General features: G+C 40.0%; 3 protein-coding genes and 1 long non-coding RNA gene across 7 annotated transcripts; 3 read left to right on the top strand and 1 right to left on the bottom strand.

Annotated features, from left to right (window-relative positions):
- Positions 1 to 746: 746 nt before the first annotated feature.
- LOC131345337 (glutamine-rich protein 2-like) lies at positions 747 to 8,028 on the bottom strand. The gene is made up of 14 exons (XM_058378179.1): positions 7,975 to 8,028; positions 6,219 to 6,956; positions 5,848 to 5,955; positions 5,618 to 5,677; positions 5,151 to 5,373; positions 4,774 to 4,879; positions 4,096 to 4,297; positions 3,904 to 3,978; positions 3,658 to 3,816; positions 3,214 to 3,320; positions 2,564 to 2,629; positions 2,397 to 2,453; positions 1,867 to 2,135; positions 747 to 823 (listed from the first exon to the last, which is right to left on the bottom strand). The coding sequence occupies exons 2-14, from the start codon at positions 6,681 to 6,683 to the stop codon at positions 747 to 749; spliced, it is 1,974 nt and encodes a 657-aa protein (XP_058234162.1). The 5' UTR covers positions 6,684 to 6,956; positions 7,975 to 8,028.
- A 12,561-nt stretch (positions 8,029 to 20,589) lies between these two features.
- On the top strand, positions 20,590 to 26,852 carry LOC131345336 (glutamine-rich protein 2-like). Its single transcript, XM_058378178.1, has 13 exons — positions 20,590 to 20,776; positions 20,947 to 21,006; positions 21,251 to 21,473; positions 21,745 to 21,850; positions 22,326 to 22,527; positions 22,635 to 22,709; positions 22,797 to 22,955; positions 23,293 to 23,399; positions 23,984 to 24,049; positions 24,160 to 24,216; positions 24,478 to 24,746; positions 25,613 to 25,732; positions 26,776 to 26,852. The coding sequence occupies exons 1-13, from the start codon at positions 20,672 to 20,674 to the stop codon at positions 26,850 to 26,852; spliced, it is 1,626 nt and encodes a 541-aa protein (XP_058234161.1). The 5' UTR covers positions 20,590 to 20,671.
- Positions 26,853 to 34,424: 7,572 nt separating this feature from the next.
- LOC131345293 (uncharacterized) lies at positions 34,425 to 36,704 on the top strand. The gene is made up of 4 exons (XR_009203467.1): positions 34,425 to 34,482; positions 35,294 to 35,439; positions 36,145 to 36,300; positions 36,454 to 36,704. It is a non-coding gene; the product is annotated as an uncharacterized LOC131345293 (long non-coding RNA).
- Positions 36,705 to 57,334: 20,630 nt separating this feature from the next.
- LOC131344846 (kinesin heavy chain-like) lies at positions 57,335 to 65,492 on the top strand. Of its 4 annotated transcripts, XM_058377345.1 has the most exons (13): positions 57,335 to 57,388; positions 58,437 to 59,174; positions 59,438 to 59,545; positions 59,716 to 59,775; positions 60,020 to 60,242; positions 60,514 to 60,619; positions 61,089 to 61,290; positions 61,398 to 61,472; positions 61,560 to 61,718; positions 63,849 to 63,914; positions 64,025 to 64,081; positions 64,344 to 64,457; positions 65,286 to 65,487. In XM_058377345.1, the coding sequence occupies exons 2-10, from the start codon at positions 58,710 to 58,712 to the stop codon at positions 63,882 to 63,884; spliced, it is 1,434 nt and encodes a 477-aa protein (XP_058233328.1). In that variant the 5' UTR covers positions 57,335 to 57,388; positions 58,437 to 58,709; the 3' UTR covers positions 63,885 to 63,914; positions 64,025 to 64,081; positions 64,344 to 64,457; positions 65,286 to 65,487. The 4 variants fall into 4 exon arrangements, with proteins under 4 accessions (XP_058233328.1, XP_058233329.1, XP_058233327.1 ...); XM_058377346.1 differs by having other exon boundaries at positions 59,438 to 59,536; positions 64,344 to 65,492; XM_058377344.1 differs by having other exon boundaries at positions 64,344 to 65,492.
- Positions 65,493 to 72,089: the final 6,597 nt, after the last annotated feature.

Here is a 72,089-nt window from a genome sequence, read left to right as displayed (position 1 = left end):
ATGCCATGCTGCCACAGGACTTACAAAGATTATTCATTAAATCACCCCAGACATATGCAAGTGAAACTCATCTAAGGACAGGCCACTGGGACAAAGTGCACTAGTCCACCATGCACTGTGCACCTTTGTACCTTTATTGCTGATGCTGATCAAAGTTAACAGAATTCATAAGCTAGACGTTGGAGTCCTACTATTGGCCCCAGGATAGCAAGGTCATGGCTTGCACTGTAACTTAGGATAGTCCCTGTCATTCACCTGTGTCTTTGTGTTTGGCTCTGGACTGACTGGACCTGGTGCTGTGCCTGATTCCCATTCTCTCAGAGAGGATGAAAAACTCGAATGGATATCTCTAAAGCCTGCCTTTTTGCTTTAAATAACCTTCGCAAAAAGTGGGATGACACCGTGTGCAGTTTTCTTGCATTGCTGGTCATATTGGCTGACCTTGTGGCTAAACTCAGGTCAAGGTCTTTTGTTTACTTATCAATCGATAATGCAACATTCTGACCAGTACACACCCTATGGTACTATTTATACTGAATAGTGACCCAGAGACCAGCTGTCAGTCTGTCATGGAGGAAAGGGACACTGGATTTCCTTGTATAAATAGAGACTAAGATGTTTTGTTTCCTCATGACATTGTGGCATTTGTTGTTTAAGTGTCTCTCATCACCCCTGACAATTTAGAGGGTAAAACAGAACAGAAGCTGACATTACAATTATTTCAAAGTGTTTATTCTTTCATTGAATTATTTCTGTCGGGAACGTAGATTCTCTGGCAAGGATTCCTTAGGGTACCATTGCTTTTCCTTCTTTATGCCTGTACCTGGAATTGAGAGATACAATGTCAGAGGGTCAGTGATCATTACAGCAATGTGTTTTTGAGCACACAATGACATTTTAACAACACTTTACCAATTAGGTTCTGTAAACCTCAATGTAGACACCCATTTTTTATTCTAATTCCTTACTTTTTATTTGATGTCCTCCTTAATCAGTTCTATTCTATGTATCTGATCACTTTTATTATACTTATTTTATTATTATTTATATTAGGGATGTGTGGATATTGGGATGATATATAATATAATCAACAATTAGCGCCTTCTTGTAGCAGATACCGGATATTAATAACCAATATATGTACTTTTCTTTTTATTTTAAAGATTATACTCCATATCTAAAAAGTTTAGAAGTCAGTGATTAATTTTACATAGCCATGACACAGGTAAATCAGACATGACAATTATTGTAAACATAGTTGGTATTTAAAACAAGAGAAGTTTCTTTCCATTTCATTTTTTAACCTTAGATTTCTAAACTAGATTTTTCCCAATGTGCACACACACACACAGAGTTGCTTTGCTAGCTCAGTACACTTAAAGCTAGTTCACAACTAGCTGTAAATTATGTGCTACACAGCTAGCAACATCACACTCCTCCACAGTCTTAGCCATAGTGTGAGCTTTGATCAGGTATGAGAGTCATCACAATATTGCACAGAGCCAACAAAGCAACATTAGAAAAGTAGCAGTGACATGGGAGACCATAACAGAACTCTAAATGCTCAAAGAGCTGGATGGAGTCTCTGAGCCTCCACAAGTGAAAATCGTTGGTCATCGGGAGCAATAAAAACTCTTCATCTTGTCTGTGATGGCTTTAGCATTTGTACTGCCATTTTAAGTCCCTTCTGGACAAATCCCTCTGCTGCTGCTTATGTTTTCTTTCTAATGCTAGCTAAACAATTTTTCAATAGATCACTACAATGAGGAGTTTTCAGATAACTGATTAATAATATTAAAAACGTTTTTTGCATTTTACCCTTGTTCCAAACTGAAATTTGCAAGTTGGTGAGTGTCTGGGACGTACCAGTGCAACGCAGCTCCATCTTGGGAAGCTGCTCTCGTAATGGCAGCAGCCGTTTAGTCGTTTTTCTTTTAGATGTCAGCAGCTGACTGTGGTTGACCTTGTCCTCCTGTTTACTGTTCTTGCCTTCTTTGGGGGGGGTGACGGTCAGTCTCACTTCCTTGTGGACTCGCTCATCAGAACCACAGCTCTCTTCCTCCCTGGTTTGCTCCACGCTCCCCTCTGTAGACGATCTCTCATCGGACTTGTCCAAGTTAGTCCACTGCCTCACCCTGGAGAAGTAAAAAGGCTGATGTTTAACTACGGAAGCATAAAGTGTAGGTGAACTGAAGGTGGATTATGGTCTTAGGAATATAAGGAAATTACGATTTATGATTTCCTTAAAAGAAGTAAAACTAAGCAGAATAAGGGTAAAACAAGACACTTGTGTTACTCATTGTTTCCTATAGTTACTGTTCTTGTTACAATACTTTCCACCTATACATGTTATTATTATAGCCATGATACAAACTACTGACAAAAATGAGCTTTACCTCCTGTTGCACTTTGGAGCGGGGACACTTGGAGGCTTAGGCAATACCGGAATGGATCTGAGAGCATCCAGAAAAAAAGAAAAAGAAGCACAGGACAGAGTTAATTTATAGTACTCAGTCATGTAGAATACATTAAAATGGATTTAAAGCTCAAGATGCAAACATACGGTCCAGGAGTACTCATGCTGACAGGACGATCACAGGAGAGGCAGTTGAACTTTGTCAAACACTCTCTGTTAGGAAGAGGGAGAAAAAAATACATTAATGTGAAGACATGGTAGAAGTCAAAACACTGTCAAAACACTTGACAAGTCAAAACACTGGCTGCTGTATTTTTATGTACTACATTCTGCAAATAGATTTTATCTACAAAGAAACAACAACAAAGTAACAGGGCAGAACCAATCAGTCTCAAAATCTACTGTGGAATTCATCATATGCCATAGACAAATAAAATGAAAATGTCCCTGCAACAGCAGCACATGGCTGTTAATCACCAAAGCTGTATCTCTGAAAATGTAGGATCCAAAAGTACAGTTGAAAAAGGGTTGGACAGTTTATTGGTCGTTATTAGGTACTAAATTTGGCCTGCAATCACATAGTTTAACCAGAAAACGGTGAACACAATGGCATAGGTGAAACTATGCTGGCTTTAAATGGGGCAAGCACATAATGTACATGTGAGCAGGAAGCATGGAGCTTTAATTAAAAAGAAAAGCATCATAATATAGAAGCATCTTTTAGAGTGTGGCTAAAGAGGGAGAAGCTATAAAGGAGTTTTACACTGAAACACACTGACACTGTTTGCATCACTCACTTCTTGAAGACAGCAGCATCATCTGAGGGTTGGCCGTGTAGCATGAGGATTCTCAACCTGAAAACCTCTAGCTGCTTCCTCAGATGATCCATGTCAGTGCGGTCCACCTGAAACCAGAGACACAAAACATTACAATCAGATGTATATTCAGAGTTCATCGGAGCCTTGTCTTAACTTTAAAAGATTAACTCATCTTTCTGATTTTTCAGAATACCGTATTATGTGTCGCTTCTCCTTAAGAACATTTAGTGTTCTTTTCGCTCTAGCATATGATTTACCTTACAGCGGACTTATTGACTGAAATCAAATGTGCTAGACCAAGCAATCACTAAACAATTTTGACAGGAACGGTAAACCTGTACAATTATATCTTAGCAACCTGTTCTTCCTCAGGCCCAACAAAAAAAGGTTTTTCATGTTAAGTCACAGATCTGCTCTGTTTACCTTGCAGTCTAGATCCTGGAAAATCTTCTCATTGGCATTTTGACAGGTCTCCTTATAGTCACAGAAGTTGCAGTAAAGATCCCGTAACTTCTTCTTCAGCTTGGCTGCTGCTGTATCATGCAGGAGGACCTTGTTCTCCAGTGTCTGCATGTCCGCTCTCTGAATGAGGGAGAAAAATTTCACCCACTGAAAGTGACATTGGATGGACTTTGTATTTGATAATGTGTTACAATTTAGGACACTCACAATGTCTTCAACAATTTTTGTGAGCTCCTTGTCTGCCATCTTCTCATCCCGCTCCTTCATAATCTTGTACAGCTCCTGAGAGACAAGCTTACATGTTACATGTATTACATGTATTTTTCTGTGTGTATAATAGTGGTACTCTAATGCCAGTGCCGTATTTTCCGTGACTAATACAAACTCAGTATTCCTTACCTGGGTTTGACTTTGTCCCTGCTTCTGATGCTTCAGCAGCTTGTTGGTGGTTCTGTGGAGCTTCTCACATTCAGCCTGTAGTTTCAGAACAGCCTCCTGTGCATCCTGCATTTCCTTCTCTGAGCTTTCCTTCTGTTCGCTGAGTGCCAGCATTTCCTGCTTCACATTTTGGAGCTCCTCATGCAGGCTCTGCACTTCATTCCTGTCAAAGTGTATATTACAGTGTAAGAAAGATTGTGAGGATGTATTTAGTAGACAATTGTGGAACGGAGGATTCTACAATTGTTTTTTTTTTACTATCAGCTCAGGTTTTTACATACATACATATTTCTCATAACATTAATGTAACTTTGCTAACCATTCTACAACTTTTTTTACTACCTGTTCAGATTTTCAAGTATTTTTTAAATACTTCTCTTGGAAGGTTCATTATGGTTAGAAAGACTGGTGTATAATCCCACCCACAGACAGTTGTGGCATTGATTACACAGATTACACAGAGTTAAAGGTTACAAGTACACATGTATTGTACAACTAGCTAATATTTTAATTTGCATCTATATAAAAATACTTCCTCAGATTCTTAGATAGAAAATGTAAATGTTAACATTTCCGAGTAAGAGAAGGATCTACAACTGTTCCCACTGTTGCTTCCTGTAGCCTGAGAATGGAATTTACCTGAGGTCAGCTGTTTGCAGATGAGGCTGCTGCTCCGATCCACTGATATTGTCTCTGCCCTGGCTGACTGTCACCTGAAACTCCTCCAGCATATTTTCTATTTCTCCTAAGCAAAAAAATTCAAATACAGAACAATTAATACATGCTTCCAATACCCAGATTTGGACCAGCTACATATGCACAGCAGGAAAAGGGGCTTAAATATCAGACAAATCACAGTATATGAATTGTGTTCTTTTAATGTTTTAATCTATAAGACTCTCTGTAATTAGTCTTTTAAACATAGTTGTCAAACTGTAGTTTATGAAATTCATATTATACAGTTATATGCCAATATGCTGCCATTTTTGGCCTCAGTAGTTGCATAAGCATGTCACCTTCCAGGCGCACCACACGAGCCTCCAGGCTCTTCTGCGTCTCCTTTAGTTGAACTACGTCCAGCAGAGCTTTGGGTGACTCTGGGTCCTGCTCAACCCCACTGTAGACCTGGGACAGGGCTCCATCAGATACGTTTGTCAAAGAGTCTCTTAGGGTAGGAGAGACATTAATCCCTCTACTTGTATCTGAGAACCCGGTGTCAGTGATGCTGTCTTTCAGTTCCTGTATGGAAATGGATCATATATCCACCATTATGTCATCTTGAGAGGACACGATTCTCTAAATTAAGACTACATGCAATGCAATCAAATCTAGCATTTGTTTGCTAAACATCTCGGCTGGTATGTTATGTTCATTTCGGTAAATTATCACATTCTATTCAATCTGTTTTAATTAAGCAGGGTTTTATAAAGTACGAGTTATTCAAACTGCACAAATTGCACACAGTGCTAATCCATCATCTTACCTTCAACATGTTTTGTCTCTCGATGACGAGAGCCGCTCGCATGTCTTCCATAGTCACACACTGCATAAACAAGATAATGAACAGGTTCAGCTTTTGTTGCATTTTACTGTTTTCTGTCACCTGTGTTACACTCTGTGTAAATGAACAGACTTCAGTATGAACTGATGTTCTCACTTTGACTATGTGGAATGTATTCGATAAAAAGAAGTGAAGTATATGTATGTGCTCACCTGACTAAGCTGATTTTGGAGTGTCTCCATTTCTTTCTTCAGCATGTTTATCTCCTCCCTGAGCTCCTGATTCTCTTTATTCTTTGATTTTTGCATCAGACTTGTAGACTGAGAATGGAAAATATGGGCCTTCAGATACTTATTAAGGTTTCAGTTTAAGTTTCTACACTAAGATTTCTCAGACAGAATGTTATACATTTCAACATCACAGTGACTAACAGTAAAATAGTAAAGTTTAATGTGGAGGCTAATTTAAACAACATGTAAAACGGGGTAGAAAACATTACAGGTATTTGTGTAGTATTAGATTTCTGCTGAACAATAAGAGGAGATCCAGATGTTAGAAGAATGGCTAAAGAATGAGGTCTTACCTTGGACACTGCTTGCTCCAATTGTTTGCTCGTGTCCGAGATGGAGAGGCTCAGCGGCTGCGACTCATCTTCATCCCAGCCGACGTCCGCTGTCTCTCTCCTGTCCGCTCTCTCTCCCTCCTGTCCGCTCTCTCCATCCTGTCCCCTCTCTCCATCCTGTCCGCTCTCTCCATCCTGTCCGCTCTCTCTCCCTCCTGTCCGCTCTCTCCATCCTGTCCCCTCTCTCTCCCTCCTGTCCGCTCTCTCCATCCTGTCCTCTTTCTCCATCCTGTCCGCTCTCTCCATCCTGGCCGCTGTCACCCCACTGCCCGCTCTCTCCATCTCGGCACCACGCCGGTTTATTAACCCGAGCAGTAGACCTCGTAGAGCTTTGAGGTCCAGGACGCTCTTTTTACTGCCCGGGATAGACGTGTCCAACAAGTCTAGCAAAGTTTTTTTTGACATTTTCTCATGAAGTCCACTCATCGTAGCTTCTCTTTGAAAATGAACAGCTAATACTAACACGTTGATACTCTGATGTAAGGTTCTGTTCTAACCCAGATAGCAAAATAGGTCTGGCCCACACAATGCACTTACACTTGGCCCAGATGCCGCAAAGAATGACAGTCCTTTGCTGGCCCATATCTGGTTTGCCAGAGATGGGCGATGCATGGGCCAGCACTGGGCCACACTGCTGGTTCCTTTCCATATCACTTACACCCCTGTTCCACTTGAAAAGTGAAAAGTTGAAATACAGCCCTGCAGGAGAAAAGAAAATTTAAGATGAATTGTAATAAGTAATAAATGATAAATATTGATTATTTACATATTTTTAAAGATACAATAGATGAGTGGTTCTCAAACATTTCCAAGTCAACAACCCACATTGATATGCATGTAGCGGAGGACCCTCATATGACAGGGTATGGTGCCAGGGACCCCCCCAGATGATTTGTGGTATTAAAATTTGGAACATTTTTGAAAACTGTTAAGATTTCAAAACAAAGCAATGTGAGACACTTATTAATGTTCAAATACAGCCCTGCAATGCAAATAAAATATAAAAACTGAGGCAACTTAATAATAAACTACATAAAATGCAGCATATACACACACACACACACACACACACATATATATATATATACACACATACATATACATAATATATATATATAGTGGTCCTCGAACAAACCTAGTCAATAGTGAGGATCCGTGTCCCCGTGCTCTCGGAAGCCAACGAGAATATGGAGTCAAGCCGTGCAGGTCGTGTACGAGTCTATCGCGACATTTGTTTTGTTATCGCTTTACGGACAGTGCGCGTGCAGTTTTTATTCCCGCTTCACAGACGAAGCGGGAATAATTGGCGGGAAAAATACGCTAGCTACTTTGACTGTGTGTTATAACTCGACAATCCCGTCCAACTATCGTGGGAATGTGGGAATATTATATAATGAAATTATTATATAATATTAATATAATGTTCCTCCTTTCTATAGCCGGGCAACTATTGTTTAAACATCTAAACAGAATTCCAGCATAGAAGCTAACGATCTGTCCCACAGACTCCGGCCACCCAAAATACAAAAACCGTTTGCTCACTTCAGGGCTTCATTACCAGATATTGCACGGAGTGAGTGACGTTTCTCACAAAGCTTCTCTTCAACATTATATGAAACTCGGACAGTCCAGCTTCCCCGTTCAAATGAAATACAGTTTAAGCTACAACTTGTTTCTTTAAAATATTCTGTAAAGATTAATAATACCGTGTACTCACCTCTCTGTTCTCTCTGCTCAAAACAGCGTATCCGATTCAGATCGCACTTCGAAGTAGCAGGAGCCAATGAGAGCGTAGGAATCGGGATCACATGTTGAGCGGCGGCCAATGAGAGCGAAGAACAAGATCGGTTGGTTGTCGTCAGTGGTTTGAAGCGCTCGACACGGCGTATCGTCTCCGCCCATCACTACTTTTCAGAATAATGAGAGTTTTAATATCTCAGCACACCGTCCTGCAATTCAATAGGTATAAGACCAGGGCCATTTTATTCACTTTTTCAAGCCATTTTTATTCACTTAATAAAAATAAAACAGAAATAAACGTTTTCTGTCAGTGTTGGAGCATGTGATGTGGTGTGAGTTTGAATGCACAAAATTGCAATAAACTCTGAAAGAGCTGAATTAGTGTGAGACACCACATAGAAAACATATGGGCAACATCAGCTCAATCACAATCGGGCCACATCTGGCATGGACAGACCTGGACCACATAAACCAAACCATAACGGGGCCACATCTGGCAGGGACAGACCTGGACCACATCTGGCATGGACAGACCTGGACCACATAAACCAAACCATAACGGGGCCACATTTGGCAGGGACAGATCTGGGCCAAATAAATCAAACCATAACCGGGCCACATCTGGCATGGACAGACCTGGACCACATAAACCAAACCATAACGGGGCCACATCTGGCAGGGACAGATCTGGGCCACATAAATCAGACCATAACCGGGCCACATCTGGCATGGACAGATCTGGGCCACATAAATCAAACCATAACCGGGCCACATCTGGCATGGACAGACCTGGGTCACATGAACCAAACCATAACCGGGCCACATCTGGCAGGGACAGATCTGGGCCACATAAACCAAACCATACCCGGGCCACATCTGTCAGGGACAGATCTGGACCACATAAACCAAACCATAACCGGGCCACATCTGGCAGGGACAGATCTGGACCACATAAACCAAACCATAACTGGGCCACATCTGGCATGGACAGACCTGGGTCACATGAACCAAACCATAACCAGGCCACATCTGGCAGGGACAGATCTGGGCCACATGAACCAAACCATAACCGGGCCACATCTGGCATGGACAGATCTGGGCCACATAAACCAAACCATAACCGGGCAACATCTGGCATGCCATCATATAAACAGTGCCATCACTGCCAGACCTGGTCCGCATCTGGTTGACATACCACTTGCCATGCCAGCAATCAGCCAGCAGTGCTGGCTTAATGCCAGATCTGGCCCCGACCCGTCTGCTATGTGGGAAGGTTCTGTTCTAAGGTTCTGTTCTGTTGCGTAATAAATTCGAATGTGTTACTATAGAGACCTGACCTGACAAGAACATTAAAACACTTCAACACCAAACCCTTAAATCACTCATGTCTGCCATGTCGAGACAAAAAGCGGCTAAGCTGCTAACTAGCTAGGTCAGTTTTTCTAACGAAGTTTATAACAGCTTGTTGCAGCAATAAACAAACATAAAAATGAAGGAATGAACACACATTACACTTTATAGTTACAATTTACTATGTTTACCAATGATTACTGCTTTGTTTTTCATCTGTCCCCTGTTTGTCATGAGCAGTAAAACTGACCACTGTTCTTACAAATCCTCCAGGTCCTGCACATTTTATTTATTTATTTTTTGCTACATATTTTGACCCCTTTTCAGCGGTGACTATAATTTTTAGGTCCATCTTTTCACACTTAGGTCAACTGAGAGACTCGTACACAACTATTTCAGAAGGTGCAAACGTTCATGAATGTTCAAGAAAGCAACACAAAACATTAAGATCCAGGGTAGACTGTTATTATTTCAGTCTATAACTTCATTCAGTCACACAAAAGGAAGAAAGTTGCTGGTCAGTCATCCTATAATGGGGTCAAACAAGAAATCACCTTAGTAGGGATCAAACCATGATGTTGTTGTGAACAGTGCAGAGGGTAAATGAGAGAGCAAAATAAATGAGAAATACAGAAATACATCTATGACATAATTTCCCCAAATTCATGTGTGACCATGCGGTTGATATGTCTGTCCAGGGTAAAAAGAAAAAAGCCAGATTGTAGTGCAGTATAAAGTGTAATGAGAGGGTGATCTGTGAGTGGATTATAAGGATAAGTAAACATCACGGTCAATATTATTTACACACAAACAAATACTGACATATATCCATGCAGTAATTTATTTGATTTTTCTTATTGTAGTGAAAAGGAAAGATGCACAATAAACTGTTCTATGGTAAAAGCAAAGCTCTGATTCCTCAGCCAGAGAAATCAGAAATAGAGGACAATGAAAGCAATAAATGTAGAGGATCTTTTTTTTTGGAACATCTCTTTATGTTCCAGGGCATGCAGGCTGCACTGATGATGATGATGATGATGATGATGAACCTGATGATGTACAAACAGTAATAGCTTAGTGACACAGACATTGCTTGTAGGAAGACAGGAGGTAAAACACAGCTCATGTGTATCCCAGATCAGACTCCAGATGCACTGACCAGCACCAAGGATCCAGATATCCAAATCTTGTGAGCGAGTCCCATCAAAACCTACTGAGTCTTCACTTCCAGGAGCACACTCACCTTCCAATCTCCTTGTCAGTTGATTTCTCCCTTAATGTTTGTTGTCTGCTGTGTGTGAGGATGCTAGGTCTACTGCTACACCTGCAAGATTTTTAAGTTGATATTGACCTAGCCATTCTTTTTTTGCGTAAACAAGCCATTCTCTAACCATTCTTCTAACATCTGGTACCAGGTCCAGTCAGTCCAGAGCCAAACACAAAGACACAGGTGAATGACAGGGACTATCCTAAGTTACAGTGCAAGCCATGACCTTGCTATCCTGGGGCCAATAGTAGGACTCCAACGTCTAGCTTATGAATTCTGTTAACTTTGATCAGCATCAGCAATAAAGGTACAAAGGTGCACAGTGCATGGTGGACTAGTGCACTTTGTCCCAGTGGCCTGTCCTTAGATGAGTTTCACTTGCATATGTCTGGGGTGATTTAATGAATAATCTTTGTAAGTCCTGTGGCAGCATGGCATTGATTTTATCTGATAACTTTAGCTCATGGAAAAGGAGGGCTTTTACAAACCAGCCCTGTAGAGCCATACAGGTACCAGCCTCCTTGTTCTAAACAGGTTTGTTGAGTAAAATCCTGTGTTTTAAGCTGTGGGACATACTTACATTTTGGACCCTTATAAGGCGGAAGACGAGCATGCCACCTCGTCTGCCAGGTCAATATCAACTTAAAAATCTTGCAGATGTAGCAGTAGACCTAGCATCCTCACACACAGCAGACAACAAACATAAAGGGAGAACTCAGCCCACAAGGAGATTGCAAGGTGAGTGTGCTCCTGGAAGTGAAGACTCAGTAGGTTTTGATGGGACTCGCTCACCAGATTTGGATATCTGGATCCTTCACTTTCTTGGAAAGAATCAGCATGCACACAGAAAAGCACCCAAGATGTTTGTACTACCTGTGACTTTTAGGGGGGGTTAGTTAGAACATTACATGCGGCATCATATCTTTAGAATACCAAGGTTTTCTTTTAAGTGTTTTCAATCCTTTGTCTGTGGGCCGTTTTTATTTTGTTTGTTTTTTTGGTAAAATGTAAAATCAAAAGCATAGTATTCATCAGTTTGTGCAGGATGATGATTTGGATGAATCAGAATAATGTTCTGTTCTGTAAATGATGCAGGTTAAAAAATAAATGTAAAAGAACATTTTAAATAGTTTCACACTGCGTAACAGCTTATGATAATGGGACATTTAAAAAATTACTTGAAATTTTTTAATAATACAGCCTCTTGTGTGCATACTTTCCATCAAAGTCAAGTTGGAAATCATCCAAAACTGGTGATCGACTCCTATCAAAATCTATCAAGTCTCCTCTTTCAGAAGCCATCAAGCAGAAGTCATGGCTGATTCTAATGGAAGCCAAGATCAACTGATTAAACTGCTGATATCAGGTGTGGCTCCGGCTTCATTGGTATGAAAACTTGATGATCAACAAGCTATAACCAACAGTTTAGAATACTTAACATAATTCAAAACAACTTCAAAACAAGCTGTCTGAGCAGTCTACTGGGCAGAAATGGTTCCTAAATGTCCTACATTTCCATGAGCCAAAGGTACTAGATATAATTAATGCCATTTAGGATTCTGAACATAACACATGCTATGTTCAATCACCCCAAAATGTAGACATATGCATCTGTCTGTAGTCCAGCATGTAATGTGCACCTATGCCCCTTTACTGCTGCCCTTTACTAGATTATGGAGTCCAACTCCAAGATGATAAGCTCATGGCTTCCACCGTAACTTATGATAGTACCAGTCAGTCATCTGTGTGTGTGCATTTGGCCATGGACTGACTGGATCCGGTGCCTGATATCCATTCTGTTAGAGAGCATGCACAATGGCAAACCCTACTGTTACTGTTATCAATCACCTTTGCAAATAGTGAGAGAACTGCCTGCTCAGTTTACATGCATTGGAGGCCAGATGGGCAGACCTTCTGACTAAACTCAGGTCAAGGTCACATTTTACTTATCAACTAACCTCAGAACAATCTGACCAGTATGTACACTATCGTACTATTTATATTGAACAGTGATCCTTAAACCAAGCGTTAATCTATCATTTCCATAGTCTTCACATGAATGATGTTCGTTTTGGACTTCCCCATCGGAACCACAGCTGTCTCCCTCTTTGGTTTATTTGTAAGAGATCTCTCAGACTGGCCCAAGTTAGTACACAGTCTCAGCCTGGCGGTGTAAAATGGCTGAAGATTAACTACTGAAGCATAAATTGAAAGTGGATTATGGGCTGAGAAAGTAGAATTTGTTTCCTTAGGATATAAAGTTACAATAAGACGTAAGGGATCTCTTGCTAACATCTTGATGCCAGCAAAATGGGGACGAAGCACAATATTAGGCAGGTCATAATGTTATGCCTGACCGGTGTAAATTACACGTGAAAACTTTAACCAGTAAGCGAGGTAAGCAATACCAAGTAGCCTATATAAATCATATAGTACTTATTACTCTTCTATCATATATTGTATGGTCTGTCTATAACCATTAAGATTTTAACGTTATTGTTACATCTTTTCAAATGCGCCCCCCATGATTCATGAATAGTGGAACGTTCCTATCTTACTGCACATGCGCGAGATTCCCATACCTGGAATCCCCCAATCCACTAAATCCGCCCCTGAGCATAATAAGGATGCTTGGTTAAAATTGGTGGCAAATATTGAAATTTTTGAAAACCACAGAAGTTTACTGGCAAATATGACATACGGCCTTACATACGGCGGTGAAAAATACTTAGATGTCCTCTCCTTATTAAAAATTCGACACTCATGGTCGACGTTTCTTTTCTTTGGCCCATTTATTGTTAAACCTGGGCTCAATGCAATAGCAAACGTGAAGAATGAATATCTGTGTAGCAAAAGTCAGTAGTGTTTGGAGTGCGCCATCTAGTGGAATCAACTGAAACGCAGGGTATTGCAGGAAAAAGGAGAAATGAATGCGGTTTTTTGGACAATATTGTAAATATTTGACGGGCAGGATTAAACAGCTGTATAGATTGGCCACCGTTGCTTTAACCAAAAATGGTAAACACAAGTGTCACGGAAGAAAAGAAAAGAACAAAACAAAACTCTAGATTATCTCATACATTATGATTCTAACCTGACTAACCAAAACAAATCATCATCATTAACATGCCCTGCCTAGCTACACTTACTACCCAAACCAAAACGTACAGGGGTGGCGATCACTCCTTGCCTAGTGTGTCTAAAGGTCAGCTCTGGGTGTCGTGCAATGTATGTCATGTGACATCTTACCTGTCCACTTATCCCCTATATACAGGGGACCAAGTCACCATCAGAATAACAGCGGAATAATGATGAAACATAAATGACAAAAGGTGACAGGATGAAATTGAACTCATAATGATTGACACATACTGATTGACACAACAAAAGGGTTGGGATGGGTAACAGAACAATAACAAGAGCTTCTCTTCTGCTCGATTTGAAGCACCAGCAGTTCTGGCTTCCCAAATTGCAGCTCCTCATCCAGCTTCTGCACTGCATTCCTCGAAGTGTATGTGACAGTGACAGTGTATATAATATGCATGATGTACATAATGAACTGTACAACTGAGAACCAACTGTATATATATATATATATATATATATATATATATATATATATATATATATATATATATATATGTATATATACACTATATTGGCAAAAGTATTCGCTCACCCATCCAAATAATCAGAATCAGGTGTTCCAATCACTTCCATGGCCACAGGTGTATAAAATCAAGCACCTAGGCATGCAGACTGTTTTTACAAACATTTGTGAAAGAATGGGTCGCTCTCAGGAGCTCAGTGAATTCCAGCGTGGAACTGTGATAGGATGCCACCTGTGCAACAAATCCAGTCGTGAAATTTCCTCACTCCTAAATATTCCACAGTCAACTGTCAGCTGTATTATAAGAACGTGGAAGTGTTTGGGAACGACAGCAACTCAGCCACGAAGTGGTAGGCCACGTAAACTGACGGAGCGGGGTCAGCGGATGCTGAGGCGCATAGTGCGAAGAGGTCGCCAACTTTCTGCAGAGTCAATCGCTACAGACCTCCAAACTTCATGTGGCCTTCAGATTAGCTCAAGAACAGTGCGCAGAGAGCTTCATGGAATGGGTTTCCATGGCAGAGCAGCTGCATCTAAGCCATACATCACCAAGTGGAATGCAAAGTGTCGGATGCAGTGGTGTAAAGCACGCCGCCACTGGACTCTAGAGCAGTGGAGACGCGTTCTCTGGAGTGACGAATCGCGCCTCTCCATCTGGCAATCTGATGGACGAGTCTGGGTTTGACGGTTGCCAGGAGAACGGTACTTGTCTGACTGCATTGTGCCAAGTGTAAAGTTTGGTGGAGGGGGGATTATGGTGTGGGGTTGTTTTTCAGGAGCTGGGCTTGGCCCCTTAGTTCCAGTGAAAGGAACTCTGAATGCTTCAGCATACCAAGACATTTTGGACAATTCCATGCTCCCAACTTTGTGGGAACAGTTTGGAGCTGGCCCCTTCCTCTTCCAACATGACTGTACACCAGTGCTCAAAGCAAGGTCCATAAAGACATGGATGACAGAGTCTGGTGTGGATGAACTTGACTGGCCTGCACAGAGTCCTGACCTCAACCCGATAGAACACCTTTGGGATGAATTAGAGCGGAGACTGAGAGCCAGGCCTTCTCGTCCAACATCAGTGTGTGACCTCACAAATGTGCTTCTGGAAGAATGGTCAAAAATTCCCATAAACACACTCCTAAACCTTGTGGACAGCCTTCCCAGAAGATTGGAAGCTGTTATAGCTGCAAAGGGTGGACCGACGTCATATTGAACCCTATGGATTAGGAATGGGATGTCACTTAAGTTCATATGTGAGTCAAGGCAGGTGAGTGAATACTTTTGGCTAGAATAGGATGCATGTCCATGGGATGAAATTAAATATCTGCAATTTCAATATTTGTTTCTCAAGATATCCACAAGACCTAGCTCATAAGATTGTATATTACACTCTTTTTTATTTGGGAGAAGGGGGAATTTAAAATAGGTTGTCTGTCCATAAATGGGGACATAAAACAATTGAAATCTTCCCCTTATTGATAATATTCCAGAGCTATGCTGTTATTGCATTAAAAACTTTATCCACCCGTAATATCTTAAGTTTCTCATGTTCTGCATGTTTGCTTCAACGGACAGAGAATGTCTAGAGGATGCCCTAAACATTATAATATACATACACATTATTAAGACTGCCTCCATATATCATTATATGTCAATGTCCATCCACTTTAAAATAAACTATATAACTGCTTATTTATTACTAGACTGCTTTGAGTATTTCAGAAACTGTTGATCTCCTGAGAAAACATCCTGTGTGTGGAGAGTCTGCAGGCTAACACACCTTGTTAATGAAAGAGATCAGAAGAGAATGACCAGACATGTCTGACAGGAAGTCTAGAGTTACTTGTCAGAAAAGCACATCAGGTTCCACTAATGTCAGCCAAGAACACAATACTGTATAAGGTTTAGAAGCAAAATAATTTGACTTTTTTAATTCACACTTATTAGTGAATTCCACACTTCAGTGTTCTTTGTGGCTATTTATCAACCTCCAAAGTATATAAGAAGTAATTGAACAAAATGCTGCCTTTTGCATGTCCTAGTTATCATAAAATTCATATCACACTTGATTATCTTTCAACAATATTTTAATTGATTTTTAAACAGAGACATGACATACAAGGTAAATGTGAGGTGTGCTTTTCAAGGTACACTTGTATTATCTTATTTATAAACCCCTAACACACACCCCTATACCCCCCACCACACCCAACTCCAAGCCAGCCTTACATGTCTAAAAATGGCTAAACACCAAGCATAATTGAAGAAAGAAAAGAGAAACAAAATTAAATACATTGAAAAAGAAAAAATGAACTGGAGCTGGAAGTCTAGGTTATGTGCAAAGAAAGAGAGAGAGAAAATAAAAAAAATAAAAAGCCATACACCTGAGAAAACAAACCAATTAAATAAATAAAAGCTTTGAGTAAACATGTGTATAAAATATAAAATATCTAAATAAATATAAGCTGTCTAAACTGTGAAAAGGTATTGCTTTAAAAAATGAAACAAAAGAAAAGGAAGAAGAAAGTAGAAGAAGGTGAAATACACTATATTGCCAAAAGTATTCGCTCACCTGCCTTGACTCGCATATGAACTTAAGTGACATCCCATTCCTAATCCATAGGGTTCAATATGACGTCGGTCCACCCTTTGCAGCTATAACAGCTTCAACTCTTCTGGGAAGGCTGTCCACAAGGTTTAGGAGTGTGTTTATGGGAATTTTTGACCATTCTTCCAGAAGCACATTTGTGAGGTCACACACTGATGTTGGACGAGAAGGCCTGGCTCTCAGTCACTTCACTCTAATTCATCCCAAAGTGTTCTATCGGGTTGAGGTCAGGACTCTGTGCAGGCCAGTCAAGTTCATCCACACCAGACTCTGTCATCCATGTCTTTATGGACATTGCTTTGTGCACTGGTGCACAGTCATGTTGGAAGAGGAAGGGGCCAGCTCCAAACTGTTCCCACAAAGTTGGGAGCATGGAATTGTCCAAAATGTCTTGGTATGCTGAAGCATTCAGAGTTCCTTTCACTAGAACTAAGGGGCCAAGCCCAGCTCCTGAAAAACAACCCCACACCATAATCCCCCCTCCACCAAACTTTACACTTGGCACAATGCAGTCAGACAAGTACCGTTCTCCTGGCAACCGTCAAACCCAGACTCGTCCATCAGATTGCCAGATGGAGAAGCTCGATTCGTCACTCCAGAGAACGCGTCTCCACTGCTCTAGAGTCCAGTGGCGGCGTGCTTTACATCACTGCATCCGACGCTTTGCATTCCACTTGGTGATGTATGGCTTGGATGCAGCTGCTCTGCCATGGAAACCCATTCCATGAAGCTCTCTGCGCACTGTTCTTGAGCTAATCTGAAGGCCACATGAAGTTTGGAGGTCTGTAGCGATTGACTCTGCGGAAAGTTGGCGACCTCTTCGCACTATGCGCCTCAGCATTCGCTGACCCCGCTCCGTCAGTTTACGTGGCCTACCCCTTCGTGGCTGAGTTGTTGTCGTTCCCAAACACTTCCACGTTCTTATAATACAGCTGACAGTTGACTGTGGAATATTTAGGAGCGAGGAAATTTCACGACTGGATTTGTTGCACAGGTGGCATCCTATCACAGTTCCACGCTGGAATTCACTGAGCTCCTGAGAGCGACCCATTCTTTCACAAATGTTTGTAAAAACAGTCTGCATGCCTAGGTGCTTGATTTTATACACCTGTGGCCATGGAAGTGATTGGAACACCTGATTCTGATTATTTGGATGGGTGAGCGAATACTTTTGGCAATATAGTGTAGATTGATGCATATATTAATAAATAAATGAAACTTAAAGCTTAAAGGGTAAGTACCTGGTGGCTGGGCGGTGATGGGTTAGGCGGGTTGTTTATTCGGGTTTGGTAAATAAGCAAGGCAGATGGGTCGTATTTAGGCATTTAGGTTGGGGCAGGTTTGTGTGAGGCAAGGCTGGGAAGGGATAGGCCATGCATGAGAGATCCAGGTGGTGATGTGAAAGTACATTTTGTAAAGTTAATTTTTCCACCATGAATTACAAGTTTTTAAGGCATTTTACTCCAAGATTTATGATATGTTAGCCTTAGCATGTCAGAAATAGGTAAACGGTGAAGAACTTCCCTGGCTATAGTTAGCTGTGACATGAATGAATCTGCGCAGGGGCCATGAATCTCCTTCTGTTCACAACATCTGCAATTAAGTCTCATTGGCTTTGTGAATTCTAATAATCAACTAATGATAAGAAATTTATATACATCCACGTCGAGCAGAATGACAGGAAACTCTTGCATCTCTTTTAGACTGGATATTCATTCACTTGAGCATAGTAAATATTGGCTTGCTCGCTTCTGTAATTTACCATTTTATCAGGGCAAAGCCTGTTAAAGTAAGTGAGAGGAGATCCAAGCTGACTGACTTCAGGGGGAACAATGTCAGAGATGGTAAATGGTGTAATATCCACCTTCAGCCATGGATTATGTTTACCCAAGGTGCTGGTCAGTGCATCTGGAGTCTGATCTGGGATACACATGAGCTGTGTTTTACCTCCTGTCTTCCTACAAGCAATGTCTGTGTCACTAAGCTATTAGTGTTTGTACATCATCAGGTTAATTATCATCATCATCATCAGTGCAGCCTGCATGCCCTGGAACATAATCAAGATCCTCTACATTTATTGCTTTCATTGTCCTCTATTTCTGATTTCTCTGGCTGAGGAATCAGAGCTTTGTTTTTACCATAGAACAGTTTATTGTGCATCTTTCCTTTTCACTACAATAAGAAAAATCAAATAAATAAATTACTGCATGGATATATGTCAGCATTTGTTTGTGTGTAAATAATATTGACCGTGATGTTTACTTATCCTTATAATCCACTCACAGATCACCCTCTCATTACACTTTATACTGCACTACAATCTGGCTTTTTTCTTTTTACCCTGGACAGACATATCAACCGCATGGTCACACATGAATTTGGGGAAATTATGTCATAGATGTATTTCTGTATTTCTCATTTATTTTGCTCTCTCATTTACCCTCTGCCCTGTTCACAACAACATCATGGTTTGATCCCTACTAAGGTGAATTCTTGTTTGACCCCATTACATGATGACTGACCAGCAACTTTCTTCCTTTTGTGTGACTGAATGAAGTTATAGACTGAAATAATAACAGTCTACCCTGGATCTTAATGTTTTGTGTTTCTTTCTTGAACATTCATGAACATTTGCACCTTCTGAAATAGTTGTGTACGAGTCTCTCAGTTGACCTAAGTGTGAAAAGATGGACCTAAAAATTATATAGTCACCGCTGAAAAGGGGTCAAAATATGTAGCAAAAATTAAATAACAAAATGTGCAGATTTGTAAGAACAGTGGTCAGTTTTACTGCTCATGACAAACAGGGGACAGATGAAAAACAAAGCAGTAATCATTGGTAAACATAGTAAATTGTAACTATAAAGTGTAATGTGTGTTCATTCCTTCATTTTTATGTTTGTTTATTGCTGCAACAAGCTGTTATAAACTTCGTTAGAAAAACTGACCTAGCTAGTTAGCAGCTTAGCCGCTTTTTGTCTCGACATGGCAGACATGAGTGATTTAAGGGTTTGGTGTTGAAGTGTTTTAATGCTCTTGTCAGGTCAGGTCTCTATAGTAACACATTCGAATTTATTACGCAACAGAACAGAACCTTAGAACAGAACCTTACGTCAGAGTATCAACGCGTCAGTATTAGCTGTTCATTTTCAAAGAGAAGCTACGATGAGTGGACTTCATGCGAAAATGTCGAAAAAAACTTTGCAAGAGTTTTTGGACACGTCTATCCCGGACGGTAAAAAGGGCGTCCTGGACCTCAAAGCTCTACGAGGTCTACTGCTTGAATTAATAAACCGGCGTGGTGCCGAGATGGAGAGAGGGGGCAGTGGGGTGACAGCGGCCAGGATGGAGAGCGAGGGCAGCGGGAAGAGAGGGGACAGGATGGAGACCGCGGACAGGATGGAGAGAGCGGACAGGATGGAGACCGCGGACAGGATGGAGACCGTGGACAGGATGGAGACCGTGGACAGGAGAGAGACAGCGGACGTCGGCCGGGATGAAGATGAGTCGCAGCCGCTGAGCCTCTCCATCTCGGACACGAGCAAGCAGTTGGAGAAGGCAGTGTCCAAGGTAAGACCCCATTCTCTAGCCATTCTTCTAACATCTGGACATCCTTTTATTGTTCAGCAGAAATCTAATACTACACAAATACCTGTAATGTTTTCTACCCCGTTTTACATGTTGTTTAAATTAGCCTCCACATTAAACTTTACTATTTTACTGTTAGTCACTGTGATGTTGAAATGTATAACATTCTGTCTGAGAAATCTTAGTGTAGAAACTTAAACTGAAACCTTAATAAGTATCTGAAGGCCCATATTTTCCATTCTCAGTCTACAAGTCTGATGCAAAAATCAGGAAGAGAAGAGAATAAAGAGAATCAGGAGCTCAAGGAGGACATAAACATGCTGAAGAAAGAAATGGAGACACTCCAAAATCAGCTTAATCAGGTGAGCACATACATATACTTCACTTCTTTTTATCGAATACATTCCACATAGTCAAAGTGAGAACATCAGTTCATACTGAAGTCTGTTCATTTACACAGAGTGTAACACAGGTGACAGAAAACAGTAAAATGCAACAAAAGCTGAACCTGTTCATTATCTTGTTTATGCAGTGTGTGACTATGGAAGACATGCGAGCGGCTCTCGTCATCGAGAGACAAAACATGTTGAAGGTAAGATGATGGATTAGCACTGTGTGCAATTTGTGCAGTTTGAATAACTCGTACTTTATAAAACCCTGCTTAATTAAAACAGATTGAATAGAATGTGATAATTTACCGAAATGAACACAACATACCAGCCGAGATGTTTAGCAAACAAATGCTAGATTTGATTGCATTGCATGTAGTCTTAATTTAGAGAATCGTGTCCTCTCAAGATGACATAATGGTGGATATATGATCCATTTCCATACAGGAACTGAAAGACAGCATCACTGACACCGGGTTCTCAGATACAAGTAGAGGGATTAATGTCTCTCCTACCCTAAGAGACTCTTTGACAAACGTATCTGATGGAGCCCTGTCCCAGGTCTACAGTGGGGTTGAGCAGGACCCAGAGTCACCCAAAGCTCTGCTGGACGTAGTTCAACTAAAGGAGACGCAGAAGAGCCTGGAGGCTCGTGTGGTGCGCCTGGAAGGTGACATGCTTATGCAACTACTGAGGCCAAAAATGGCAGCATATTGGCATATAACTGTATAATATGAATTTCATAAACTACAGTTTGACAACTATGTTTAAAAGACTAATTACAGAGAGTCTTATAGATTAAAACATTAAAACAACACAATTCATATACTGTGATTTGTCTGATATTTAAGCCCCTTTTCCTGCTGTGCATATGTAGCTGGTCCAAATCTGGGTATTGGAAGCATGTATTAATTGTTCTGTATTTGAATTTTTTTGCTTAGGAGAAATAGAAAATATGCTGGAGGAGTTTCAGGTGACAGTCAGCCAGGGCAGAGACAATATCAGTGGATCGGAGCAGCAGCCTCATCTGCAAACAGCTGACCTCAGGTAAATTCCATTCTCAGGCTACAGGAAGCAACAGTGGGAACAGTTGTAGATCCTTCTCTTACTCGGAAATGTTAACATTTACATTTTCTATCTAAGAATCTGAGGAAGTATTTTTATATAGATGCAAATTAAAATATTAGCTAGTTGTACAATACATGTGTACTTGTAACCTTTAACTCTGTGTAATCTGTGTAATCAATGCCACAACTGTCTGTGGGTGGGATTATACACCAGTCTTTCTAACCATAATGAACCTTCCAAGAGAAGTATTTAAAAAATACTTGAAAATCTGAACAGGTAGTAAAAAAAGTTGTACAATGGTTAGCAAAGTTACATTAATGTTATGAGAAATATGTATGTATGTAAAAACCTGAGCTGATAGTAAAAAAAAACAATTGTAGAATCCTCCGTTCCACAATTGTCTACTAAATACATCCTCACAATCTTTCTTACACTGTAATATACACTTTGACAGGAATGAAGTGCAGAGCCTGCATGAGGAGCTCCAAAATGTGAAGCAGGAAATGCTGGCACTCAGCGAACAGAAGGAAAGCTCAGAGAAGGAAATGCAGGATGCACAGGAGGCTGTTCTGAAACTACAGGCTGAATGTGAGAAGCTCCACAGAACCACCAACAAGCTGCTGAAGCATCAGAAGCAGGGACAAAGTCAAACCCAGGTAAGGAATACTGAGTTTGTATTAGTCACGGAAAATACGGCACTGGCATTAGAGTACCACTATTATACACACAGAAAAATACATGTAATAATATGCTTGTCTCTCAGGAGCTGTACAAGATTATGAAGGAGCGGGATGAGAAGATGGCAGACAAGGAGCTCACAAAAATTGTTGAAGACATTGTGAGTGTCCTAAATTGTAACACATTATCAAATACAAAGTCCATCCAATGTCACTTTCAGTGGGTGAAATTTTTCTCCCTCATTCAGAGAGCGGACATGCAGACACTGGAGAACAAGGTCCTCCTGCATGATACAGCAGCAGCCAAGCTGAAGAAGAAGTTACGGGATCTTTACTGCAACTTCTGTGACTATAAGGAGACCTGTCAAAATGCCAATGAGAAGATTTTCCAGGATCTAGACTGCAAGGTAAACAGAGCAGATCTGTGACTTAACATGAAAAACCTTTTTTTGTTGGGCCTGAGGAAGAACAGGTTGCTAAGATATAATTGTACAGGTTTACCGTTCCTGTCAAAATTGTTTAGTGATTGCTTGGTCTAGCACATTTGATTTCAGTCAATAAGTCCGCTGTAAGGTAAATCATATGCTAGAGCGAAAAGAACACTAAATGTTCTTAAGGAGAAGCGACACATAATACGGTATTCTGAAAAATCAGAAAGATGAGTTAATCTTTTAAAGTTAAGACAAGGCTCCGATGAACTCTGAATATACATCTGATTGTAATGTTTTGTGTCTCTGGTTTCAGGTGGACCGCACTGACATGGATCATCTGAGGAAGCAGCTAGAGGTTTTCAGGTTGAGAATCCTCATGCTACACGGCCAACCCTCAGATGATGCTGCTGTCTTCAAGAAGTGAGTGATGCAAACAGTGTCAGTGTGTTTCAGTGTAAAACTCCTTTATAGCTTCTCCCTCTTTAGCCACACTCTAAAAGATGCTTCTATATTATGATGCTTTTCTTTTTAATTAAAGCTCCATGCTTCCTGCTCACATGTACATTATGTGCTTGCCCCATTTAAAGCCAGCATAGTTTCACCTATGCCATTGTGTTCACCGTTTTCTGGTTAAACTATGTGATTGCAGGCCAAATTTAGTACCTAATAACGACCAATAAACTGTCCAACCCTTTTTCAACTGTACTTTTGGATCCTACATTTTCAGAGATACAGCTTTGGTGATTAACAGCCATGTGCTGCTGTTGCAGGGACATTTTCATTTTATTTGTCTATGGCATATGATGAATTCCACAGTAGATTTTGAGACTGATTGGTTCTGCCCTGTTACTTTGTTGTTGTTTCTTTGTAGATAAAATCTATTTGCAGAATGTAGTACATAAAAATACAGCAGCCAGTGTTTTGACTTGTCAAGTGTTTTGACAGTGTTTTGACTTCTACCATGTCTTCACATTAATGTATTTTTTTCTCCCTCTTCCTAACAGAGAGTGTTTGACAAAGTTCAACTGCCTCTCCTGTGATCGTCCTGTCAGCATGAGTACTCCTGGACCGTATGTTTGCATCTTGAGCTTTAAATCCATTTTAATGTATTCTACATGACTGAGTACTATAAATTAACTCTGTCCTGTGCTTCTTTTTCTTTTTTTCTGGATGCTCTCAGATCCATTCCGGTATTGCCTAAGCCTCCAAGTGTCCCCGCTCCAAAGTGCAACAGGAGGTAAAGCTCATTTTTGTCAGTAGTTTGTATCATGGCTATAATAATAACATGTATAGGTGGAAAGTATTGTAACAAGAACAGTAACTATAGGAAACAATGAGTAACACAAGTGTCTTGTTTTACCCTTATTCTGCTTAGTTTTACTTCTTTTAAGGAAATCATAAATCGTAATTTCCTTATATTCCTAAGACCATAATCCACCTTCAGTTCACCTACACTTTATGCTTCCGTAGTTAAACATCAGCCTTTTTACTTCTCCAGGGTGAGGCAGTGGACTAACTTGGACAAGTCCGATGAGAGATCGTCTACAGAGGGGAGCGTGGAGCAAACCAGGGAGGAAGAGAGCTGTGGTTCTGATGAGCGAGTCCACAAGGAAGTGAGACTGACCGTCACCCCCCCCAAAGAAGGCAAGAACAGTAAACAGGAGGACAAGGTCAACCACAGTCAGCTGCTGACATCTAAAAGAAAAACGACTAAACGGCTGCTGCCATTACGAGAGCAGCTTCCCAAGATGGAGCTGCGTTGCACTGGTACGTCCCAGACACTCACCAACTTGCAAATTTCAGTTTGGAACAAGGGTAAAATGCAAAAAACGTTTTTAATATTATTAATCAGTTATCTGAAAACTCCTCATTGTAGTGATCTATTGAAAAATTGTTTAGCTAGCATTAGAAAGAAAACATAAGCAGCAGCAGAGGGATTTGTCCAGAAGGGACTTAAAATGGCAGTACAAATGCTAAAGCCATCACAGACAAGATGAAGAGTTTTTATTGCTCCCGATGACCAACGATTTTCACTTGTGGAGGCTCAGAGACTCCATCCAGCTCTTTGAGCATTTAGAGTTCTGTTATGGTCTCCCATGTCACTGCTACTTTTCTAATGTTGCTTTGTTGGCTTTGTGCAATATTGTGATGACTCTCATACCTGATCAAAGCTCACACTATGGCTAAGACTGTGGAGGAGTGTGATGTTGCTAGCTGTGTAGCACATAATTTACAGCTAGTTGTGAACTAGCTGTAAGTGTACTGAGCTAGCAAAGCAACTCTGTGTGTGTGTGTGCGTGCACATTGGGAAAAATCTAGTTTGGTACCAATGCAAAATGATTCAGAGAACAACAGAAACTACTGCTACAAATTCGGAGCTCACAGTCCCTGTCTTTCGACCGATACAAGACATGCGATTTTTAGATTAAGTAGGATTCCTGTTACCTAATCAAAGTGATGTAAAAATACATTGAGCAAAATCTTCTTGCATGTGTGTTATATCCTGCATATTCATCAGTGACACAAAAAATGAATAATACATTGGACTCTCACACACGACAGATCTACTCTAGCAATCAAGTTAGATTTGGTTTTCTTTGACGTTTTGAACTTTTGTGTTTTTATCACTATAGACTACAGTAAACAGGAGGACAAGGTCAACCACAGTCAGCTGCTGACATCTAGCAGAAAAACGACTAAACGGCTGCTGCCATTACGAGAGCAGCTTCCCAAGATGGAGCTGCGTTGCACTGGTACGTCCCAGACACTCACCAACTTGCAAATTTCAGTTTGGAACAAGGGTAAAATGCAAAAAACGTTTTTAATATTATTAATCAGTTATCTGAAAACTCCTCATTGTAGTGATCTATTGAAAAATTGTTTAGCTAGCATTAGAAAGAAAACATAAGCAGCAGCAGAGGGATTTGTCCAGAAGGGACTTAAAATGGCAGTACAAATGCTAAAGCCATCACAGACAAGATGAAGAGTTTTTATTGCTCCCGATGACCAACGATTTTCACTTGTGGAGGCTCAGAGACTCCATCCAGCTCTTTGAGCATTTAGAGTTCTGTTATGGTCTCCCATGTCACTGCTACTTTTCTAATGTTGCTTTGTTGGCTCTGTGCAATATTGTGATGACTCTCATACCTGATCAAAGCTCACACTATGGCTAAGACTGTGGAGGAGTGTGATGTTGCTAGCTGTGTAGCACATAATTTACAGCTAGTTGTGAACTAGCTTTAAGTGTACTGAGCTAGCAAAGCAACTCTGTGTGTGTGTGTGCACATTGGGAAAAATCTAGTTTAGAAATCTAAGGTTAAAAAATGAAATGGAAAGAAACTTCTCTTGTTTTAAATACCAACTATGTTTACAATAATTGTCATGTCTGATTTACCTGTGTCATGGCTATGTAAAATTAATCACTGACTTCTAAACTTTTTAGATATGGAGTATAATCTTTAAAATAAAAAGAAAAGTACATATATTGGTTATTAATATCCGGTATCTGCTACAAGAAGGCGCTAATTGTTGATTATATTATATATCATCCCAATATCCACACATCCCTAATATAAATAATAATAAAATAAGTATAATAAAAGTGATCAGATACATAGAATAGAACTGATTAAGGAGGACATCAAATAAAAAGTAAGGAATTAGAATAAAAAATGGGTGTCTACATTGAGGTTTACAGAACCTAATTGGTAAAGTGTTGTTAAAATGTCATTGTGTGCTCAAAAACACATTGCTGTAATGATCACTGACCCTCTGACATTGTATCTCTCAATTCCAGGTACAGGCATAAAGAAGGAAAAGCAATGGTACCCTAAGGAATCCTTGCCAGAGAATCTACGTTCCCGACAGAAATAATTCAATGAAAGAATAAACACTTTGAAATAATTGTAATGTCAGCTTCTGTTCTGTTTTACCCTCTAAATTGTCAGGGGTGATGAGAGACACTTAAACAACAAATGCCACAATGTCATGAGGAAACAAAACATCTTAGTCTCTATTTATACAAGGAAATCCAGTGTCCCTTTCCTCCATGACAGACTGACAGCTGGTCTCTGGGTCACTATTCAGTATAAATAGTACCATAGGGTGTGTACTGGTCAGAATGTTGCACTATCGATTGATAAGTAAACAAAAGACCTTGACCTGAGTTTAGCCACAAGGTCAGCCAATATGACCAGCAATGTAAGCAACTGTAAAATGTAAAATCAAAAGCATAGTATTCATCAGTTTGTGCAGGATGATGATTTGGATGAATCAGAATAATGTTCTGTTCTGTAAATGATGCAGGTTAAAAAATAAATGTAAAAGAACATTTTAAATAGTTTCACACTGCGTAACAGCTTATGATAATGGGACATTTAAAAAATTACTTGAAATTTTTTAATAATACAGCCTCTTGTGTGCATGCTGAGACTTTCCATCAAAGTCAAGTTGGAAATCATCCAAAACTGGTGATCGACTCCTATCAAAATCTATCAAGTCTCCTCTTTCAGAAGCCATCAAGCAGAAGTCATGGCTGATTCTAATGGAAGCCAAGATCAACTGATTAAACTGCTGATATCAGGTGTGGCTCCGGCTTCATTGGTATGAAAACCTGATGATCAACAAGCTATAACCAACAGTTTAGAATACTTAACATAATTCAAAACAACTTCAAAACAAGCTGTCTGAGCAGTCTACTGGGCAGAAATGGTTCCTAAATGTCCTACATTTCCATGAGCCAAAGGTACTAGATATAATTAATGCCATTTAGGATTCTGAACATAACACATGCTATGTTCAATCACCCCAAAATGTAGACATATGCATCTGTCTGTAGTCCAGCATGTAATGTGCACCTATGCCCCTTTACTGCTGCCCTTTACTAGATTATGGAGTCCAACTCCAAGATGATAAGCTCATGGCTTCCACCGTAACTTATGATAGTACCAGTCAGTCATCTGTGTGTGTGCATTTGGCCATGGACTGACTGGATCCGGTGCCTGATATCCATTCTGTTAGAGAGCATGCACAATGGCAAACCCTACTGTTACTGTTATCAATCACCAAAGTGAGAGAACTGCCTGCTCAGTTTACATGCATTGGAGGCCAGATGGGCAGACCTTCTGACTAAACTCAGGTCAAGGTCACATTTTACTTTATCAACTAACCTCACCAAGTTAGTACACAGTCTGAGCCTGGTGGTGTAAAATGGCTAAAGATTAACTACTGAAGCATAAATTGAAAGTGGATTTTAAGGTTTTCTTAGAATAAAAATAACCAAACTCAATTGTATAAAGTTAAAATAAGACATAAGGGATCTCTTGCTAACATCTTGATGCCAGCAAAAGGGGGACCAGCACAATATTAGGCAGGTCATAATGTTATGCCTGACCGGTGTAAATTAAACGTGAAAACTTTCTTGCATTGACTGTTTGCTAGCATAATCAGGGGCGGACTTAACCAGTAAGCGAGGTAAGCAGCCGCTTAGGGCCCCGGGGAATTAGGGGGCCCCCGACCAATACCAAGTAGCCTATATAAATCGTATAGTACTTATTACTCTTCTATCATATATTGTATGGTCTGTCTATAACCATTAAGATTTTAACATTATTATTACATCTTTTCAAATGCGGGGGGCCCCCCCATGATTCATGAATAGTGGAATGTTCCTATCTTACTGCACATGCGCGAGATTCCCATACCTGGAATCACTTAGGGTCCCCAAATCAATAAGTCCGCCCCTGATTACCATAAAATCAAAGGTATTAATCTGTCTAAATTACATGTTTTGCTGATATTTCTATTTAAATTTATGATATAAAACTTTTCACCATTCAGCATTTCTACAGAAAAATCAGGATAAAATAAGTTTAAATATGGGTTGAATCTGATAATGTGCTACATGAAATTTTTATAGTGTGTAATTGCTTTGGTGTTTGGGGTTGTATTTACTTGTGTCTGATGTTTTAGCCGCTTTAGCCTGCATCTTGCTTGGTGCAGTGGTGGCTCAAGTGGTTAAGGCTCTGGGTTTGTGATTGGAGTATTGGGGTTCAAGCCCCAGCACCGCCAAGCTCCACTGTTGGGCAATTGAGCAAGGCCCTTTATCCTCTCAGCTCTAGGGGCACTGTAGCATAGCTGCCCCTGCACTCTGACCCCAACCTCCTCAGCTGGGATATGCAAAGAAAAGAAATCCACTGTAATGTATGTGTGCTCTTTATTTTGTCTGCTCATGCATGTGCACTTCATGAGTGCTCAACTTTTAATATTACCTCAGAGTACTTGTTGATTTAGTACAATGGAGGAGAAATAGACTGCCTTGCACCACAAAAAAATCATTTTGATGCCATTTTAACTTGTAGCTTGCCTATTTTTTTTTAGCTTTGCCTAAAAGTATTGCTTAAGAACACAAGATAACTTGCTAAATTAGTAGCAGGGAGAAGAGAGAAACTCTCATGCACCACTAACGGAAAGTGAACTTTCGATGCCATTTTAACTCGCAGTTAGTGCCATTTCTTTATTATTTATTACTTATTATCTTTTAAAGTGCTAGTTGAGGTTGTTCCTCACCCATTGGATAGAGAAGAAACTAGCACTTTTAAAGACTATTATTGGATGGTACTGGCCATTGGTGTGCTGTTAATTGTGCAGTTCATGCTGATTATAGATTTCATGATTGTGAACAAGGATTTTTTTTCAACAAAAGTTGAAAATATGAAAAACAAGAAGCAATTGTCAATGAACCCTCATCTCAGACCTCTCTGATTATGAATGGAGAAAGACATGTTAAAGATGGTCTTGTCCAGTTGAACCTTTACAACTAACCACTAACAATCTTTATTTATCAAAAAAAATTTTTGTTAGCTTTAGTGTTTTAATAAGCATTGTTACTAATGCCTAATTAGATTACTTGAAGCATAAGGACAAGGTAACTATCTGTACACTGAGGTTAATAAACCTGTTTCTGGAGAGCATTTGAGCCTTTGTTCAAGAGATTTTGTGACAATTCAGACTAGGTTAAAGGCTGGTGGCATTGATAGGATCTAGAAATGTCCTTAAGGTAAGTAAACTGACCACAAACACACACAAGTTTCCAACTCTGCAGAAAGGTGGGATGGCCAGCACTCTGAATTGTCGTCATTGTTATCAATAATCAGCTCCACTGAGTACATTTAATTGATAGGCTTTTGAACTGGTACTGCCCTGCATCAGTAATTGTGTCTTTTATGGATCTTCAAACTTATTATGTAGAGTTCCTCAAGAGTTGATTTTTGGACCTTGTCATATATGTTATGTTTTGGTCATGAAAAGTAATCTACTCTGCATGTCTATGGGATGAAATAGTAAAATATCTGCAATTTCAATATTTGTTTCTCAAGATATCCACAAGACCTAGCTCATAAGATTGTATATTACACTCTTTTTTATTTGGGAGAAGGGGGAATTTAAAATAGGTTGTCTGTCCATAAATGGGGACATAAAACAATTGAAATCTTCCCCTTATTGATAATATTCCAGAGCTATGCTGTTATTGCATTAAAAACTTTATCCACCCGTAATATCTTAAGTTTCTCATGTTCTGCATGTTTGCTTCAACGGACAGAGAATGTCTAGAGGATGCCCTGAACATTATAATATACATACACATTATTAAGACTGCCTCCATATATCATTATATGTCAATGTCCATCCACTTTAAAATAAACTATATAACTGCTTATTTATTACTAGACTGCTTTGAGTATTTCAGAAACTGTTGATCTCCTGAGAAAACATCCTGTGTGTGGAGAGTCTGCAGGCTAACACACCTTGTTAATGAAAGAGATCAGAAGAGAATGACCAGACATGTCTGACAGGAAGTCTAGAGTTACTTGTCAGAAAAGCACATCAGGTTCCACTAATGTCAGCCAAGAACACAATACTGTATAAGGTTTAGAAGCAAAATAATTTGACTTTTTTAATTCACACTTATTAGTGAATTCCACACTTCAGTGTTCTTTGTGGCTATTTATCAACCTCCAAAGTATATAAGAAGTAATTGAACAAAATGCTGCCTTTTGCATGTCCTAGTTATCATAAAATTCATATCACACGATTTTTTTTCAACAATATTTTTATTGATTTTTAAACAGAGACATGACATACAAGGTAAATGTGAGGTGTGCTTTTCAAGGTACACTTGTATTATCTTATTTATAAACCCCTAACACACACCCCTATACCCCCCACCACACCCAACTCCAAGCCAGCCTTACATGTCTAAAAATGGCTAAACACCAAGCATAATTGAAGAAAGAAAAGAGAAACAAAATATTTAAATACATTAAAAAAGAAAAAAACAACTGGAGCTGGAAGTCTAGGTTATGTGCAAAGAATGAGAGGGAGAAAAGAAAAAGAAAGAAAAGAAATAAAAAGCCATACACCTGAGAAAACCAACCAATCAAATAAATAAAAGCTTTGAGTACACATCTGTATAAAATATCTGTTAAAGTAAACATCTGTATAAAATATAAAACATCTGTAAATAAATATAAGCTGTCTAAACTGTGAAAAGTTATTGCTTTAAAAAACGAAACAAAAGAAAAGGAAGAAGAAGAAAGTAGAAGAAGGTGAAGATTGATGCATATATTAATAAATAAATGAAACTTAAAGCTTAAAGGGTAAGTACCTGGTGGCTGGGCGGTGATGGGTTAGACGGGTTGTTTATTCAGGTTTGGTAAATAAGCAAGGCAGATGGGTCGTATTTAGGCGTTTAGGTTGGGGCAGGTTTGTGTGAGGCAAGGCTGGGAAGGGATAGGCCATGCATGAGAGAAGTTTTTAAGGCATTTTACTCCAAGATTTATGATACGTCAGCCTTAGCATGTCAAAAATAGGTAAACGGTGAAGAACTTCCCTGGCTATAGTTAGCTGTGACATGAATGAATCTGCGCAGGGGCCATGAATCTCCTTCTGTTCATAACATCTGCAATTAAGTCTCATTGGCTTTGTGAATTCTAATAATCAACTAATGATAATAAATTTATATACATCCACGTCGAGCAGAATGACAAGAAACTCTTGCATCTCTTTTAGACTGGATATTCATTCACTTGAGCATAGTAAATATTGGCTTGCTCGCTTCTGTAATTTACCATTTTATCAGGGCAAAGCCTGTTAAAGTAAGTGAGAGGAGATCCAAGCTGACTGACTTCAGGGGGAACAACGTCAGAGATGGTAAATGGTGTAATATCCACCTTCAGCCATGGATTATGTTTACCCAAGGTGCTGGTCAGAGCATCTGGATCTGGGATATACATGAGCTGTGTTTTACCTCCTGTGTTCCTATAAGCAATTGCTTTTGGCTGCAAGCAATGTCTGCATCACTAGCTATTAGGGTTTGTACATCATCAGGTTCATCATCATCATCATCAGTGCAACCTGCATGCCCTGGAACATAATCAAGATCCTCTACATTTATTGTCTTCATTGTGCTCTATTTCTGATTTCTCTGGCTGAGGAATCACAGCTTTGCTTAAACTGTAGACCAGTTTAGTGTGCATGTGTCAGCCGGGTGGTGATATGTGACACAACAGTTAAATTAAATTTGCAAAAAGCTTGTTTACAACCGACTACGTCACCTAGGGTATAAATGGAGACCCCAGGAACCCCCTACCAAAACAGGTTTGTTTTTCAAGGTGTGGAACAGTGGGGAAAACATCACCTGACAAATACTCAAATATACAATTTTTTATTACAATCAAGGGATACAGGAAAGAATAAAAAAGAACCAGAGTCCAAAGTCCCCAGATAGCAAATTGGATCTGGGCCAAGTCTGGCTGAGTTTCGGCTTTAAGTTTGGCCCAGATACCACATGGAATTACGGCCCAAAGCTGGCCCAAATGCGGTTTGCCAAAAGTCAACCAGACCAATGCTAGAAACAGACCAAAACTCAGCCACAACTCCACAATGTCACCAGAAATCAGCCAGAACTGACCCACCACAGTGCCAGAATCCACACGTGTCAGCCAGACAAGAGCCAAAATGCCACCACCTTTACCCCAGAACTCAGCCACAATTTATCCAGAAGGTCCACAAAACAGCCAGAACTGGACCAATATTATGCCAGAATCCCCAAAACTGAACCAGAAATTACCCGTATAATATTTATTATGCGAGGTATAATAAAAGAATGAAACTACACAAATTCAAAGCAGAATGGTTTATTTAAATCAACATAAAAAATAAACAGTGGAAAAAAGATAAGAAACCAGTTAAATCAAAACAAATATTTACAATACAAAAATAACAAAAGACTACAGAAACATTACAGAAATGTTATGTTAAAGGTGTTGTTCTTTTTCTGCCACCCTCATGGTCACCAGCCAGATGAAACCACCTTTTAATAAATTTTTCAACCCCCAGCATGAAGGAGAATGAAGGAAAAAGCTTCCTTCACATCCACTCCACCCAGCAATCCTAGTTCAAGGACGAGTGTTTCCTTTGCGTCCAGACAGTGCAGTGATGGCACTGTTTATATGATGGCATGCCAGATGTGGCCCAGATCTTTCCATGCCAGATGTGGCCCGGTTATGGTTTGGTTTATGTGGCCCAGATCTTTCCATGCCAGATGTGGCCCGGTTATGGTTTGGTTCATGTGGCCTAGTTATGGTTTGGTTCATGTGACCCAGGTCTGTCCATGCCAGATGTGGCCCGGTTATGGTTTGGTTTATGTGGTCCAGACCTGTCCATGTCAGATGTGGCCCAGATCTGTCCATGCCAGATGTGGCCCGGTTATGGTTTGGTTTATGTGGTCCAGACCTGTCCATGTCAGATGTGGTCCAGACCTGTCCATGTCAGATGTGGCCCGGTTATGGTTTGGTTCATGTGGCCCAGATCTGTCCATGCCAGATGTGGCCCAGATCTGTCCCTGCCAGATGTGGCCCCGTTATGGTTTGGTTTATGTGGTCCAGGTCTGTCCATGCCAGATGTGGCCCGGTTATGGTTTGATTTATGTGGCCCAGATCTGTCCCTGCCAGATGTGGCCCCATTATGGTTTGGTTTATGTGGTCCAGGTCTGTCCATGCCAGATGTGGTCCAGGTCTGTCCCTGCCAGATGTGGCCCCGTTATGGTTTGGTTTATGTGGTAGAGGGCTGTCCCTGCCAGATGTGGCCCGATTGTGATTGAGCTTATGTTGCCCATATGTTTTCTATGTGGTGTCTCACACTAATTCAGCTCTTTCAGAGTTTATTGCAATTTTGTGCATTCAAACTCACACCACATCACATGCTCCAACACTGACAGAAAACGTTTATTTCTGTTTTATTTTTTCTGAAAAGTAGTGATGGGCGGAGACGATACGCCGTGTCGAGCGCTTCAAACCACTGACGACAACCAACCGATCTTGTTCTTCGCTCTCATTGGCCGCCGCTCAACATGTGATCCCGATTCCTACGCTCTCATTGGCTCCTGCTACTTCGAAGTGCGATCTGAATCGGATACGCTGTTTTGAGCAGAGAGAACAGAGAGGTGAGTACACGGTATTATTAATCTTTACAGAATATTTTAAAGAAACAAGTTGTAGCTTAAACTGTATTTCATTTGAACGGGGAAGCTGGACTGTCCGAGTTTCATATAATGTTGAAGAGAAGCTTTGTGAGAAACGTCACTCACTCCGTGCAATATCTGGTAATGAAGCGCTGAAGTGAGCAAACGGTTTTTGTATTTTGGGTGGCCGGAGTCTGTGGGACAGATCGTTAGCTTCTATGCTGGAATTCTGTTTAGATGTTTAAACAATAGTTGCCCGGCTATAGAAAGGAGGAACATTATATTAATATTATATAATAATTTCATTATATAATATTCCCACATTCCCACGATAGTTGGACGGGATTGTCGAGTTATAACACACAGTCAAAGTAGCTAGCGTATTTTTCCCGCCAATTATTCCCGCTTCGTCTGTGAAGCGGGAATAAAAACTGCACGCGCACTGTCCGTAAAGCGATAACAAAACAAATGTCGCGATAGACTCGTACACGACCTGCACGGCTTGACTCCATATTCTCGTTGGCTTGAGTTGGAGGACCACTATATATATATATATATATAGACTATAGTATATAGGAATATAGTATATAGGAAAGCAGTGTATATATATATATATGTATGTATATGTATGTATGTATAGTCTGCTTTCCTCTGTTTCTTTGCTAACAAGATGTACTGTCTAATGCACTAGAAATCCTTATTTCTTATTATTCTTAATTCCTGAATAATGTATTCCACTTCTTGAATCTCCTGAACCAAAAAGAGAGTCAAATGCTAATCGTGCTACCTGCAGAGTACACCATACTCCTGACCTGGAACAGAGAGGCCGCGCGTCCCTTGGCCCGCACCGGAGCGACCGCGCGTCCCTTGGCCTGCACCAAAGACAGACCGTTTCTTCCGAGCTACATCATTTGATAAGCACGGCCAGTCTTCATACATGTGAGCATTTTATTGCATTCGTAGAATGTGGTCTTCTGATGGGTTTGTTTACTTATCTGCAAAAATGTATTTCTTCCAAGCACTCCTGTGAAATATTCTCACAAATCCAGAGATGATGGACCAAATGAAAATCATTTTTACAACTGTCCAGGGATTGAAATCTGTAGTTGAAGAAGACAGGTGTTGAACCAAATTTGTTACCAGTAGCTGATAGCCACTCCTTCAGGTTTTCAACGGACTGGCTCAGACATAGTCCTGACCTCAAAAACCAACTGGTGTCAGTTTATATTGAGGAGAAAAAACTGTCTAATGCTATCCCTGTTCTTTATAATATAGACTTTAAATAATGTTGTTGGGTTGTACAATAGAAAAATGGAACCTGGAAAAGTCATGAAAATCCCAAATGGAATTTCAAGGCCATGGAAAATGATAGATTTATTTTTGTTTGTTCACATGGGCTGTCATGGTGTTTCAGTTGTTTATCGTTACTGTATGAGAAGCGACTTCAGCATGTGATCATAGGCTGAAGTGGCCCAGTCACCTTTGTGCTATCCACAACTTCTGCTAACCTCAAATGGGCATTCATTTAATTGTTGTTCAGAATATCAGACCAGTTCAGATTTTCTGAACAATTTCAAACATATTAGTTTAGGGTTGGAGCATTTTGTACTGCTAATCAACTAACAAGGAAATGTCAATTCACAGATAAATGCACTGGCTCTTAAAGGTGGGGGAGATGTTAGTGTGTAAAGTGAGTAATGGGTGCAACCATTACACACTCTCTGGCCAAGAATATCAACATGCGAGGTATAAATGGAAAGATTGGCTTCCAGCAGCTGCAGATAAAAGATGTTCTGATTGGTAAGTTTGTCTTGAGACTTATTGACTCCCTCACAGACTCACTTTGACCATACATTTTATATGGCTGGATTAACACTGCATGCCTTGATGGCCAAATATGACATTTCTAGCCTATATCAGATTTTTGAAAAATTGCTTGTGTCTTTGTTTTAGCTGCTGTGCGACGTAATCGCCTAACTTGTGATGCCACTGACCAAGAAATTGAGTCAAGAATAACAAAATGGCTTCAAAATGCACCAGATGGGAATGGAGGGCGACAGGAGCGAATGAGGTGAAAGGAGCAGTGATGTGTTTATTAATGTTGAAAGGCTACGCCAAAGTGTTCACGAATATTGCTGCTGTTTGAAGACTGTTCCAGTGCCTTTTTGCACTCAAATTTGATTCACTGGTTTTTTTTTGTTTGTTTGTTTTTGTTTGTTTGTTAGTTTTTCTTTACAATTTTCAGTGTTTGAACTCTTCAGGACTGAGTTCCAATGCTATTTTTACTTTCAAATGTGATTTTTACTCTTGCACTATTTATGTTTCAGTTATGTTTCATTTCACAGTTAAATGTGTTTTAAATCTGGTATTTGATTTTATATATAATGCAAAACACACTGTTTGCGTTTGCCTGCACTGTATGTCTACGTGCTGAGACAGACACGCCTCCCTGCCAGTAAATATCCAGTCAGTGAGTGCTAAAGTTAGGGGCGGTGACCAAGCTTGTGATGCTGGTGTCAGGTTTCACTCTAATCCTGGAGAGCGGTGAAGTGAGACAGAAACACGAGGAGCAGCGCTGTGATTCAAATCTGTGGTGTGGGAACATTTGTTGTTGACCATGATGCAGATGAAACAAAAACAGTAAACAAAAAATGACTGTGTTTAAGCAGTGTTACACATGAGTTAGATACGGACATGGAAATACTTCCAACATGACCACACATCTGCAGCTTCATCACCCCGCGATATCACTGTGTGGAGGCGGGAGCCTTTTTTCCCGACCTCTACGAAAAAACGTGCGCAAAAATTGAATACGCTTTGGTTAAAGCACAAAGTCTTGCTCTCATAACAGATAGCTGGAGCTCGGGGGTAACAGAGTTATCTCACAGTGACTGGTCATTACATAGCGGATTGGGAAATGAAGAGCGCCGTCCAAACCCGTCTCCTGTAATAGTCATACAAGCGCTAATTTTTATACCTCACTATTTTCAGTACACTTTCATTGTGTTAGTTGATTTTTGCATTTAAGTAAAATAAAGAGAATTGCAACTAAAACCAGTTTTTTCTTCTTAACATACTTACTGTTCCCGTCACCTAAACAAAGAATAATGGGGAAAAAAAACTTTAATTTGCCAAGCCATCCGAACCGAACACCATGGGTAAAAACCGCGGTACGTATTGAACCGTGGGTCAACTGTATTGTTGCATCCCTAATATATGTATATATATATATATATATATAAAATATATATATATATATATATATATATATATATAAAATATATATATATCTACATCCTGGCCAACATCCGCTGTCTCTCTCCTGTCCCCTCTCTTCCCGCTGGCTGCTGTCACCCCGCTGCCCGCTCTCTCCATCTCGGCACCACGCCGGTTTATTAACCCGAGCAGTAGACCTCGTAGAGCTTTGAGGTCCAGGACGCCCTTTTTACCGTCCGGGATAGACGTGTCCAACAAGTCTTGCAAAGTTTTTTTTGACATTTTCTCATGAAGTCCACTCAACGTAGCTTCTCTTTGAAAATGAACAGCTAATACTAACACGTTGATACTCTGATGTAAGGTTCTGTTCTGTTGCGTAATAAATTCGAATGTGTTACTATAGAGACCTGACCTGACAAGAACATTAAAACACTTCAACACCAAAACCTTAAATCACTCATGTCTGCCATGTCGAGACAATAAGCGGCTAAGCTGCTAACTAGCTAGGTCTGTCTCCCTCCTGTCCGCTCTCTCCATCCTGTCCCCTCTCTCCATCCTCTTCACGGTCTCCCTCCTGTCCCCTCTCTCCCTGCTGTCCTCGCCCTCCATCCTGGCCGCTGTCACCCCGCTGCCCGCTCTCTCCATCTCGGCACCACGCCGGTTTATTAACCCGAGCAGTAGACCTCGTAGAGCTTTGAGGTCCAGGACGCCCTTTTTACCGTCCGGGATAGACGTGTCCAACAAGTCTTGCAAAGTTTTTTTTGACATTTTCTCATGAAGTCCACTCAACGTAGCTTCTCTTTGAAAATGAACAGCTAATACTAACACGTTGATACTCTGATGTAAGGTTCTGTTCTGTTGCGTAATAAATTCGAATGTGTTACTATAGAGACCTGACCTGACAAGAACATTAAAACACTTCAACACCAAAACCTTAAATCACTCATGTCTGCCATGTCGAGACAATAAGCGGCTAAGCTGCTAACTAGCTAGGTCAATTTTTCTAACGAATATTTTGCATTTATTTTGACCCCTTTTCAGCGGTGACTATATAATTTTTAGGTCCATCTTTTCACACTTAGGTCAACTGAGAGACTCGTACACAACTATTTCAGAAGGTGCAAACGTTCATGAATGTTCAAGAAAGCAACACAAAACATTAAGATCCAGGGTAGACTGTTATTATTTCAGTCTATAACTTCCTTCAGTCACAAAAAAAAGAAGAAAGTTGCTGGTCAGTCATCATGTAATGGGGTCAAACAAGAAATCACCTTAGTAGGGATCAAACCATGATGTTGTGAACAGGGCAGAGGGTAAATGAGATATATGAGAAACACAGAAATGTGCTCATCTGATTAAGCTGATTTTGGAGTGTCTCCATTTCTTTCTTCAGGATGTTTATGTCCTCCTCGGGCTCCTGATTCTCTTTATTCTTTGATTTTTGCATCAGACTTGTAGACTGAGAATGGAAAATATGGGCCTTCAGATACTTATTAAGGTTTCAGTTTAAGTTTCTACACTAAGATTTCTCAGACAGAATGTTATACATTTCAACATCACAGTGACTAACAGTAAAATAGTAAAGTTTAATGTGGAGGCTAATTTAAACAACATGTAAAACGGGGTAGAAAACATTACAGGTATTTGTGTAGTATTAGATTTCTGCTGAACAATAAAAGGATGTACAGATGTTAGAAGAATGGCTAGAGAATGGGGTCTTACCTTGGACACTGCCTTCTCCAACTGCTTGCTCGTGTCCGAGATGGAGAGGCTCAGCGGCTGCGACTCATCTTCATCCCAGCCGACGTCCGCTGTCTCTCTCCTGTACACGGTCTCCATCCTGTCCGCGGTCTCCATCCTGTCCCCTCTCTTCCCGCTGTCCTCGCTCTCCATCCTGGCCGCTGTCACCCCGCTGCCCCCTCTCTCCATCTCAGCACCACGCTGGTTTATTAACCCGAGCAGTAGACCTCGTAGAGCTTTGAGGTCCAGGACGCCCTTTTTACCGTCCGGGATAGACGTGTCCAAAAACTCTTGCAAAGTTTTTTTTGACATTTTCGCATGAAGTCCACTCATCGTAGCTTCTCTTTGAAAATGAACAGCTAATACTGACGCGTTGATACTCTGACGTAAGGTTCTGTTCTAAGGTTCTCTTCTGTTGCGTAATAAATTCGAATGTGTTACTATAGAGACCTGACCTGACAAGAACATTAAAACACTTCAACACCAAACCCTTAAATCACTCATGTCTGCCATGTCGAGACAAAAAGCGGCTAAGCTGCTAACTAGCTAGGTCAGTTTTTCTAACGAAGTTTATAACAGCTTGTTGCAGCAATAAACAAACATAAAAATGAAGGAATGAACACACATTACACTTTATAGTTACAATTTACTATGTTTACCAATGATTACTGCTTTGTTTTTCATCTGTCCCCTGTTTGTCATGAGCAGTAAAACTGACCACTGTTCTTACAAATCTGCACATTTTGTTATTTAATTTTTGCTACATATTTTGACCCCTTTTCAGCGGTGACTATATAATTTTTAGGTCCATCTTTTCACACTTAGGTCAACTGAGAGACTCGTACACAACTATTTCAGAAGGTGCAAATGTTCATGAATGTTCAAGAAAGCAACACAAAACATTAAGATCCAGGGTAGACTGTTATTATTTCAGTCTATAACTTCATTCAGTCACACAAAAGGAAGAAAGTTGCTGGTCAGTCATCATGTAATGGGGTCAAACAAGAATTCACCTTAGTAGGGATCAAACCATGATGTTGTTGTGAACAGGGCAGAGGGTAAATGAGAGAGCAAAATAAATGAGAAATACAGAAATACATCTATGACATAATTTCCCCAAATTCATGTGTGACCATGCGGTTGATATGTCTGTCCAGGGTAAAAAGAAAAAAGCCAGATTGTAGTGCAGTATAAAGTGTAATGAGAGGGTGATCTGTGAGTGGATTATAAGGATAAGTAAACATCACGGTCAATATTATTTACACACAAACAAATGCTGACATATATCCATGCAGTAATTTATTTATTTGATTTTTCTTATTGTAGTGAAAAGGAAAGATGCACAATAAACTGTTCTATGGTAAAAACAAAGCTCTGATTCCTCAGCCAGAGAAATCAGAAATAGAGGACAATGAAAGCAATAAATGTAGAGGATCTTGATTATGTTCCAGGGCATGCAGGCTGCACTGATGATGATGATGATAATTAACCTGATGATGTACAAACACTAATAGCTTAGTGACACAGACATTGCTTGTAGGAAGACAGGAGGTAAAACACAGCTCATGTGTATCCCAGATCAGACTCCAGATGCACTGACCAGCACCTTGGGTAAACATAATCCATGGCTGAAGGTGGATATTACACCATTTACCATCCCTGACGTTGTTCCCCCTGAAGTCAGTCAGCTTGGATCTCCTCTCACTTACTTTAACAGGCTTTGCCCTGATAAAATGGTAAATTACAGAAGCGAGCAAGCCAATATTTACTATGCTCAAGTGAATGAATATCCAGTCTAAAAGAGATGCAAGAGTTTCCTGTCATTCTGCTCGAAGTGGATGTATATAAATTTATTATCATTAGTTGATTATTAGAATTCACAAAGCCAATGAGACTTAATTGCAGATGTTGTGAACAGAAGGAGATTCATGGCCCCTGCGCAGATTCATTCATGTCACAGCTAACTATAGCCAGGGACGTACTTCACTGTTTACCTATTTCTGACATGCTAAGGCTAACATATCATAAATCTTGGAGTAAAATGCCTTAAAAACTTGTAATTCATGGTGGAAAAATTAACTTTACAAAATGTACTTTCACATTACCACTTGGATCTCTCATGCATGGCCTATCCCTTCCCAGCCTTGCCTCACACAAACCTGCCCCAACCTAAACGCCTAAATACGACCCATCTGCCTTGCTTATTTACCAAACCCGAATAAACAACCCGCCTAACCCATCACCGCCCAGCCACCAGGTACTTACCCTTTAAGCTTTAAGTTTCATTTATTTATTAATATATGCATCAATCTATTTCACCTTCTTCTACTTTCTTCTTCCTTTTCTTTTGTTTCATTTTTTAAAGCAATACTGTTTCACAGTTTAGACAGCTTATATTTATTTAGATATTTTATATTTTATACACGTTTACTCAAAGCTTTTATTTATTTGATTGGTTTGTTTTCTCAGGTGTATGGCTTTTTATTTTTTTTATTTTCTCTCTCTCTTTCTTTGCACATAACCTAGACTTCCAGCTCCAGTTCATTTTTTCTTTTTCAATGTATTTAATTTTGTTTCTCTTTTCTTTCTTCAATTATGCTTGGTGTTTAGCCATTTTTAGACATGTAAGGCTGGCTTGGAGTTGGGTGTGGTGGGGGGTATAGGGGTGTGTGTTAGGGGTTTATAAATAAGATAATACAAGTGTACCTTGAAAAGCACACCTCACATTTACCTTGTATGTCATGTCTCTGTTTAAAAATCAATAAAAATATTGTTGAAAAAAAATCAAGTGTGATATGAATTTTATGATAACTAGGACATGCAAAAGGCAGCATTTTGTTCAATTACTTCTTATATACTTTGGAGGTTGATAAATAGCCACAAAGAACACTGAATTGTGGAATTCACTAATAAGTGTGAATTAAAAAAGTCAAATTATTTTGCTTCTAAACCTTATACAGTATTGTGTTCTTGGCTGACATTAGTGGAACCTGATGTGCTTTTCTGACAAGTAACTCTAGACTTCCTGTCAGACATGTCTGGTCATTCTCTTCTGATCTCTTTCATTAACAAGGTGTGTTAGCCTGCAGACTCTCCACACACAGGATGTTTTCTCAGGAGATCAACAGTTTCTGAAATACTCAAAGCAGTCTAGTAATAAATAAGCAGTTATATAGTTTATTTTAAAGTGGATGGACATTGACATATAATGATATATGGAGGCAGTCTTAATAATGTGTATGTATATTATAATGTTTAGGGCATCCTCTAGACATTCTCTGTCCGTTGAAGCAAACATGCAGAACATGAGAAACTTAAGATATTACGGGTGGATAAAGTTTTTAATGCAATAACAGCATAGCTCTGGAATATTATCAATAAGGGGAAGATTTCAATTGTTTTATGTCCCCATTTATGGACAGACAACCTATTTTAAATTCCCCCTTCTCCCAAATAAAAAAGAGTGTAATATACAATCTTATGAGCTAGGTCTTGTGGATATCTTGAGAAACAAATATTGAAATTGCAGATATTTAATTTCATCCCATGGACATGCATCCTATTCTAGAGTACATTACTTTTCATGACCGAAACATAACATACACTATATTGCCAAAAGTATTCGCTCACCTGCCTTGACTCACATATGAACTTAAGTGACATCCCATTCCTAATCCATAGGGTTCAATATGACGTCGGTCCACCCTTTGCAGCTATAACAGCTTCCAATCTTCTGGGAAGGCTGTCCACAAGGTTTAGGAGTGTGTTTATGGGAATTTTTGACCATTCTTCCAGAAGCACATTTGTGAGGTCACACACTGATGTTGGACGAGAAGGCCTGGCTCTCAGTCTCCGCTCTAATTCATCCCAAAGGTGTTCTATCAGGTTGAGGTCAGGACTCTGTGCAGGCCAGTCAAGTTCATCCACACCAGACTCTGTCATCCATGTCTTTATGGACCTTGCTTTGTGCACTGGTGTACAGTCATGTTGGAAGAGGAAGGGGCCAGCTCCAAACTGTTCCCACAAAGTTGGGAGCATGGAATTGTCCAAAATGTCTTGGTATGCTGAAGCATTCAGAGTTCCTTTCACTGGAACTAAGGGGCCAAGCCCAGCTCCTGAAAAACAACCCCACACCATAATCCCCCCTCCACCAAACTTTACACTTGGCACAATGCAGTCAGACAAGTACCGTTCTCCTGGCAACCGTCAAACCCAGACTCGTCCATCAGATTGCCAGATGGAGAAGCTCGATTCGTCACTCCAGAGAACGCGTCTCCACTGCTCTAGAGTCCAGTGGCGGCGTGCTTTACACCACTGCATCCGACGCTTTGCATTCCACTTGGTGATGTATGGCTTGGATGCAGCTGCTCGGCCATGGAAACCCATTCCATGAAGCTCTCTGCGCACTGTTCTTGAGCTAATCTGAAGGCCACATGAAGTTTGGAGGTCTGTAGCGATTGACTCTGCAGAAAGTTGGCGACCTCTTCGCACTATGCGCCTCAGCATCCGCTGACCCCGCTCCGTCAGTTTACGTGGCCTACCACTTCGTGGCTGAGTTGTTGTCGTTCCCAAACACTTCCACGTTCTTATAATACAGCTGACAGTTGACTGTGGAATATTTAGGAGCGCAGAAATTTCACAACTGGATTTGTTGCACAGGTGGCATCCTATCACAGTTCCACGCTGGAATTCACTGAGCTCCTGAGAGCGACCCATTCTTTCACAAATGTTTGTAAAAACAGTCTGCATGCCTAGGTGCTTGATTTTATACACCTGTGGCCATGGAAGTGATTGGAACACCTGATTCTGATTATTTGGATGGGTGAGCGAATACTTTTGGCAATATAGTGTATATGACAAGGTCCAAAAATCAACTCTTGAGGAACTCCACATAATAAATTTGAAGATGCATAAAAGACACAATTACTGATGCAGGGCAGTACCAGTTCAAAAGCCTATCAATTAAATGTACTCAGTGGAGCTGATTATTGATAACAATGATGACAATTCAGAGTGCTGGCCATCCCACCTTTCTGCAGAGTTGGAAACTTTGTATTCTACAGCTGTGCCATGCTAAGGAGAAGGTTAAATGATTCTGTAGTGTTATTTAAGAAGTGATGTAGAGTGAAAAGTACTAGAGTGTAGTAGTAGAGTGAAACTACTTACTTACCACTATATATCCTTGACAAGACCAGCGTCTGATCAAAAGGGGTGATTTGTAGAACAGGAAAGAGATTGATGAGGTCCATTTCAAGAACAACTGCTGGCAGATGACAGCAACAAAGACAGAAATATATTGTCCTAAGTGACCTGAAATCAGGTCACTTTTTGTTGAAAAAAAAATTCTTGTTCACAATCATGAAGTCTATAATCAGCATGAACTGCACAATTAACAGCACACCAATGGCCAGTACCATCCAATAATAGTCTTTAAAAGTGCTAGTTGTGATTCTTCTCTATCCAATGGGTGAGGAACAACCTCAACTAGCACTTTAAAAGATAATAAATAATAAATAATATTCCCAAAGATGCTGGGTGCAAAGAAATGGCGCTAACTGCGAGTTAAAATGGCGTCAAAAGTTCACTTTCCGTTAGTGGTGCATGAGAGTTTCTCTCTTCCCCCTGCTACTAAATTAGCAAGTTGTCTTGTGTTCTTAAGCAATACTTTTAAAAAAAATAGACAAGCTGCAAGTTAAAATTGTCACAGGTACACTGGACTCCACCCCTCGTCAGCGCACTCGCACTCCTTATTGTAATTGATTGCACCTGCTCCTTGTTTTCTGTGCACGCGCTCTCCTACTTAATCTCCTCTCCTTCACTCCTTCAGGGTCTGATCTCAGCCGTAGAGGCTTGCATGCAGACTCACGGAGGTAGACTCTGACTGCCTTACTTTCTGCTCCCTATTACTATCACTTTCCTTAGCGTTTCTCTGTTACTCCTTTCCCTTCTTTTCTACCCCTTGCTCCAGAGGGTTACTCCGCTCACTTCTCCTTCCTCTCCTTTCCCTTCCTCTCTACTCCTTGCTCCAGAGCGTTACTCTGCTCTCCCCGCTCCTTCCTTTGTCTTTTCCTTAATAAATGTGCCCCTCCTGGGATTTATCTACTTCTGTCCGTGCCTGTCATTCAGCTACAGTCCGCCCGTTACAAAAATGGCATCAAAATGATTTTTTTGTGGTGCAAGACAGTCTATTTCTCCTCCATTGTACTAAATCAACAAGTACTCTGAGGTAATATTAAAAGTTGAGCACTCATGAAGTGCACATGCATGAGCAGACAAAATAAAGAGCACACATACATTACAGCGGATTTCTTTTCTTTGCATATCCCAGCTGAGGAGGTTGGGGGCAGAGTGCAGGGGCAGCTATGATACAGTGCCCCTAGAGCTGAGAGGGTAAAGGGCCTTGCTCAATTGCCCAACAGTGGAGCTTGGTGGTGCTGGGGCTTAAACCCCAATACTCCAATCACAAACCCAGAGCCTTAACCGCTTGAGCCACCACTGCACCAAGCAAGTTGCAGACAAAATAAGCAAGTTTGTAGTTCATGTGGCCTCCACAGCAGGAAGTTTGTTTTCTTCTACTGTTAATTAGGGCATTTCTACAGCTGGCCCAGAACTAAAAAAGTGGCAGCAACAAAAATTAACCATGCAAAGATAAGGCTAAAAAGGCTAAAGGCTAAAACATCAGACACAAGTAAACAGCATAGACAAACACAATAGAACCCCAAACACCCAAGCAATTACACACTATAAAAATTTCCATTGCATGTAGCACATTATCAGATTCAACCCATATTTAAACTTATTTTATCCTGATTTTTCTGTAGAAATGCTGAATGGTGAAAGGTTTTATATCATAAATTTAAATAGAAATATCAGCAAAACATGTAATTTAGACAGATTAATACCTTTGATTTTATGGTAATCAGGGGCGGACTTATTGATTTGGGGACCCTAAGTGATTCCAGGTATGGGAATCTCGCGCATGTGCAGTAAAATAGGAACATTCCACTATTCATGAATCATGGGGGGCCCCCCCGCATTTGAAAAGATGTAATAATAATGTTAAAATCTTAATGGTTATAGACAGACCATATAATATATGATAAAAATGTAATAAGTACTATATGATTTATATAGGCTACTTGGTATTGGTCGGGGGCCCCCTAATTCCCCGGGACCCTAAGCGGCTGCTTACCTCGCTTACTGGTTAAGTCCGCCCCTGATTATGCTAGCAAACAGTCAATGCAAGAAAGTTTTCACGTGTAATTTACACCGGTCAATTAACATTATAACATTATGACCTGCCTAATATTGTGCTGGTCCCCCTTTTGCTGGCATCAAGATGTTAGCAAGAGATCCCTTATGTCTTATTTTAACTTTATACAATTGAGTTTGGTTATTTTTATTCTAAGGAAATCTTAAATTCTACTTTCTCAGCCCATAATCCACTTTCAATTTATGCTTCAGTAGTTAATCTTCAGCCATTTTACACCGCCAGGCTGAGACTGTGTACTAACTTGGGCCAGTCTGAGAGATCTCTTACAAATAAACCAAAGAGGGAGACAGCTGTGGTTCCGATGGGGAAGTCCAAAACGAACATCATTCATGTGAAGACTATGGAAACGATAGATTAACGCTTGGTTTAAGGATCACTGTCCAATCGTTTTCTCAAACAGATATCCAGAAGGCTACTTCTTTCAGGTGTGGACAACTCCACCTGAAAGACCAAAAAAACCACACAATTTTACATTATGCACCACTTTATCAGAATATTTAATGCCTTATTCACCTACCATCATTTTACCACTACAGCCGGAATTCCTGTCGTACACACCCCAAGGTCAAATATTTCCCACCAGCTAAAATGGCAATCGGTGGAAAAGGCGAATGAGGGGAGAGCAGCCAATGATGTTCCCAACTTTTCCTTACTTAGAAAATAGTTATAAGCACCCAGACCATTTTTGCGGCTTCTCTCATATAGGTGCACATAATTTCAACCACATGATTCAGTTCGGACCAAACTATATGCATGTCATTTTATTTTGACAGATCTGTGATTTAAAAATGGAACCACCGGTAATGCTTCAGGGCCAGACATGTGCAGTAGCATTGCATCATGATTGATATTCTTTACATTCTTGAAAAACAGGGTAAAAATTCACAACAAATCCAACCGGTAGTTCAAAATCAAAACTAGAACAAAGCAGTAGACTGAGCAATCAGCAAACAAGGCATCAAAGGCAGAAATGAGGCATGATTGGAAAGTAAGAGGGTCAAAAACTGGCAGGGAAGCTTAAGAAAAAACAGCAGGATGTCTCGACAGCACAAGTAAGAAGAAAGTGTTCTGGCGGCATCCTTAAATAGCGCCGTAGCTCTTAAAATGGCGCTTGATGCAAAAGCGCTCTGTCCAAAATGGTCGCCACCTGAAAGTGTATGCTTAGATGGTCATCTGTAGAAACTCTTGCTGACAGTAAGACCTGAAGCAGGTCCTTTCTATTAGTATGGATGGCCCAAAAAGTGAACTTGAAGCTCCTCAGTAATGTCCAGCAAGAACATAATGAACTGCATGGTGGTCGGCAGCTAATTTCTTTTGGGAGCTGTGGGTTGCACAAGATACACAATTCACTCAAGACTGGCTTCTCCACATGGAATTTTGAGAAACTGTTGAGAGCAATGTACTTTGCTTGTTGTTGTTTTACAATGTCCCTGCAAGAGGAGAGGATTAAACAAAACTTACTGGCTCAGCTCTTTTTTCACTCCAATTCAGTGGACGCAGATGGGTAAAAATCTGCCTGTTGCAGAGAGATCCATTGAGGTATGGCCAAAGCTTCAAGTATACATGGAGGCAGTCTATAGACATGAACTACAAACTCTGTTACTCCTTCTTTTGACATAATTGAAGCAGCAAATAGAAGTTGTCTGATCTTACCCAAACTTCAGTTTTTTATGGCGATATCCAGAGCTTTTTGTCCATTCTTGATGAAATGCCAGACTGATGAGCCAAAACTGCCATTTCTGTGCAGAGACTTGACAGATTTAATAATGGTAATAATCTCATTTCTGCTTAATTTAAATGACTAATTTTTCTTTTTCTTTTATGATCTTTTAGAGTGGGTATACTACACTGAGTAATAGCTGTGTAGGATATAATAACAAAACTGGATGACAGGGTGTATAATAACTAGACAAATTTGTTTTTCAATTTATAGAGTCTGTTGAGACGCTTTATCAAATGAGAACTACTCCAAGACATCACTCCCTTTAAACTGACCAAACTTGACCCTGATGACCAGAAGTGTTGGGTTAGTGCAAGCAATGCTGACAGTGACTAGGGTGCTGACTCTGTCCTTGAGGTAATGCATTGTTACTGTTTTATATGTTTACGCAAAAAAACCTTAAAACTACATTCCATTAATTCCCTGCATATTACTTATGTGATCTTTGCATTCCCTACTTGATAGGCTCTTCAGAGCAAATCAGGCAACAGAGTAAGTGAAGAGAGTCAGTGCCCTCAAATTTAGAAGAGACTGCATACGGTCAAGAATTGTTAAGAGAATTCAAGAAAAGAGCCCTTTAAAATACCCCACTGTCCTGCAGAGTGCATGCTTAGACCCCTTCATCATGAGCAGAGACCCAGAATGGTGCAAGGGAAAGATGAAGTCAATAGTTCAATTTTTTCTGCAGGACAAGCACTTGACAAGAGCGATTTCAGCTGGTAGGGATATTATAGGGATAAGGTTATGCACAGCTTTTTATGCATTAAGTGTATTAACCAGATACATGATCTACTTTGATCATAAAGAGAGAACAAAGAGAGGGGGTGCCATGCGTGGACTTTGGAAATGTTTTGGAAGATGACCTGGAAGAACTGCAAAGGGAGTTCACTTGATGGAGGTGTGTGCCTGGATTCAGAGGGATACTGATCAATTAGCTGAGCAGGCTGAAAAATTTAACACACTCAGGGCTCAAATGGTTACAAAATCTAATACTGTAAATTAACATTAATTGAAAAATGTTGAGTCTGATTTGGAACTTAAAGCAAGTAATCTAAGGCATATGCATTAAATCTTTTATTTAAAAAATGTTAAAACTTTGTGTAATTCCACTTAAATTTTACATTCATTAACCTACAGCCTTTAAATGTCCAGAGGTTCAGAGTTTTTCTTTTACTGTTCAGACTGATGGAATTTATTGTTGTAGTTAAGGGAGGTCATGTGTATTTGATATAATAAAATTTAGACGAGCAGAAATGTTATGTCTTTTGTCCAGTTCTGGCCTGAATTATCAGTATGTTAATATGTCTAGCATTTAGCATCTAGTTTACTGGAACTCTGATAAATACATGTTTTAAATAACTGCAAATAATATTTGACATTCTAAGATTTCTAATTCAGTTCAGATTTTGTTTAAATATTTTTAATGGGATATGGTTATTTTATTTTAAAAATCTATCATACACACACAAACACACACACACACACACATACACACACACACATAGCTGCATAGCTGCAGACCAGTCAGGGTGCCCATGCTGACCCCTGATGGAATGTTCCTAGGTAGCTGAAATCAAGCTGAATATGCAAGTGATCCCAACCTTTTGAGCATTAGTATATATATATATATCCGACGCTTTGCATTCCACTTGGTGATGTATGGCTTGGATGCAGCTGCTCGGCCATGGAAACCCATTCCATGAAGCTCTCTGCGCACTGTTCTTGAGCTAATCTGAAGGCCACATGAAGTTTGGAGGTCTGTAGCGATTGACTCTGCAGAAAGTTGGCGACCTCTTCGCACTATGCGCCTCAGCATCCGCTGACCCCGCTCCGTCAGTTTACGTGGCCTACCACTTCGTGGCTGAGTTGCTGTCGTTCCCAAACACTTCCACGTTCTTATAATACAGCTGACAGTTGACTGTGGAATATTTAGGAGCGAGGAAATTTCACAACTGGATTTGTTGCACAGGTGGCATCCTATCACAGTTCCACGCTGGAATTCACTGAGCTCCTGAGAGCGACCCATTCTTTCACAAATGTTTGTAAAAACAGTCTGCATGCCTAGGTGCTTGATTTTATACACCTGTGGCCATGGAAGTGATTGGAACACCTGATTCTGATTATTTGGATGGGTGAGCGAATACTTTTGGCAATATAGTGTGTATATATATATATATATATATATATATATACAGTTGGTTCTCAGTTGTACAGTTCCTTATGTATATCATGCATATTATATATACTGTCACTGTCACATACACTTCGAGGAATGCAGTGCAGAAGCTGGATGAGGAGCTGCAATTTGGGAAGTCAGAACTGCTGGTGCTTCAAATCGAGCAGAAGAGAAGCTTGGGGAAGGAAATGAAGGACAAGATCAGAAAAAGAAAAGAAAGATAAATTAATTGATATAGTGAGTAATCTGACTATTTTGACATACTGATGCCATTGTACTTGATGTCTACCTGTAGCTGGATAGCCTCCAGTCCATACAGGATAATGTGATTGCATCCTCATCTTTAATGCTATCATGAAGCCTACAAAAGGAAGGTCAGGATCATGAATCTTCAGCAGGTCCATCAGGTCAAAAGTTGTCCTGCATGGCTATTGGGCATGGTGGATTGGAGCATGAAAATGGAAATCCATACTTCCATAGCTCTATACTTCCTGCTCGCTTGTACTGTATGTGCTTGTCTCATTGTCATGTCCTTGGCATAATGTCTGTTTTTTTCTCTTCTTCTTCTTCTTCTTTTCCTCTGACTCTCTCTCTCACGCTTTAATTTTTGTCTCTCACTACGGTTTAAATGGGACATGGGACAGAATGTGTGATAGTCGTCTCAACTCACTGCCTTGATTATTGTGGTGATTGCTGTTGTCTTGTTATTGTTCTGTTACCCATCCCAACCCTTTTGTTGTGTCAATCAGTATGTGTCAATCATTATGAGTTCAATTTCATCCTGTCACCTTTTGTCATTTATGTTTCATCATTATTCCGCTGTTATTCTGATGGTGACTTGGTCCCCTGTATATAGGGGATAAGTGGACAGGTAAGATGTCACATGACATACATTGCACGACACCCAGAGCTGACCTTTAGACACACTAGGCAAGGAGTGATCGCCACCCCTGTACGTTTTGGTTTGGGTAGTAAGTGTAGCTAGGCAGGGCATGTTAATGATGATGATTTGTTTTGGTTAGTCAGGTTAGAATCATAATGTATGAGATAATCTAGAGTTTTGTTTTGTTCTTTTCTTTTCTTCCGTGACACTTGTGTTTACCATTTTTGGTTAAAGCAACGGTGGCCAATCTATACAGCTGTTTAATCCTGCCCGTCAAATATTCACAATATTGTCCAAAAAACCGCATTCATTTCTCCTTTTTCCTGCAATACCCTGCGTTTCAGTTGATTCCACTAGATGGCGCACTCCAAACACTACTGACTTTTGCTACACAGATATTCATTCTTCACGTTTGCTATTGCATTGAGCCCAGGTTTAACAATAAATGGGCCAAAGAAAAGAAACGTCGACCATGAGTGTCGAATTTTTAATAAGGAGAGGACATCTAAGTATTTTTCACCGCCGTATGTAAGGCCGTATGTCATATTTGCCAGTAAACTTCTGTGGTTTTCAAAAATTTCAATATTTGCCACCAATTTTAACCAAGCATCCTTATTATGCTCAGGGGCGGATTTAGTGGATTGGGGGATTCCAGGTATGGGAATCTCGCGCATGTGCAGTAAGATAGGAACGTTCCACTATTCATGAATCATGGGGGGCGCATTTGAAAAGATGTAACAATAACGGTAAAATCTTAATGGTTATAGACAGACCATACAATATATGATAGAAGAGTAATAAGTACTATATGATTTATATAGGCTACTTGGTATTGCTTACCTCGCTTACTGGTTAAAGTTTTCACGTGTAATTTACACCGGTCAGGCATAACATTATGACCTGCCTAATATTGTACTTCGTCCCCATTTTGCTGGCATCAAGATGTTAGCAAGAGATCCCTTACGTCTTATTGTAACTTTATATCCTAAGGAAACAAATTCTACTTTCTCAGCCCATAATCCACTTTCAATTTATGCTTCAGTAGTTAATCTTCAGCCATTTTACACCGCCAGGCTGAGACTGTGTACTAACTTGGGCCAGTCTGAGAGATCTCTTACAAATAAACCAAAGAGGGAGACAGCTGTGGTTCCGATGGGGAAGTCCAAAACGAACATCATTCATGTGAAGACTATGGAAATGATAGATTAACGCTTGGTTTAAGGATCACTGTTCAATATAAATAGTACGATAGTGTACATACTGGTCAGATTGTTCTGAGGTTAGTTGATAAGTAAAATGTGACCTTGACCTGAGTTTAGTCAGAAGGTCTGCCCATCTGGCCTCCAATGCATGTAAACTGAGCAGGCAGTTCTCTCACTATTTGCAAAGGTGATTGATAACAGTAACAGTAGGGTTTGCCATTGTGCATGCTCTCTAACAGAATGGATATCAGGCACCGGATCCAGTCAGTCCATGGCCAAATGCACACACACAGATGACTGACTGGTACTATCATAAGTTACGGTGGAAGCCATGAGCTTATCATCTTGGAGTTGGACTCCATAATCTAGTAAAGGGCAGCAGTAAAGGGGCATAGGTGCACATTACATGCTGGACTACAGACAGATGCATATGTCTACATTTTGGGGTGATTGAACATAGCATGTGTTATGTTCAGAATCCTAAATGGCATTAATTATATCTAGTACCTTTGGCTCATGGAAATGTAGGACATTTAGGAACCATTTCTGCCCAGTAGACTGCTCAGACAGCTTGTTTTGAAGTTGTTTTGAATTATGTTAAGTATTCTAAACTGTTGGTTATAGCTTGTTGATCATCAGGTTTTCATACCAATGAAGCCGGAGCCACACCTGATATCAGCAGTTTAATCAGTTGATCTTGGCTTCCATTAGAATCAGCCATGACTTCTGCTTGATGGCTTCTGAAAGAGGAGACTTGATAGATTTTGATAGGAGTCGATCACCAGTTTTGGATGATTTCCAACTTGACTTTGATGGAAAGTCTCAGCATGCACACAAGAGGCTGTATTATTAAAAAATTTCAAGTAATTTTTTAAATGTCCCATTATCATAAGCTGTTACGCAGTGTGAAACTATTTAAAATGTTCTTTTACATTTATTTTTTAACCTGCATCATTTACAGAACAGAACATTATTCTGATTCATCCAAATCATCATCCTGCACAAACTGATGAATACTATGCTTTTGATTTTACATTTTACCAAAAAAACAAACAAAATAAAAACGGCCCACAGACAAAGGATTGAAAACACTTAAAAGAAAACCTTGGTATTCTAAAGATATGATGCCGCATGTAATGTTCTAACTAAACCCCCCTAAAAGTCACAGGTAGTACAAACATCTTGGGTGCTTTTCTGTGTGCATGCTGATTCTTTTCAAGAAAGTGAAGGATCCAGATATCCAAATCTGGTGAGCGAGTCCCATCAAAACCTACTGAGTCTTCACTTCCAGGAGCACACTCACCTTGCAATCTCCTTGTGGGCTGAGTTCTCCCTTTATGTTTGTTGTCTGCTGTGTGTGAGGATGCTAGGTCTACTGCTACATCTGCAAGATTTTTAAGTTGATATTGACCTGGCAGACGAGGTGGCATGCTCGTCTTCCGCCTTATAAGGGTCCAAAATGTAAGTATGTCCCACAGTTTAAAACACAGGATTTTACTCAACAAACCTGTTTAGAACAAGGAGGCTGGTACCTGTATGGCTCTACAGGGCTGGTTTGTAAAAGCCCTCCTTTTCCATGAGCTAAAGTTATCAGATAAAATCAATGCCATGCTGCCACAGGACTTACAAAGATTATTCATTAAATCACCCCAGACATATGCAAGTGAAACTCATCTAAGGACAGGCCACTGGGACAAAGTGCACTAGTCCACCATGCACTGTGCACCTTTGTACCTTTATTGCTGATGCTGATCAAAGTTAACAGAATTCATAAGCTAGACGTTGGAGTCCTACTATTGGCCCCAGGATAGCAAGGTCATGGCTTGCACTGTAACTTAGGATAGTCCCTGTCATTCACCTGTGTCTTTGTGTTTGGCTCTGGACTGACTGGACCTGGTACCAGATGTTAGAAGAATGGTTAGAGAATGGCTTGTTTACGCAAAAAAAGAATGGCTAGGTCAATATCAACTTAAAAATCTTGCAGGTGTAGCAGTAGACCTAGCATCCTCACACACAGCAGACAACAAACATTAAGGGAGAAATCAACTGACAAGGAGATTGCAAGGTGAGTGTGCTCCTGGAAGTGAAGACTCAGTAGGTTTTGATGGGACTCGCTCACAAGATTTGGATATCTGGATCCTTGGTGCTGGTCAGTGCATCTGGAGTCTGATCTGGGATACACATGAGCTGTGTTTTACCTCCTGTCTTCCTACAAGCAATGTCTGTGTCACTAAGCTATTACTGTTTGTACATCATCAGGTTCATCATCATCATCATCATCATCAGTGCAGCCTGCATGCCCTGGAACATAAAGAGATGTTCCAAAAAAAAAGATCCTCTACATTTATTGCTTTCATTGTCCTCTATTTCTGATTTCTCTGGCTGAGGAATCAGAGCTTTGCTTTTACCATAGAACAGTTTATTGTGCATCTTTCCTTTTCACTACAATAAGAAAAATCAAATAAATTACTGCATGGATATATGTCAGTATTTGTTTGTGTGTAAATAATATTGACCGTGATGTTTACTTATCCTTATAATCCACTCACAGATCACCCTCTCATTACACTTTATACTGCACTACAATCTGGCTTTTTTCTTTTTACCCTGGACAGACATATCAACCGCATGGTCACACATGAATTTGGGGAAATTATGTCATAGATGTATTTCTGTATTTCTCATTTATTTTGCTCTCTCATTTACCCTCTGCACTGTTCACAACAACATCATGGTTTGATCCCTACTAAGGTGATTTCTTGTTTGACCCCATTATAGGATGACTGACCAGCAACTTTCTTCCTTTTGTGTGACTGAATGAAGTTATAGACTGAAATAATAACAGTCTACCCTGGATCTTAATGTTTTGTGTTGCTTTCTTGAACATTCATGAACGTTTGCACCTTCTGAAATAGTTGTGTACGAGTCTCTCAGTTGACCTAAGTGTGAAAAGATGGACCTAAAAATTATAGTCACCGCTGAAAAGGGGTCAAAATATGTAGCAAAAAATAAATAAATAAAATGTGCAGGACCTGGAGGATTTGTAAGAACAGTGGTCAGTTTTACTGCTCATGACAAACAGGGGACAGATGAAAAACAAAGCAGTAATCATTGGTAAACATAGTAAATTGTAACTATAAAGTGTAATGTGTGTTCATTCCTTCATTTTTATGTTTGTTTATTGCTGCAACAAGCTGTTATAAACTTCGTTAGAAAAACTGACCTAGCTAGTTAGCAGCTTAGCCGCTTTTTGTCTCGACATGGCAGACATGAGTGATTTAAGGGTTTGGTGTTGAAGTGTTTTAATGTTCTTGTCAGGTCAGGTCTCTATAGTAACACATTCGAATTTATTACGCAACAGAACAGAACCTTAGAACAGAACCTTCCCACATAGCAGACGGGTCGGGGCCAGATCTGGCATTAAGCCAGCACTGCTGGCTGATTGCTGGCATGGCAAGTGGTATGTCAACCAGATGCGGACCAGGTCTGGCAGTGATGGCACTGTTTATATGATGGCATGCCAGATGTTGCCCGGTTATGGTTTGGTTTATGTGGCCCAGATCTGTCCATGCCAGATGTGGCCCGGTTATGGTTTGGTTCATGTGGCCCAGATCTGTCCCTGCCAGATGTGGCCTGGTTATGGTTTGGTTCATGTGACCCAGGTCTGTCCATGCCAGATGTGGCCCAGTTATGGTTTGGTTTATGTGGTCCAGATCTGTCCCTGCCAGATGTGGCCCGGTTATGGTTTGGTTTATGTGGTCCAGATCTGTCCCTGACAGATGTGGCCCGGGTATGGTTTGGTTTATGTGGCCCAGATCTGTCCCTGCCAGATGTGGCCCGGTTATGGTTTGGTTCATGTGACCCAGGTCTGTCCATGCCAGATGTGGCCCGGTTATGGTTTGATTTATGTGGCCCAGATCTGTCCATGCCAGATGTGGCCCGGTTATGGTCTGATTTATGTGGCCCAGATCTGTCCCTGCCAGATGTGGCCCCGTTATGGTTTGGTTTATGTGGTCCAGGTCTGTCCATGCCAGATGTGGCCCGGTTATGGTTTGATTTATGTGGCCCAGATCTGTCCCTGCCAGATGTGGCCCCGTTATGGTTTGGTTTATGTGGTCCAGGTCTGTCCATGCCAGATGTGGTCCAGGTCTGTCCCTGCCAGATGTGGCCCCGTTATGGTTTGGTTTATGTGGTCCAGGTCTGTCCATGCCAGATGTGGCCCGATTGTGATTGAGCTGATGTTGCCCATATGTTTTCTATGTGGTGTCTCACACTAATTCAGCTCTTTCAGAGTTTATTGCAATTTTGTGCATTCAAACTCACACCACATCACATGCTCCAACACTGACAGAAAACGTTTATTTCTGTTTTATTTTTATTAAGTGAATAAAAATGGCTTGAAAAAGTGAATAAAATGGCCCTGGTCTTATACCTATTGAATTGCAGGACGGTGTGCTGAGATATTAAAACTCTCATTATTCTGAAAAGTAGTGATGGGCGGAGACGATACGCCGTGTCGAGCGCTTCAAACCACTGACGACAACCAACCGATCTTGTTCTTCGCTCTCATTGGCCGCCGCTCAACATGTGATCCCGATTCCTACGCTCTCATTGGCTCCTGCTACTTCGAAGTGCGATCTGAATCGGATACGCTGTTTTGAGCAGAGAGAACAGAGAGGTGAGTACACGGTATTATTAATCTTTACAGAATATTTTAAAGAAACAAGTTGTAGCTTAAACTGTATTTCATTTGAACGGGGAAGCTGGACTGTCCGAGTTTCATATAATGTTGAAGAGAAGCTTTGTGAGAAACGTCACTCACTCCGTGCAATATCTGGTAATGAAGCCCTGAAGTGAGCAAACGGTTTTTGTATTTTGGGTGGCCGGAGTCTGTGGGACAGATCGTTAGCTTCTATGCTGGAATTCTGTTTAGATGTTTAAACAATAGTTGCCCGGCTATAGAAAGGAGGAACATTATATTAATATTATATAATAATTTCATTATATAATATTCCCACATTCCCACGATAGTTGGACGGGATTGTCGAGTTATAACACACAGTCAAAGTAGCTAGCGTATTTTTCCCGCCAATTATTCCCGCTTCGTCTGTGAAGCGGGAATAAAAACTGCACGCGCACTGTCCGTAAAGCGATAACAAAACAAATGTCGCGATAGTCTCGTACACGACCTGCACGGCTTGACTCCATATTCTCGTTGGCTTCCGAGAGCACGGGGACACGGATCCTCACTATTGACTAGGTTTGTTCGAGGACCACTATATATATATATTATGTATATGTATGTGTGTATATATATATATATATATATATATATATATATATATATATATATATATATGTGTGTGTGTGTGTGTATATGCTGCATTTTATGTAGTTTATTATTAAGTTGCCTCAGTTTTTATATTTTATTTGCATTGCAGGGCTGTATTTGAACATTAATAAGTGTCTCACATTGCTTTGTTTTGAAATCTTAACAGTTTTCAAAAATGTTCCAAATTTTAATACCAAAAATCATCTGGGGGGGTCCCTGGCACCATACCCTGTCATATGAGGGTCCTCCGCTACATGCATATCAATGTGGGGGTTGTTGACTTGGAAATGTTTGAGAACCACTCATCTATTGTATCTTTAAAAATATGTAAATAATCAATATTTATCATTTATTACTTATTACAATTCATCTTAAATTTTCTTTTCTCCTGCAGGGCTGTATTTCAACTTTTCACTTTTCAAGTGGAACAGGGGTGTAAGTGATATGGAAAGGAACCAGCAGTGTGGCCCAGTGCTGGCCCATGCATCGCCCATCTCTGGCAAACCAGATATGGGCCAGCAAAGGACTGTCATTCTTTGCGGCATCTGGGCCAAGTGTAAGTGCATTGTGTGGGCCAGACCTATTTTGCTATCTGGGTTAGAACAGAACCTTACATCAGAGTATCAACGTGTTAGTATTAGCTGTTCATTTTCAAAGAGAAGCTACGATGAGTGGACTTCATGAGAAAATGTCAAAAAAAACTTTGCTAGACTTGTTGGACACGTCTATCCCGGGCAGTAAAAAGAGCGTCCTGGACCTCAAAGCTCTACGAGGTCTACTGCTCGGGTTAATAAACCGGCGTGGTGCCGAGATGGAGAGAGCGGGCAGTGGGGTGACAGCGGCCAGGATGGAGAGAGCGGACAGGATGGAGAAAGGGGACAGGATGGAGAGAGCGGACAGGAGGGAGAGAGAGGGGACAGGATGGAGAGAGCGGACAGGAGGGAGAGAGAGCGGACAGGATGGAGAGAGCGGACAGGATGGAGAGAGGGGACAGGATGGAGAGAGCGGACAGGAGGGAGAGAGAGCGGACAGGAGAGAGACAGCGGACGTCGGCTGGGATGAAGATGAGTCGCAGCCGCTGAGCCTCTCCATCTCGGACACGAGCAAACAATTGGAGCAAGCAGTGTCCAAGGTAAGACCTCATTCTTTAGCCATTCTTCTAACATCTGGATCTCCTCTTATTGTTCAGCAGAAATCTAATACTACACAAATACCTGTAATGTTTTCTACCCCGTTTTACATGTTGTTTAAATTAGCCTCCACATTAAACTTTACTATTTTACTGTTAGTCACTGTGATGTTGAAATGTATAACATTCTGTCTGAGAAATCTTAGTGTAGAAACATAAACTGAAACCTTAATAAGTATCTGAAGGCCCATATTTTCCATTCTCAGTCTACAAGTCTGATGCAAAAATCAAAGAATAAAGAGAATCAGGAGCTCAGGGAGGAGATAAACATGCTGAAGAAAGAAATGGAAACACTCCAAAATCAGCTTAATCAGGTGAGCACATACATATACTTCACTTCTTTTTATCGAATACATTCCACATAGTCAAAGTGAGAACATCAGTTCATACTGAAGTCTGTTCATTTACACAGAGTGTAACACAGGTGACAGAAAACAGTAAAATGCAACAAAAGCTGAACCTGTTCATTATCTTGTTTATGCAGTGTGTGACTATGGAAGACATGCGAGCGGCTCTCGTCATCGAGAGACAAAACATGTTGAAGGTAAGATGATGGATTAGCACTGTGTGCAATTTGTGCAGTTTGAATAACTCGTACTTTATAAAACCCTGCTTAATTAAAACAGATTGAATAGAATGTGATAATTTACCGAAATGAACACAACATACCAGCCGAGATGTTTAGCAAACAAATGCTAGATTTGATTGCATTGCATGTAGTCTTAATTTAGAGAATCGTGTCCTCTCAAGATGACATAATGGTGGATATATGATCCATTTCCATACAGGAACTGAAAGACAGCATCACTGACACCGGGTTCTCAGATACAAGTAGAGGGATTAATGTCTCTCCTACCCTAAGAGACTCTTTGACAAACGTATCTGATGGAGCCCTGTGCCAGGTCTACAGTGGGGTTGAGCAGGACCCAGAGTCACCCAAAGCTCTGCTGGACGTAGTTCAACTAAAGGAGACGCAGAAGAGCCTGGAGGCTCGTGTGGTGCGCCTGGAAGGTGACATGCTTATGCAACTACTGAGGCCAAAAATGGCAGCATATTGGCATATAACTGTATAATATGAATTTCATAAACTACAGTTTGACAACTATGTTTAAAAGACTAATTACAGAGAGTCTTATAGATTAAAACATTAAAAGAACACAATTCATATACTGTGATTTGTCTGATATTTAAGCCCCTTTTCCTGCTGTGCATATGTAGCTGGTCCAAATCTGGGTATTGGAAGCATGTATTAATTGTTCTGTATTTGAATTTTTTTGCTTAGGAGAAATAGAAAATATGCTGGAGGAGTTTCAGGTGACAGTCAGCCAGGGCAGAGACAATATCAGTGGATCGGAGCAGCAGCCTCATCTGCAAACAGCTGACCTCAGGTAAATTCCATTCTCAGGCTACAGGAAGCAACAGTGGGAACAGTTGTAGATCCTTCTCTTACTTGGAAATGTTAACATTTACATTTTCTATCTAAGAATCTGAGGAAGTATTTTTATATAGATGCAAATTAAAATATTAGCTAGTTGTACAATACATGTGTACTTGTAACCTTTAACTCTGTGTAATCTGGGTAATCAATGCCACAACTGTCTGTGGGTGGGATTATACACCAGTCTTTCTAACCATAATGAACCTTCCAAGAGAAGTATTTAAAAAATACTGAACAGATAGTAAAAAACAGTTGTAGAATGGTTAGCAAAGTTACATTAATGTTATGAGAAATATGTATGTATGTAAAAACCTGAGCTGATAGTAAAAAAAAAAACAATTGTAGAATCCTCCGTTCCACAATTGTCTACTAAATACATCCTCACAATCTTTCTTACACTGTAATATACACTTTGACAGGAATGAAGTGCAGAGCCTGCATGAGGAGCTCCAAAATGTGAAGCAGGAAATGCTGGCACTCAGCGAACAGAAGGAAAGCTCAGAGAAGGAAATGCAGGATGCACAGGAGGCTGTTCTGAAACTACAGGCTGAATGTGAGAAGCTCCACAGAACCACCAACAAGCTGCTGAAGCATCAGAAGCAGGGACAAAGTCAAACCCAGGTAAGGAATACTGAGTTTGTATTAGTCACGGAAAATACGGCACTGGCATTAGAGTACCACTATTATACACACAGAAAAATACATGTAATAATATGCTTGTCTCTCAGGAGCTGTACAAGATTATGAAGGAGCGGGATGAGAAGATGGCAGACAAGGAGATCACAAAAATTGTTGAAGACATTGTGAGTGTCCTAAATTGTAACACATTATCAAATACAAAGTCCATCCAATGTCACTTTCAGTGGGTGAAATTTTTCTCCCTCATTCAGAGAGCGGACATGCAGACACTGGAGAACAAGGTCCTCCTGCATGATACAGCAGCAGCCAAGCTGAAGAAGAAGTTACGGGATCTTTACTGCAACTTCTGTGACTATAAGGAGACCTGTCAAAATGCCAATGAGAAGATTTTCCAGGATCTAGACTGCAAGGTAAACAGAGCAGATCTGTGACTTAACATGAAAAACCTTTTTTTGTTGGGCCTGAGGAAGAACAGGTTGCTAAGATATAATTGTACAGGTTTACCGTTCCTGTCAAAATTGTTTAGTGATTGCTTGGTCTAGCACAGGGGTGTCAAACATACGGCCCACTAAGGCGTACAATACGGCCCGCTGGATGATTTGAATAAATAATATTAAACATTAAATCTTTTTTATCATTATTATTAGTAGTAGTAGTATTAAATAAAGTCTATGGTATTCGCTGCAATATTGTTTGGTTTTATTCATTTTTTTTATTTTATCATTGATCATTTAATTGCGCTCCTATTGCGCTTCTGCCGGAACCTCTAACACGCATGCGCATTCTAAAGCGGCGCCTAAATCAAATTTCGAACACGTCGGCTAATTGAAGATGTGTGGAAAGCACCCGCAATTTTAAAAATGTCCAAAAAAAGAAAAATTGATCTGGAAGGGCGGATGTTTCAGGAGAAATGGAAAGAGAAGTATTTCTTCTGTGAGGTCAACGGCAAGCCGGTATGTTTAATCTGCTCACAAGCCGAGGGACGACATATCTCTGTGAGCAGGCATTTTCTGTAATGAACATTAACAAGTCCAACCTGCGCTCTCGACTCACACACAGACATCTCAATGACATAATGAGAGTGGCGACGGCTCAAAAACTGGTTGCTGATGTTGATGCACTGGTCGAAGAAAAGAGAAGTCAGGAAGCAGGAATTAAAATCGTACGTATGTATACGTGCGTATGTCTAACTTAATGCATTACAAATGCAATCTAGATTTTTATTTGTTAAAGAAAAGTTCTCATTTCTGGTGTATAGTTAATGTTCATATCCAAAGTGAATGATTTTTTTTTTTTAATTTTTCATTTGCATTAACCATAAAGAATTTATTTTGTATATTATTTTTTTTTTTTACATATAAGCTATTGAGTTGTTAAATATGTTAAAGGCAGTTTTTTAAAATTGTGAAGTGTTTTTGTAGTTTGTAAATTATATTGTAGCCTATAGCTTCATATTTAATGTAACTGTCTGTACAGAGTCTGTAGCATTTTTTTATTTCTTATTTTCTCATTACTAAAAAGTATGACAAATAATATTCATGTTCAAAGGAAAGGGTTTTGATTGCCATTACTTAGACAACATTTTATTTTCAAAAAGGAATGAGTGTTAATGAACAGTTTCTGAGGACTTATTAAATGCAGTTTTACAGAATATTGTGTCTTTCTAGGTTTTTTTTTTTTGCAAATTAATTTGTAATTTGGTGCACTATGATTTAAAAAAAAAAAAAAAGGAGATTCGGCCCGCACATGGTCACATTTCTTCTCATCTGGCCCTCACCTTAAAATGAGTTTGACACCCCTGGTCTAGCACATTTGATTTCAGTCAATAAGTCCGCTGTAAGGTAAATCGTATGCTAGAGCAAAAAGAACACTAAATGTTCTTTAAAAACTTAAACTCCTTTATAGCTTCTCCCTCTTTAGCCACACTCTGAAAGATGCTTCTATATTATGATGCTTTTCTTTTTAATTAAAGCTCCATGCTTCCTGCTCACATGTACATTATGTGCTTGCCCCATTTAAAGCCAGCATAGTTTCACCTATGCCATTGTGTTCACCGTTTTCTGGTTAAACTATGTGATTGCAGGCCAAATTTAGTACCTAATAACGACCAATAAACTGTCCAACCCTTTTTCAACTGTACTTTTGGATCCTACATTTTCAGAGATACAGCTTTGGTGATTAACAGCCATGTGCTGCTGTTGCAGGGACATTTTCATTTTATTTGTCTATGGCATTTGATGAATTCCACAGTAGATTTTGAGACTGATTGGTTCTGCCCTGTTACTTTTGGCCCTGTATTAGCTAGCACTATATCGATATATAAAAATGATATAGATATAAAACCTTTCTCCAGACCAGATAATTGGCATGCTCTTTTGTTGTGCTTTTTTATAGATAAAATCTATTTGCAGAATGTAGTACATAAAAATACAGCAGCCAGTGTTTTGACTTGTCAAACCTTGGAATCATATTATTCCCGTTCTCTTCTTCTTCTACCATGTCTTCACATTAATGTATTTTTTTCTCCCTCTTCCTAACAGAGAGTGTTTGACAAAGTTCAACTGCCTCTCCTGTGATCGTCCTGTCAGCATGAGTACTCCTGGACCGTATGTTTGCATCTTGAGCTTTAAATCCATTTTAATGTATTCTACATGACTGAGTACTATAAATTAACTCTGTCCTGTGCTTCTTTTTCTTTTTTTCTGGATGCTCTCAGATCCATTCCGGTATTGCCTAAGCCTCCAAGTGTCCCCGCTCCAAAGTGCAACAGGAGGTAAAGCTCATTTTTGTCAGTAGTTTGTATCATGGCTATAATAATAACATGTATAGGTGGAAAGTATTGTAACAAGAACAGTAACTATAGGAAACAATGAGTAACACAAGTGTCTTGTTTTACCCTTATTCTGCTTAGTTTTACTTATTTTAAGAAAATCATGAATCGTAATTTCCTTATATTCCTAAGACCATAACCCACCTTCAGTTCACCTACACTTTATGCTTCCGTAGTTAAACATCAGCCTTTTTTACTTCTCCAGGGTGAGGCAGTGGACTAACTTGGACAAGTCCGATGAGAGATCGTCTACAGAGGGGAGCGTGGAGCAAACCAGGGAGGAAGAGAGCTGTGGTTCTGATGAGCGAGTCCACTAACTGTAATCTCTTTACAAATGGTTTAGCGAGCATTAGAAAGAAAACATAAGCAGCAGCAGATGGATTTGTCCAGAAGGGACTTAAAATGGCAGTACAAATGCTAAAGCCATCACAGACAAGATGAAGAGTTTTTATTGCTCCCGATGACCAATGATTTTCACTTGTGGAGGCTCAGAGACTCCATCCAGCTCTTTGAGCATTTAGAGTTCTGTTATGGTCTCCCATGTCACTGCTACTTTTCTAATGTTGCTTTGTTGGCTCTGTGCAATATTGTGATGACTCTCATACCTGATCAAAGCTCACACTATGGCTAAGACTGTGGAGGAGTGTGATGTTGCTAGCTGTGTAGCACATAATTTACAGCTAGTTGTGAACTAGCTATAAGTGTACTGAGCTAGCAAAGCAACTCTGTGTGTGTGTGCACATTGGGAAAAATCTAGTTTAGAAATCTAAGGTTCAAAAATAAAATGGAAAGAAACTTCCCTTGTTTTAAATACCAACTATGTTTACAATAATTGTCATGTCTGATTTACCTGTGTCATGGCTATGTAAAATTAATCACTGACTTCTAAACTTTTTAGATATGGAGTATAATCTTTAAAATAAAAAGAAAAGTACATATATTGGTTATTAATATCCGGTATCCGCTACAAGAAGGCACTAATTGTTGATTATAGTATCATCCCAATATCCACACATCCCTAATATAAATAATAATAAAATAAGTACAGAACCTAATTGGTAAAGTGTTGTTAAAATGTCATTGTGTGCTCAAAAACACATTGCTGTAATGATCACTGACCCTCTGACATTGTATCTCTCAATTCCAGGTACAGGCATAAAGAAGGAAAAGCAATGGTACCCTAAGGAATCCTTGCCAGAGAATCTACGTTCCCGACAGAAATAATTCAATGAAAGAATAAACACTTTGAAATAATTGTAATGTCAGCTTCTGTTCTGTTTTACCCTCTAAATTGTCAGGGGTGATGAGAGACACTTAAACAACAAATGCCACAATGTCATGAGGAAACAAAACATCTTAGTCTCTATTTATACAAGGAAATCCAGTGTCCCTTTCCTCCATGACAGACTGACAGCTGGTCTCTGGGTCACTATTCAGTATAAATAGTACCATAGGGTGTGTACTGGTCAGAATGTTGCACTATCGATTGATAAGTAAACAAAAGACCTTGACCTGAGTTTAGCCACAAGGTCAGCCAATATGACCAGCAATGTAAGCAACTGTAAAATGTAAAATCAAAAGCATAGTATTCATCAGTTTGTGCAGGATGATGATTTGGATGAATCAGAATAATGTTCTGTTCTGTAAATGATGCAGGTTAAAAAATAAATGTAAAAGAACATTTTAAATAGTTTCACACTGCGTAACAGCTTATGATAATGGGACATTTAAAAAATTACTTGAAATTTTTTAATAATACAGCCTCTTGTGTGCATGCTGAGACTTTCCATCAAAGTCAAGTTGGAAATCATCCAAAACTGGTGATCGACTCCTATCAAAATCTATCAAGTCTCCTCTTTCAGAAGCCATCAAGCAGAAGTCATGGCTGATTCTAATGGAAGCCAAGATCAACTGATTAAACTGCTGATATCAGGTGTGGCTCCGGCTTCATTGGTATGAAAACCTGATGATCAACAAGCTATAACCAACAGTTTAGAATACTTAACATAATTCAAAACAACTTCAAAACAAGCTGTCTGAGCAGTCTACTGGGCAGAAATGGTTCCTAAATGTCCTACATTTCCATGAGCCAAAGGTACTAGATATAATTAATGCCATTTAGGATTCTGAACATAACACATGCTATGTTCAATCACCCCAAAATGTAGACATATGCATCTGTCTGTAGTCCAGCATGTAATGTGCACCTATGCCCCTTTACTGCTGCCCTTTACTAGATTATGGAGTCCAACTCCAAGATGATAAGCTCATGGCTTCCACCGTAACTTATGATAGTACCAGTCAGTCATCTGTGTGTGTGCATTTGGCCATGGACTGACTGGATCCGGTGCCTGATATCCATTCTGTTAGAGAGCATGCACAATGGCAAACCCTACTGTTACTGTTATCAATCACCTTTGCAAATAGTGAGAGAACTGCCTGCTCAGTTTACATGCATTGGAGGCCAGATGGGCAGACCTTCTGACTAAACTCAGGTCAAGGTCACATTTTACTTATCAACTAACCTCAGAACAATCTGACCAGTATGTACACTATCGTACTATTTATATTGAACAGTGATCCTTAAACCAAGCGTTAATCTATCATTTCCATAGTCTTCACATGAATGATGTTCGTTTTGGACTTCCCCATCGGAACCACAGCTGTCTCCCTCTTTGGTTTATTTGTAAGAGATCTCTCAGACTGGCCCAAGTTAGTACACAGTCTCAGCCTGGCGGTGTAAAATGGCTGAAGATTAACTACTGAAGCATAAATTGAAAGTGGATTATGGGCTGAGAAAGTAGAATTTGTTTCCTTAGGATATAAAGTTACAATAAGACGTAAGGGATCTCTTGCTAACATCTTGATGCCAGCAAAATGGGGACGAAGTACAATATTAGGCAGGTCATAATGTTATGCCTGACCGGTGTAAATTACACGTGAAAACTTTAACCAGTAAGCGAGGTAAGCAATACCAAGTAGCCTATATAAATCATATAGTACTTATTACTCTTCTATCATATATTGTATGGTCTGTCTATAACCATTAAGATTTTACCGTTATTGTTACATCTTTTCAAATGCGCCCCCCATGATTCATGAATAGTGGAACGTTCCTATCTTACTGCACATGCGCGAGATTCCCATACCTGGAATCCCCCAATCCACTAAATCCGCCCCTGAGCATAATAAGGATGCTTGGTTAAAATTGGTGGCAAATATTGAAATTTTTGAAAACCACAGAAGTTTACTGGCAAATATGACATACGGCCTTACATACGGCGGTGAAAAATACTTAGATGTCCTCTCCTTATTAAAAATTCGACACTCATGGTCGACGTTTCTTTTCTTTGGCCCATTTATTGTTAAACCTGGGCTCAATGCAATAGCAAACGTGAAGAATGAATATCTGTGTAGCAAAAGTCAGTAGTGTTTGGAGTGCGCCATCTAGTGGAATCAACTGAAACGCAGGGTATTGCAGGAAAAAGGAGAAATGAATGCGGTTTTTTGGACAATATTGTGAATATTTGACGGGCAGGATTAAACAGCTGTATAGATTGGCCACCGTTGCTTTAACCAAAAATGGTAAACACAAGTGTCACGGAAGAAAAGAAAAGAACAAAACAAAACTCTAGATTATCTCATACATTATGATTCTAACCTGACTAACCAAAACAAATCATCATCATTAACATGCCCTGCCTAGCTACACTTACTACCCAAACCAAAACGTACAGGGGTGGCGATCACTCCTTGCCTAGTGTGTCTAAAGGTCAGCTCTGGGTGTCGTGCAATGTATGTCATGTGACATCTTACCTGTCCACTTATCCCCTATATACAGGGGACCAAGTCACCATCAGAATAACAGCGGAATAATGATGAAACATAAATGACAAAAGGTGACAGGATGAAATTGAACTCATAATGATTGACACATACTGATTGACACAACAAAAGGGTTGGGATGGGTAACAGAACAATAACAAGACAACAGCAATCACCACAATAATCAAGGCAGTGAGTTGAGACGACTATCACACATTCTGTCCCATGTCCCATTTAAACCGTAGTGAGAGACAAAAATTAAAGCGTGAGAGAGAGAGTCAGAGGAAAAGAAGAAGAAGAAGAAGAGAAAAAAACAGACATTATGCCAAGGACATGACAATGAGACAAGCACATACAGTACAAGCGAGCAGGAAGTATAGAGCTATGGAAGTATGGATTTCCATTTTCATGCTCCAATCCACCATGCCCAATAGCCATGCAGGACAACTTTTGACCTGATGGACCTGCTGAAGATTCATGATCCTGACCTTCCTTTTGTAGGCTTCATGATAGCATTAAAGATGAGGATGCAATCACATTATCCTGTATGGACTGGAGGCTATCCAGCTACAGGTAGACATCAAGTACAATGGCATCAGTATGTCAAAATAGTCAGATTACTCACTATATCAATTAATTTATCTTTCTTTTCTTTTTCTGATCTTGTCCTTCATTTCCTTCCCCAAGCTTCTCTTCTGCTCGATTTGAAGCACCAGCAGTTCTGACTTCCCAAATTGCAGCTCCTCATCCAGCTTCTGCACTGCATTCCTCGAAGTGTATGTGACAGTGACAGTATATATAATATGCATGATATACATAAGGAACTGTACAACTGAGAACCAACTGTATATATATATATATATATATATATATATATACACACTATATTGCCAAAAGTATTCGCTCACCCATCCAAATAATCAGAATCAGGTGTTCCAATCACTTCCATGGCCACAGGTGTATAAAATCAAGCACCTAGGCATGCAGACTGTTTTTACAAACATTTGTGAAAGAATGGGTCGCTCTCAGGAGCTCAGTGAATTCCAGCGTGGAACTGTGATAGGATGCCACCTGTGCAACAAATCCAGTTGTGAAATTTCCTCGCTCCTAAATATTCCACAGTCAACTGTCAGCTGTATTATAAGAACGTGGAAGTGTTTGGGAACGACAGCAACTCAGCCACGAAGTGGTAGGCCACGTAAACTGACGGAGCGGGGTCAGCGGATGCTGAGGCGCATAGTGCGAAGAGGTCGCCAACTTTCTGCAGAGTCAATCGCTACAGACCTCCAAACTTCATGTGGCCTTCAGATTAGCTCAAGAACAGTGCGCAGAGAGCTTCATGGAATGGGTTTCCATGGCCGAGCAGCTGCATCCAAGCCATACATCACCAAGTGGAATGCAAAGCGTCGGATATATATATATATACTAATGCTCAAAAGGTTGGGATCACTTGCATATTCAGCTTGATTTCAGCTACCTAGGAACATTCCATCAGGGGTCAGCATGGGCACCCTGACTGGTCTGCAGCTATGCAGCTATGTGTGTGTGTGTGTGTGTGTTTGTGTGTGTATGATAGATTTTTAAAATAAAATAACCATATCCCATTAAAAATATTTAAACAAAATCTGAACTGAATTAGAAATCTTAGAATGTCAAATATTATTTGCAGTTATTTAAAACATGTATTTATCAGAGTTCCAGTAAACTAGATGCTAAATGCTAGACATATTAACATACTGATAATTCAGGCCAGAACTGGACAAAAGACATAACATTTCTGCTCGTCTAAATTTTATTATATCAAATACACATGACCTCCCTTAACTACAACAATAAATTCCATCAGTCTGAACAGTAAAAGAAAAACTCTGAACCTCTGGACATTTAAAGGCTGTAGGTTAATGAATGTAAAATTTAAGTGGAATTACACAAAGTTTTAACATTTTTTAAATAAAAGATTTAATGCATATGCCTTAGATTACTTGCTTTAAGTTCCAAATCAGACTCAACATTTTTCAATTAATGTTAATTTACAGTATTAGATTTTGTAACCATTTGAGCCCTGAGTGTGTTAAATTTTTCAGCCTGCTCAGCTAATTGATCAGTATCCCTCTGAATCCAGGCACACACCTCCATCAAGTGAACTCCCTTTGCAGTTCTTCCAGGTCATCTTCCAAAACATTTCCAAAGTCCACGCATGGCACCCCCTCTCTTTGTTCTCTCTTTATGATCAAAGTAGATCATGTATCTGGTTAATACACTTAATGCATAAAAAGCTGTGCATAACCTTATCCCTATAATATCCCTACCAGCTGAAATCGCTCTTGTCAAGTGCTTGTCCTGCAGAAAAAATTGAACTATTGACTTCATCTTTCCCTTGCACCATTCTGGGTCTCTGCTCATGATGAAGGGGTCTAAGCATGCACTCTGCAGGACAGTGGGGTATTTTAAAGGGCTCTTTTCTTGAATTCTCTTAACAATTCTTGACCGTATGCAGTCTCTTCTAAATTTGAGGGCACTGACTCTCTTCACTTACTCTGTTGCCTGATTTGCTCTGAAGAGCCTATCAAGTAGGGAATGCAAAGATCACATAAGTAATATGCAGGGAATTAATGGAATGTAGTTTTAAGGTTTTTTTGCGTAAACATATAAAACAGTAACAATGCATTACCTCAAGGACAGAGTCAGCACCCTAGTCACTGTCAGCATTGCTTGCACTAACCCAACACTTCTGGTCATCAGGGTCAAGTTTGGTCAGTTTAAAGGGAGTGATGTCTTGGAGTAGTTCTCATTTGATAAAGCGTCTCAACAGACTCTATAAATTGAAAAACAAATTTGTCTAGTTATTATACACCCTGTCATCCAGTTTTGTTATTATATCCTACACAGCTATTACTCAGTGTAGTATACCCACTCTAAAAGATCATAAAAGAAAAAGAAAAATTAGTCATTTAAATTAAGCAGAAATGAGATTATTACCATTATTAAATCTGTCAAGTCTCTGCACAGAAATGGCAGTTTTGGCTCATCAGTCTGGCATTTCATCAAGAATGGACAAAAAGCTCTGGATATCGCCATAAAAAACTGAAGTTTGGGTAAGATCAGACAACTTCTATTTGCTGCTTCAATTATGTCAAAAGAAGGAGTAACAGAGTTTGTAGTTCATGTCTATAGACTGCCTCCATGTATACTTGAAGCTTTGGCCATACCTCAATGGATCTCTCTGCAACAGGCAGATTTTTACCCATCTGCGTCCACTGAATTGGAGTGAAAAAAGAGCTGAGCCAGTAAGTTTTGTTTAATCCTCTCCTCTTGCAGGGACATTGTAAAACAACAACAAGCAAAGTACATTGCTCTCAACAGTTTCTCAAAATTCCATGTGGAGAAGCCAGTCTTGAGTGAATTGTGTATCTTGTGCAACCCACAGCTCCCAAAAGAAATTAGCTGCCGACCACCATGCAGTTCATTATGTTCTTGCTGGACATTACTGAGGAGCTTCAAGTTCACTTTTTGGGCCATCCATACTAATAGAAAGGACCTGCTTCAGGTCTTACTGTCAGCAAGAGTTTCTACAGATGACCATCTAAGCATACACTTTCAGGTGGCGACCATTTTGGACAGAGCGCTTTTGCATCAAGCGCCATTTTAAGAGCTACGGCGCTATTTAAGGATGCCGCCAGAACACTTTCTTCTTACTTGTGCTGTCGAGACATCCTGCTGTTTTTTCTTAAGCTTCCCTGCCAGTTTTTGACCCTCTTACTTTCCAATCATGCCTCATTTCTGCCTTTGATGCCTTGTTTGCTGATTGCTCAGTCTACTGCTTTGTTCTAGTTTTGATTTTGAACTACCGGTTGGATTTGTTGTGAATTTTTACCCTGTTTTTCAAGAATGTAAAGAATATCAATCATGATGCAATGCTACTGCACATGTCTGGCCCTGAAGCATTACCGGTGGTTCCATTTTTAAATCACAGATCTGTCAAAATAAAATGACATGCATATAGTTTGGTCCGAACTGAATCATGTGGTTGAAATTATGTGCACCTATATGAGAGAAGCCGCAAAAATGGTCTGGGTGCTTATAACTATTTTCTAAGTAAGGAAAAGTTGGGAACATCATTGGCTGC

Source organism: Hemibagrus wyckioides, linkage group LG24 (genome assembly GCF_019097595.1).
Source record: "Hemibagrus wyckioides isolate EC202008001 linkage group LG24, SWU_Hwy_1.0, whole genome shotgun sequence".
Lineage (NCBI taxonomy): Eukaryota > Metazoa > Chordata > Actinopteri > Siluriformes > Bagridae > Hemibagrus > Hemibagrus wyckioides.
This window is presented reverse-complemented; position numbering and strand designations above follow the sequence as displayed.

Coding starts and splice junctions, on each gene's coding strand:
- LOC131345336 (XM_058378178.1), top strand. CDS start 20,672: ATGCAAAAATCAGGAAGAGAAGAGAATAAAGAGAATCAGGAGCTCAAG. Junction 22,710..22,796: donor CAAAAATTGTTGAAGACATT/GTGAGTGTCCTA, acceptor TCCCTCATTCAG/AGAGCGGACATGCAGACACT. Junction 24,050..24,159: donor AGCATGAGTACTCCTGGACC/GTATGTTTGCAT, acceptor GGATGCTCTCAG/ATCCATTCCGGTATTGCCTA.
- LOC131344846 (XM_058377344.1), top strand. CDS start 58,710: ATGAGTGGACTTCATGAGAAAATGTCAAAAAAAACTTTGCTAGACTTG. Junction 59,546..59,715: donor TCCAAAATCAGCTTAATCAG/GTGAGCACATAC, acceptor TTGTTTATGCAG/TGTGTGACTATGGAAGACAT. Junction 61,291..61,397: donor AGGGACAAAGTCAAACCCAG/GTAAGGAATACT, acceptor CTTGTCTCTCAG/GAGCTGTACAAGATTATGAA.
- LOC131345337 (XM_058378179.1), bottom strand. CDS start 6,683: ATGAGTGGACTTCATGAGAAAATGTCAAAAAAAACTTTGCTAGACTTG. Junction 5,374..5,617: donor AGAGACAAAACATGTTGAAG/GTAAGATGATGG, acceptor ATTTCCATACAG/GAACTGAAAGACAGCATCAC. Junction 3,817..3,903: donor CAAAAATTGTTGAAGACATT/GTGAGTGTCCTA, acceptor TCCCTCATTCAG/AGAGCGGACATGCAGACACT.